The sequence below is a fragment of the Tinamus guttatus genome, unplaced genomic scaffold (genome assembly GCF_059628265.1).
Source record: "Tinamus guttatus ecotype Peru unplaced genomic scaffold, ASM5962826v1 Tinamus_guttatus_pri_ptg000327l, whole genome shotgun sequence".
In the NCBI taxonomy this organism is placed as follows: Eukaryota; Metazoa; Chordata; class Aves; order Tinamiformes; family Tinamidae; genus Tinamus; species Tinamus guttatus.
Genome location: NW_028288861.1, coordinates 3,645,739 through 3,717,827, shown reverse-complemented (window position 1 = coordinate 3,717,827; position 72,089 = coordinate 3,645,739). Strand labels below are relative to the sequence as shown.

Here is a 72,089-nt window from a genome sequence, read left to right as displayed (position 1 = left end):
CCCAGCTGGCTGGGCCCCGGTTTAGAGACTTCTGTGTACAAATTTAGCCAGCAGCAAACCTCACATCTTTAATGTAAAAGGTGTTTTGTTGTGTTTTCCAGGTGCTGAGTGGAAAGCCCACACTCCAGAAGCTCATTAAAAGGGCCAAGTTACAGTACAGGTTTATTTCTGTCACAGCATTTCTGAAAACAGTGACAAGGATTAATATGTTTCTTTGGTACTGGAAAAAGCCTGATACAATCCCTTGAGAATTTGATCATCTGTTTCATTGCCTGTATAAGATTCAATCTCCCATTATATCCTGAAGTTACAGCTGTAAACCAGGGCTGATAAGAATTCAGAAAGCACTGCTCGAGCCTTCGGAAAACTAATTGTTTTATCAAGCAGCATCCTGATTATTTGCAATTTATTTCATATGTCACTCAGAGAGCTGACTCTTCTCCGAAATGGGAAAGCATGATAAATCTGCTGTACATTATCCGTGACAGGCACTATATTGTACAAATATGTACAAGTAATGGAGTTTTTTAAAATCTCTCAAACTGTTACTTCTATTCTGTTGTTGCTTATGAATAGCTATTTTTGAACATTTATGGAATTCCTTCCAAGGCTTTTCATAATTCTGACAGTAAACTCAGAGCTACAGATTGCCTAAAAAGTCATCTCCATCTGAAGACGCAGCCTGACAGCGTAACTGCATGCTCTGGCCTGAGCCGGAGAAGCATCCCTGTGGAAGCACTCAGGAGATCCACATGGTCCCCTCCCACATGGACAGCCCCTACATTAAAAGGTGGCCCCATTTAATAGAAGTGCTTTGCACACTGTGCGTGGTCCTTGCAGGCCCAGAGCTGAAGGGGACACTGGGTCCCTTCTGGTAGACACCTACTCATGTCAAGGCTTCATGTGCACCCCGAGCCAATCTGTCTGTGGATAATGGTCACTTTACTGTTGACTACAGAAAATCAGCGGATGCTGTTTTGAATCACAAACTAGAGCAGAAGGGCCTTGCTGCATATTTATGAACCACCAGCATAATGGAATTGTTTCTGGGATGAGGAGGGAGGATATTGCAGGTCCTCTTCTCTTATTTGGGGTCTGTGTGGGGAACACATAATGCTGCCCATTAATGAAAGCTTGTTTCCAGTGTTCAAGTGTGAAGCCCAGGAGCTCTCTTTCTCTCTCTCTCTCTCTCTTTTTTTTTTCCCTTTTCCCTTGCTCACTTGCAGTAAAACTAATTCATATGGTTTGTTCCACTGGTTTCCTGGGAATACTCACATGAGCAAACTCTTAATCAGTGGTGCTGTGGATGGGTTTTTAGTTATTTGTCTTTTTGCTGTGATTCATTTTCATGTGTGTGAAAAGAGGTCTCAGTGTACCCTAATTCAAAGCCCACACCTTTATACAGAAACAGATTTCAGGACCCAACATAATCAAAGCAGCAGAGCTGTAAAAGATATACATTTTACTGCACATGTCAGAAATTAGACAACAAACCCACATTATTTTTAACAGTAGTTCTTATTCCTAATTCCTTAAATGCGACACCAGCATTTTAACCCGTAATTGATTGTATATGATTGTCTGTACAATACATAGCTAAACAGAACCTTGTTTGCAGCTGGCAATTTATTGCCCTCCTGCATTACAACAAAGAAACCCAAAATGGTAGCCAAAGAGAAAACTGCCAGTCAAAACACTCTTGCTCTCTTATTCACACTGTTGCTTTCTACCTCCACACTCCATTTTTCCCTAACAACAAATTTAACTTATGAATGAGAAAGGTTAAAGAAAAAATATTTAGTTGCCAAAAACATGGCAAAAATATTATAAAAAGATCTGTTACTGTTAAACACTGTATGTCCTTAGAAAAATGCTAGGAACCACAAGAGTTACACTTTTATCTAAGAGGTAGCATATGTGCCATATAATACATATGTTGCAATCACAGCAACTTATTTTGCATGAACAGCAGCAAACTCTGAAAAAAAAAATTGTCCAGTGCTCAAATGAAAGCTGTCATCATGCCTTCATTTTAAATATGCATTCAAAGGAAAATCATTTTGTATACTTTCCCTGACAGATTTTTTTGGACAACAGTACCTGTTAGCATCAAAAGAAAAGAACAACAGTTATATTTTTATATCATAAGATGTTTTGAACAGTTCCATGATGCCATCACTTTTATGTAGAGTGAATTATGTTAAGTTAAAATAAATATTATTATTGAATTCTTCCAAAAATCACTTAAAATGAGCATTCACATTTGCCTCGTAACAAATGCTAAACTGCTTTATACAATTATTTATATAATTTTATAATTATATTATTATAATTTATATAATTATTTACATGTTTTCTCTTAAAATATTTGTTACCCAGGCACTAATGCTGGGAAGAACTATTACTAACGATGTGCAAAATCTCATCATTCACAAAAAGTATCAAAAAAAAATCCTGCAAGATCTGTAAACTATGGTTGAGTACTGTGTACTGAATATGCAGAGTCCCCATTTTGCATGGCCATAAGTGCCCGTTTGTGCCCCAGTAAAGCTATTTTCCCACTGTCCTCGCAGCTGGCAAGCCCTGCCCTTATCGGGCTTTTCCTGCACTGGCCCTGAGATGCATATAACAAAACACGTCTCCGTACTCTAATGCTGCCCCTCAAGGTAAGCGGCCAAGTGTCTCTCCCAGGCCATTCTTCAAAGATGGGGATAGTCTTATACAAAGTGTAAAGTGATGATTCACAGAGCCAGAAACTGTCCAAATACTTTCTGAATAATTTTAATTTTAAAAGAGAAAGAATAGCAAACCTGCTTTTCCTCTTTAGAGGATGCATAAATGATGCTTTTGGTCTGTTTTAGTGCAGTTGCATTCAAATCAGAAAGGATATCTTCGCATAACATACGGCTTATTTTGCTGTAATACTGTAATGTATGTATCATTTCTTTATTTCGCCTTCTAGATTAGCATTCTCCTGGAGTTTCCTTCTGCAATGATTATTTTTGGGATGCCAGAGGTTTTGATATTTTCTATGAATGAGATGATGGATATCTATATCTTTGCCGGTAGAAATAGGCACACAAAAGTAGGAAGACATTCATTGGCCTTGAATTCTAGATCACTGTTGTCACACACAACCACATGAAGTAGTCTCAGTTTAAAAATAAAATATAATGCACATTAATAATTATCAACCTCCATCTTAAAACAAGACAGATTTATCCCTCTGTTACTCTTATTACGAGACTGTATTCTGAGCCCTTATGCTGCCAGAGATGATGGCAGATAGCCCAGGTACCAGCCTTTGCAGGCTACACTTGCTTGAGACCTTAGGCAGGAATGATTGATATCAGCTTTTTAGGGAGATCTTCTTCCTTAAATAGCATAATGACAGTGATCACAGTGTTTTAAGATTTGATTTATTAAACAGCACATTGATCTGAGTTTGTGTACTGTAAAAATGGAGCACAAGTGAAACTGTTAAAGACAAACTGCATTTCAAAGCATCAATTTTATGCAATATTCTTACAAAATAACCACAAATTATCCTGAACTACAGGCCAAGTGTGTTTTGCTAACTAGAGCTGTTGGTACATCATTACACATTTCATTATTCACTTCTAGTCTCATTACTTTCAGTTCCATAGTCTAGATCCTCTGTAGGTACAGCTGCACTTAATTCTCTGAAAGATGTTGCTCTAAAATCTTGTAATCCCAAATTAATAGTGTATTGAAATCTCTGCTTGAGATTTGGTGAAAAAAAAAAAAAAAAAAAAAAAACAATGTCACTATCCATAGCCATATTAGCATATCTGAAGAAATATATATCAAAACAGAAATTCTGTCCATTTGTTCATATGACTGCACTACTAATTATGCTCCATTGATTTGGTGTCCTTTCCGGCATTATCATGTTGAGTATTTCTTTTATTTAGACTTGTTACACAAAGTAAATACTCCTAAAACTCTGAGTAACTTTGCCAAAATCTTTTATTTGGATGAGAAAGGGCTTGGTGACCACCACAAAGCAGCACAAATATCTCACTCTCTCTGAAAACCCCCACTACTTTATTCTCAAAATCGAGGAACAGATAAACAAGATTTCCGAATTGTTCCAATTATTTATTCTAAACATTCCAAATTATTATTCCAAATTATGCCCAATTATTAGGAAAATGTGAAAACAAAATACATAAGCAACCTCAGCATGTGTAAGTAACCTTTCAAAGAAATATTGATACATCACAGAGAAAGAACTCTTGATTGCCAGCTGGACAAAACCAAAAAAAAATCTTAAAAATATTTTTTTCAAAAGAACTTTTTAAACCATTTCCTTCTCCAAAAACTCAAAGAGACTTTACTGTTAAATGCACACTTTTTTAGTGAGAAAGCTACTAGACCTTGTAGCCTCATACCACTGATATTGCAGAATCAAACACCTTATCATTTTACTCCTCTCCTCACAGAACACTCTTTCTCCTGACCATTTGCCGGTTCTGTCTTCACATTCACCACAGATCTCGATCACTGTGACACACGGGAGCATACGGTCCAGCTGCTGAAGCAACTTGAAGGCCTACTCCTTGCACAGGGAGAGGATAATACAAGGCAGCGATAAGAAGATCCTTTAAAGCTCTTGGGACTGCAAGTGTTACTTCTGGCACAGAGATGAAGAGTCCTCCACTGACAGGCTACACAGCTGCTCTTTAGCCATATCTTTGTATGTGAAACACAATCTCCAAAGCTTTCACAAGCCTAGCTGCTGAGTCTACCTATTCAAACCGGGCAGTGGGGTGAGACTGAGGTTTTATTCAGTGCTTACATATGAAAATCACTGTAATATATGTGATGGACAAGGACTTAGAGAACAGTAGCTCCAATAGATCTGAGTATTTGCACACATACACATTCTATTCAAAGCATCTGTAGGCTATAGAATGTTATCAGAAGACTAATATATCCCAATCAGACGGGATTTATTTATAGAGAACGCTCTTTTCGCAATGTTAGATGCCTCATTAACTTGATTCAGCTTGCACACAGCAAAAATATTCCCTCCCTCTTCAGATTTTTGATAGGGAATTATAATTTCTTGTTTCATTTGTTAAAATCCTTTCGCTATAAGGATGTTTAGAAATGCTTTATTGCACATGACTTTCTCAAATGCCAGAGTATTCATTTTGACCAAAAAGCTCTCCTTTTTCTGATTTCCTCTTAAGAGAAATACCAAAGAGGATTGTCCTATTTCTTCTTTTCATTTGCCTCTTCCAGAAACCATTAATAGCCAATGTTTGATTCTCCTACACAAAAGTTCATGATAGTAAAGTTGAAAGCGAGGACTATATATCATGCATGATATATACAGACTATAACTTTGGTACTTCACTGTTACTGTTACTATGAAGGTGAAGGAAATTATACTGTAAGATTTTAAAATTTAATCTAAATTTAAGTACAGACTTATTCCTGGACAATTTATGAAATCTATGGCTTTAAAAAGTTTGGAGATTTTCAACTCAGCATTTCAAATTTATTGCATGGAGATTTACAGACTCCACACAAGTGGAGGCAGGAGAAGGCAGGAGAAACTGGTAAAGGCATATAATGCTCTACTGTGAATTTTTCATTTTTCTATTGGTTTTTTAAAGCATCAGAATCTAAGATCTCTCCCTCATTTGTTTCAGCTACATAGTCTGTTGTCATTGCTGGTTACAGATGGAAAATGAAAAACATCCAGAAAAAATTATAGTCCTATGAATGTTAAACTCCATTCATCTGCTTACTCAGCTTTAATGCTGGAATTCTTCAGGGACTAGGATTTGAAGACACTGTTTTTAAGAAATGAATTGACAATGCATTCTTTAGCAGTTCATTCACAGTTTGATCCTAAACAATTAATACCAATGCAGAATTTTGTTTTGGCTTTAAATGCACTTCCATGTACTTTGAAAATAATTGGAAAGTTTTGGATATAAGATCTACAGGTGTACAATACATAGGCACCCTATATGTCTCTGCTTCTCTCTCTCTCTTTCTTTCATTTTTCTAGAAATGATCTCATGATTTCTGTGCCCATTCCATGTATCTTGAGCACTTCAAGCATGTATATAATATGCTGCAGCACCCAAAGGACTTTTTGAGACACCTAGAAACTACTGCAGAGTAATCAGCGATCTGACCAGTGGTAAAGAGCTATGTGAGAAAAGGTGCCCTGTAGCACCTGAGACATTGATGGTGAGCTACGTTAGAATGAGAATGTAGGCTCAAACATTTAACCAAGATCAAATAATGCAGAGCAAATCAATAACTATATTTATTTCATTACAAAACAAAATTTTGTCTGCTCAAACTTTCAAACTTAAGTCACAGAGTCAAAAAAAAAAACAAAAAGTTAAGTATATATTTAAAACACTGTTCACCAGAATACACATTATAAAAGAAACTGATTTTAGATACATCCTTGGTGGCACATAATCCAGGAAAGATCAGGCAGGGTTAGGCTCTAAATTCCCTGATATGACACATGATGACCAGGCCACAGACTAGTCTCTCTCTGAACACTATGAAAATGTTAGAGATATATATATTTTTTAGCCACACAAATATATCTTATTTCTGTAAGAATGCTTCTTTCATGTTTTGGAAATACAGCCACATGTAGATTTTCGTCTTTATTTCCTTCCTTGGTGCATTAATGCTGATGAGGCTGTACAATTTCCTCAGTGATGAAAAACCTGCCATTACAAAGACTGTTTAACCTCAAACATATAACAAGGATAAAAACAGCAGCAGTTTGTAAATGAGTCTGAGTTTCCATGGAGGTACTATAGATCTTGCCTGTGTCTTAATTAGCTTTTCTGCTCTTTAAAAGTGCATTCTGGCTAATCTGATGGACCACTGTTTCCATATGAATTTAAAGAGCTCAGAAGAAAGTCTTCACTTTTATCTCCAGATTGTTAAATTAGGAGACACTAACAATATTCTTTTCTCTGACGGCACTGTAACTTATACCTAATGTAAGTTTAATTATAGTCTTACCGGTAAGGAATGCAGGGTTGATGCTATTATATAAGGTGAATCAACTATTTAAGTGAATGAAAAAGAATGTATTAACCAACGATGAATCCTTTCTCCTGAAATATACTTTTGGTAAATGTATAATAAAATTCAGAGCACTGACAGATAAAGCGCAGCTGAAAAAGAGAAATTCTCCAGGAAGCTTGTTAGTTTTAGCAGTGAAAAGCGAAATTTTCCTTGGTGTTCTGCATTTTCTTCTATAGACCTCCTCAACCAACTCTTCCACTCTGTGAATGCATGGGCAGATGGACAACCACCCAGCCGTAATTTTCAGCTTCTGCATATACCTGTATCATGCTCTTCCCTGATGTCCTATGCCCTCTCTTGTACTGCATACAGGAAGTATATTCAGTGTGGACTCACCTTTCTTAAGGATCATCATTAATATGGCTAATTAAAAAAAAAAACAAAAAAAAAAGTTCTGATTAGCTTATATATGGGAAGTTTAGGCTTTTAATATAAGAATTCTAATACCTATAACTTTCTAATACTCATGAACCTCTTCCCAGCCAAGAATCTTGATTAACCTCAGCTTGCAAGCAGTGCCTCCCTACTTGCTTCTTAGATTAGATTCACTTCCTTATTGTCCTATCTCAGTTTCAGCTTCTAATGTTTTGTCTTGTCTTACGTGGTCATACTTTCTAACAGTTTTATTGGGAGTGCAGAATACCCTAGGTCTGTATACATTTTTCCCTAGGAATTCCTTTCCAGAACAGTTTTGGTCATTTGGTCGTATTCTCATGGTGGGTCAGATTTAGCTTGCTATAGAACATTATAGAATATTATAGAATACTAAAAAATGGCCAGAAAATGTTCCAAGGGGTTTTGTATGGCAAACTGGTGCCTGGACTGAGGGAACTAACCTTCATTTATGATATTTTATTTTTTCTCTGAACACCAATCCAGGATCATTTTCCTGTGTTAGTACTACTTTCATTGTCAGGCCTTTAGACCTTAGATTCATATGAAGGCAAAATCTTTTTTGATCCAGCTTACATTATCATTATGATAAATATATTTCTCTGCAAATACCAAAACAGCACTTTTACGTAAGTCAGCACTTACCTTACGTAAGTCAGGTAGCAACTGATAGAGGCCAGTTACCTCAGTTGCAATCACCATTAGATTCAATGGCAACCATAATCATGCTAACTGGACTTATATTAAAAACAGTTTCAGATAACAGACTAAAAATGTGTTTCCTTGCTAGATGTGCTAGGCTACTATGAAATTGTTCCCCCTGCTTCTGTAGAGCTATCTGAAGCAATAAACAAGTGCACAGTAAAATTCCAAGAGGATTGAACAACATTCACCAGAGGCACTCAGATACTTAAGCAACAATGTGGGAGTCCAAATAGACAGATAGATAGATGGACCCCAAAGAATTTTGTATTGATGCAGTGATATTCATGAACTAAAAGAGCAGCCCCCACGCAGCCTCAAGTGAGTCAGGCTGATTATAAAATGCAAGGGATTCAGCCTCCCACATCTGACTCTGAATTCCTGTTCATTCTGCTAAAAACATTTCTTCATTTGCTCAACCTGGTTTAGAGGCTGTTAAGAACTTCTGGGGTCAGTGTCAGCCACACCAAAACAAGCTGGAGCAATACCATTTACTGGATTAGGTAGGAAAAGATTTTTTGAGCTGTCACAGTGGGAGTAAATTTTAAAAGAAGGGATGAATTTGTCCAAGTAGCAGAGGCAGACCAGAGAGGTAGAAAGATGCTATGAGAAAAGCTGCAAAGGACTGTTGGCATATAAGACCCAGGAAGAAGAGTGTTTTGAGGCAATGGGATGCAGAAGGATAAGAACTCCTCAGATCCAGAGGAAACATATACAAGAAAAATGTGAGGCTCTGAGAAGAAATCATGAAGTGAGTGGAAACATCATTTTTGTGAATGCCTTCCCAGTCCTTTTTTAATACTGACCTTTCCCCTGATATCACATTGCTTGCACACAGGTTGCCTTTGGCACTTTCCAGTACCATTCTTCAAACCAGAAAAATTGAATATGCTTCAAACTGTAGCAACTGCAGGCTGATTAAATCGGACCTTATTTCAAGGAATAATGTTTGAGATCAAAAGCATTTAATTCCCCCAACTCACCCCACTGACCAGGTGAAAGGGTCTCACAAACATAATGCCAGAATATGTTACATACTACTAAAATACAAACCCAATGAGTTCTTGCTTACTGTCCTTGCTTACCCTGCTTGCCCTGTGTGTGATCCAGTGTCTTCTGATTTGTATCCTTTAATGCTGGGGTCAAGGCATAACAATACGCTCCCCAACTTTCACATGACTTACATGATTCTCACTCATAATAAATCTCCCTGTCCCACTCATAGCTAGCTGTCTTACCTATAAACATGCAAAGGTTGTAGTCTGGAGAAAATTTTTAAAGGCAATATGGTATTAGAGAAAGTAATGGCTGAAAAAGTAACTGATAAAAATGAGACATGTATGTACTTTGAGAGATGCACTTCTGTAGTTCTTAGTCCAATCTTATTTCAAATTCTGTTTTGTCTCATTTCCATTTAATTATGATTTTGAATTGTATCTCTCTAAATCTGTACTTCATTATTACCACAGCGTATCTGGGCCTTTTTGAATGGCACTAATTGGCGTCCTTGCTGGCAGTCTCAACAAAGAGACCAAGGACTGAATGTGTGTGGAGAATGAATTGTCACCTTCTCCTTGGAAACTCCCCCTCACAGCTAAGGGGGAGATGTGGTCGAGACACAAGGTTTGTGGCCTTCGGCCATGCTGTTCCCTGGAGCCAGACTGTGGATGCTGCTGTGCATGGGCTTATCCTCTCATTGACCCACTGGCCACTAACCAAATCGCGCTCCCAAAGTGCTTACACACAGCAGTCTTCAGGACCAGAGTGCACATGGGCACTGTGGACTTGACTTTACTCATGGACTTGATCCTTAGAGGGCTGTTAATCTTGTCCCTTTTTCTGATAATCTTGTCATTTTTAAAAGCCATAAAGCTCCGAATTACAATTAAAATATAAATGTCCAAATATATGCAACTTTCAGCTTCTGCTGAAGTATAAATTCAATGTAATTTCATTCATATTGAAAAGTAAACGCAAAACATAAATCTAAAAGGTAAAAAAAAAAAAAGGCCATCTTGGAAAAAGATAACACTTTTCATCTATGTAGAAGATAATGATACAATATTCAAGTTTTCCACTCTAAAGGTAATATTTTTTGTCTAAGTCAACATACTCTACCGTTTTTAAACTTTTCTCATCATATTTTTGACAGCAGGTTTTCCAATTTTGACAGCTTTTAAAAAGTAATTTTAACAGACGAGTGATTTCTCCTCTCGGCAAAGTCAGATTATGTGAAATGTCAATGTAAAAACTATATACTGTGACACATAATCATTTTTCATTGAATTTACTTATTAATTTTACTTGCTATTGCTAATAAAATGTAAGTGGTTGGCTAATTGTATTGCTTATTTAAATTTTTTAAAGGAACATATTTTAAAATTGATTTTTTTTTCTGACTACAAAATTTCTCAGAGGGAGCTATAATTTGTCACCTTCCCAGTTTCTTTAAAGCAGAATTACTATCACAATTGATATTCCCAGCTGAGCGGCCAGAGAATGAATCAGCAGCAAGAGGTTAAACCAGCATTTCGCCCTTAAGGGCGGGCTCTTTGATTTAAAGATTGATGTATAGCTGCAGAATTGTTCAAGAAAGATTTTTTAGCCGTGGCGCATGTAATCCATAAAAAACTGCAGATTTTCATTACCTGTGCTATCATCTGGCACCTTTAGGAACAGCAAACGCAACACAAAAAGGGAAAAATCAGAACGCAAATGGACAGCTCGGGGTTTTCACTTCTAGATCAAACTCAGCTCAAGTGGATCACAAGTGAGTTGGACCTATTGCTACCTCCGAAGGAATACAGTGGTTCTAAACCTAGGTTTTGTATTTCTGTTGTGCAGTGGCTTTTACTTATAAAAGTCATATATACCAGAAATCCAAGAGGATTATTTATTTCTGCTCTCTGATTCCAAGAGCAAAGAACCCACACACTTAAGACCACTACTATGAGTAGAGTTTGCCTTCCGGGACCTTGGGGTGCAAACCTAAAGTCGTGGATGCACTGCTTTGTGCACCATTGTAGCAAAGACTAGAAGGTCATTCCCAGTATACAGCTTTCTTTTTCTGTCTCACTTCATTTGGGAAAACGTTTTAGTCCCCAGGAGCACCAGTGCAGATAAGAGAAAATGAGTAAGACAGATTTTCCCACTTTATTATCCCTTACACAGTCAAATAATTGTACAGACTCAGGAGTACATATCTCATATGAGGGAAAAGTCTCAGTTTCAGTCCCTGTACTTAGGGTATTTCGATATCAGCTCAACTTAACTCTCATTACAGCCTATTTTGTATTCCACTTTGATCCATCGACTTCATATGTCACTGGGCCAAAAGTACGCTTCCCTTTGAAACACTGACAAGCTTAGCATCATGTAGGCTGCTCCTTCGCAGCATTAACGTAAAACAGTTCTAAATCAAGCAATGTTCAATTATCCCTGAGAGTACAGATGACTTAGTTCTTCGTTAACTTAATTGTTTTCCAGTAAAAGTGAAATGTGCTGTATGCAAATTAAATAATACCAAACGTCAGCACTTAAAAGAAATGCTCATTTAACTTCAGTAGAATTTTTTGTTGCAAAATTTTGTTCATTTATTTTATAAAAATTGCATTTGTCTTTATTTGTTCCAAACACAATACGATTGTGTGACACAGTACCTGCTGGCAAAGCTGGAATTGCTGTCAGCAGGAAATGGTAAACTAATAATAAATAGTGGTAAAATATTTGTATTATAGTTTTCTGCAAAAATGAATGCCATTTTCTGTTTCATTTCTGCATGAAACTGCATAGTAACATAGTTGTTTTTCAAATAAATGGATGGGATTCGAATTGCTGTAGTAACTTCTCTTCTAACCATCAGCTGCCAAATATATATATATGTATATATATTTATATAAATAGAGCCTTTTACTTGCTCCAATTTAGGAAATTTTAACTGGGAGTACATAGTGCAGTAATTAGTAGCATCTCACATTCAATGTCATTGGACACTGGTCTGATAGATCAAACGCTGTGTATGTGGCCTACTTTCTTAGCTGCTTGCTCATAATTTTCAATAACAGTGCTGTTCTCATACAGGGAGGGGTGGTCTAGAGCCACTGGAGTACTCTGCAGAATGGTGATGTTCAAGTACAACACTGTGTTTATGTACTCCCCAAAGTGTATCAAAGCTCAGATCCACAGAAATAAAAGAAAAGTCAAACAAAACAAGCATTAGACTGCGTAAAATAAGGTATGGACAAGGCAAACAGGTGAGGCATTGTTTAGGTGGCTAAGGCAGATCAATATCTGTGCTTGCAAGCCAGGAATTCTGCCTGCTTTCCTCTGGCACTATGCAGATCATCTTACGGCCCGCAGACAGACTGTCGCCTAAACCCAACTGACAGACAACCTATTTCACCCCTGCAAAAATCATACCCATCTTCATTCTTGTGGTTCACGAGGGAAAAATAAAAGCCTGCATGCCCATGTGAAGTCACAGTGTAGCGCAGGCGTAAAACAACTTTGCAGCTAATATTTTTTATTGTGCTATGTAAATTATGTGATGAAAGCAGTCAAGTTTTCTGTTTCTTCTGTTACGAACTACAAGTCCATGCCTTTTGCCTAGCCTGGCTTATCAAAGCACACTACAGTAGTCTTGCAGGGTTTGAAAAAGATTTGTGTGACAAGCTGTTACTATTCCCTCCTGTCCCTTCGAATGATCTGTTTTATTATCTGTGATGTTTCGGGATTTGAGACAGGGAGACATCAAGATGCTCTGACTACACATCCTGATATCATAGATCAGTTAGAGCCCTTTCGCCTTCCAAAATATGTTTTAATTCCAAGCATGTCAAAAAAAGAAAAAAAGAAAAAAAGGAAAACAAAATGTTGAGTTTAAAGAACGAGCTGATTCCTCCTGCATACCCTTGAAGACTACCAACTTGATAAGCTGGACCCCAGGAAAGGGTTTGTGCAGGAAAACATGAAGAACTTTACTTCTAGCACCAGTGCTTATCATGGGGAAACCTGTCCATAGAAGAGGAGAATGTGAAAATCATGTTGATATCGATGCACGAGAGACAGTTAGTGCAGCTCATGTCTTTTTGTCATAGATGCACAATACTACAGCCCCTTTTGGGGGGAAGGAGGGCAGTATAAGAACACCTCTGGGGCATGCAGAGAAAACATAATTCTTGCTTTCATTAAAGATGCATACTAGTAGTGTTGCTATGTCCTGTTCATATTTTAAATTGAAAATCCAACGCTTTCTCCCTCATTTCTGAATTGATTAGCTATTAGAACACAGTTACAATTTCACAAAATAATGTCTATTTCCCTATTTTAAGCAGATAAAATGCTCAGCTTTAATCTCCGGAGTGTAAAAGGTCACCTTTGTAGACTGATGCATATCATATCTCTGAGTAATGAGAACAAGTGTGCTTTTCCTCAGTGCACAAACCTTAGTTACGCTTATATTGCAACCATTTTCCTGCCTTACCTTTCTTTATGGTAGAGGAAATGTAATTTACTTGTCAGATTGAAATGTTTGATATAAATCTTTAGCCTTTCTTTCAAACAAGTATTTCTGAAACATTATATTATAAACAACTGGCATGTTTAATTAAACAACTACTTTATTTTCAGCAGAACAAGAGGGTATGATTATATTAATTGAATAGTAGGACCTGTGACCAGATTTAAAGAAAACATTTTCAGCTTAACAAGGAGGTATGATTATCTTAATTTCAAAGAGAGACATGTGACTAGAATTGAAACAAAATATTGAGGCTCTGTCTTTACAATTATTAAAAAATATTTTCTTTGTAAAAAAGTGAATAAATGAAGTTTTTAAAATATCCCTTCCCATTATAATTCATCAAATCACAAATTGGCTAACAGATTAAAATGAGTTAAATGAAATTCTCACAGCAATATATTCCTGTGATGAAGAGATTTTTAATAAACAACTGCAGTTTTAATATGTTTACTGGTACTTTTGATTTCAAGTACTATATTTCTACAAATGCTTAATAGCAAATATTCTTCATATTTTATTAGCTTATTTTTTCAGATAGACAAAAACCAACCAAACAAATAAGAAAACACAAGACTCAGTATGCATGACTTGTGCACATAAGTCCATTTAGTACAAGTGATTTCACAAGTGTAGTAAAGGAGCTAACTGATTAACAAATATTCACAGTAAAGTAACAGCAGTAACAATGTTACAATGATTTTTTCTAATTCCACTCTCTTAAAAAATATTTCTGTAATTTCCTGCATCTATATTATACATAAATTTCAATGACCATATTTTCCAGTGAAGATGTTAATAGGAAAAGGCATGAGAAAAAAAAAAAGAACACAAAAAAGTCACACATTCTTTTATTTTCTTGAAATAAAGGAATGTCATATGCTTATGACCAAATGAAATAATGAAAAAGAAGAATCTGCTATAGGAAACATACACTGAGTTATGATCCTAATTACCCTTGTTTAGATTTGTTTATTTAGATAAATAGAAGAAATATCTTAGATCCAGATGTGACAATTTCCATGCTGTCATTTACCTTGCAGAGATCATCGAATTTTTGCTTTTATCACATTCCCCCGAGTACTTTCATGTTTTCGTTAAAAAGCAGTAGTTGAGAAAACATGTCAGATGCTAAGCACAAAATCCACCATGCAGCAACATGGAAAAAATGTAACAACTGTTTTGGAAGAAATGTCTCTAAGTCAACCTACATACAATCTTAAATGACTTGCCAGTGCATGTTAATTAACTTTAAAGTTACACCATGACATGACTTCAAATGCTAAAGAAAACACTTGCTGATTTATCTGGTATATGACCAAAGAATGAAAAAGAACAGATACAGTTTTGACAAATATCTGAAGGTAAAATCATATTGGTATTTGGAATAGTTACTCCAATGCTAGCTGGAAATTAAGCCAAAGCATAAGTAATGTTCACAAGCAAATTATGATCATTAAATTGGTAGGGTTTTGGGTCTTTCTTTTAGTTAACAACTGACTTAAAATAAAGTTTGTACTGAAATATATAAAAAGGCTATTTACAGAGACTAGAATGTTCTTCTTATAAAAAAAAAACCTTTGTATTTTATTTATGCAGTTACTGATGGGACTTTCGGGGCATTTAAGTTGAGCATGTTACACAACTAGTTCCCTGTATCACCATCCAACATATTCAGCACTTTGTAGGATGCTCATTAGGAAAATTTCCAGTCACACAAGTTAAAAATTAAAAATACATTAAGTAATCTAAAATCAATAAATATCAAAAGTATTACATAACGGCATTTTGTATAGCTATGTTCATTTTTCAGATGTGGGCCGTAGACTGGTTCACCCCGGTTTATTTATCTTCATACAATCAACTGCAATATAAAAGGGCAAGTCTTCTCATTCTTTCACACAGAAAAGGCTTATATGCCAGTGGAATTATTCATGAAGAAAGTTAATGAAGTTTAACTCAAGATTTTGAATTGTTAATTTACTTTGGGGGAAAAAATGAGTATGGGTTAACAAAGATGAATTTTCATTTTCCTGATAATAGCCGATTTCCTTAGAGTCTTCCAATGACATTTCTCGTATTCATTATTCTGAAAAGGATGTAAAGAAATCAAAAGGCAAGCATTCATGTTTTCTAATACCTCCCGTGAATTCTACTTGCTAGAAATGAGAGCAGTCTTTATTTTTGTGTTGCTATACCAGGCTGAGCAGACTGTCAGCACCAAACAAATAAATGAAAACAACTAACAACTGGTTTTAAGCAGATGAAAGAGATAACAGAACTAACAGCTAAGCCTTTAAGCTAATATTTCTTTGGAACATGTCTCTTGGGCTCTAAAGCCCTTCCAGTCGATCTGGGAAACCCTTTCCTGATTCAAGCTACGTGTTTAACTAATGACTCTTCCTTATTTCTGTCACATCTCCTCCTGGCCAAAGTCTGATCGTGAGCAGACCTTGAATTCAGGTGAGCAGAAGTAGCAACCACTTCCTTGCACAAATCACACACCTTGTATAACTAGGTTGCCTCTCCTCTCCTCTCTCTCAGCTCCATAATTTGGAAAGGTAAATAAGTATTACTGATACAAAGACAATCTTCCAAACTACAACCATTTTCATGAAGGGTTTTTTCTCAGACCTTTGGAGCATCACTAGCAATTCCGAGTCTTTCTCTAACCTTCTAACCTCCTAAGAGCTTCAGGAAAAAGGCCATAACTTCCTGACATTTTAAAGTACCCAAGTCCGTGCCCATGTTGCTCAGTAGAGTTCTAGGTGCTGCAGCCGAACACAGAGAAAATTACACATTTTCCATTTCTCTGTTGCTCTTGAAAGGACAATTCTCATCCTGCAGAGATGAACCACAGAGCCCACTTCGGTCTTTCATTCTTGTCACTCTCACCCTGCAAATCAATACAGTTATTTAATCCAAGCAAATCTCTTGCCTTGCCTTTTATTCTTTACCCTTATAGTGAGAAATATGTTAATATTTCGGTTATGTTTCTTTTCGCTGATTACAACCTACTTCATCTGGGTTGCTATTCCATACACTCAAACTCCTTCACATTAGAACAGTTTAAGTCATCTTTTTCACCATCTGTTGGGAACATGTTTCCTTTCTTTGTATTTCTTCACTCTGATTTTCCATAAAAATTAAAGCCACCTGTCCTCTGCTCTAAGGCTTTTCCAAGCAGCATCCCACCTGCAACTGTAATCCCACACTTTGCCTCTCTCTAGTCACACTTCTTGCTGGATCAGTTCTGCCACAATTCTCTCATGCTGCTGATTCTGCCCAGGACTCTGTCTCTATGCCATGGTGCCAGCCTCCTTTTTGGACCTGTTTTTCAAAGTCTGTTTTTCCAGCTTCACAAGGACTTACTCATTTAGTTTGCCCCTTACAAATACATTTTTTAAAAAATCCACTTTCATGACTCTTTCTTAGTGTGGCTTTTGTCTTTCCCCTCTGCTTACACTGAAGCAAACTTGGGGTAATAAACCAAAATATATTATTCCAAAATAGAAGCCAAAATGAAGTGTGAGGAATATGTTCCAGGATGCGTGATAAGTCCAACCTCTGTTGTAACCCATATCTTAAAATAGAAGAACTTTCTTCTATTTAACCATATATAGATGTTCAAAAGTCATGCACATCTTTTGTGACGGTCCGCCTCACTCACGAATATAAAGACTCCATCCTTCAAGGCCTTCTGCTGACTCATCCTGTGTGTGAAGAGCCAGGAAATAAATGGGAGCTTTAAATGCAGGATAACTGTAGAATCCTATCTACGGAGCGACATTTAACACAGACTTAGTGCTTAGTTTTCTGCTTGAGTTCTAATGTTTTCTGCCACCCCTTGGAAATTTTGTCTTCTAAAAAAACAACTGATCATTTTGAAGTCACAAAAAGAAAAGGGGAATATAAAATAAATTAATTATATTTTTATAGAGTTATGCTACTCCACATGCAAGATTCAATTCACATTTGTAGAACATGCTCTCCTGAGAGCAGGACTTGGGTCCTGTCTCTAGTTATGAAGAGGGTTAGATGTTCCCTACCAGAAATATATGCCTTTCTTATTACAAGTCAGCATTTTCCTTTAACTCACACAGATATCTAGAGCCATGCATAGCTTAGAAAGACAGGGTCTCGCAGCACTTTACTTTTCCTGCATTTTCTGTGTCCCATGTTTACAGCTAAGAAAATGTAAAACTGCCTGAAGATATTCTGTACTGATTCCTGAAGATGATTAAGTCTCCAGGAATCCTATGGCCATTTAGCAATCTCACTGGCCCTTTAGTCAATGGTAGATGCTTAAGCTCTGCAAAACAGTACAGAAAGCAGAAGTTAAACACTGTTTCCCATCTGTTTAGAGCACAGTGGTAACATTAAGCTTAGCTCTACAGAAAAAAAAAAGTCTTTAACTGATGATCAAAGAAAGGAAGGCATTGATGGAGCCTGTGAGGGAATTCTGCCCTGCTTAATAAATGTAAAGAAGGAAATTTAAAGACAGTCTACAGGGTAAGGAGAATTATCACAGGCGGAACATACGCAGTCAACCCAAGGGTAGAGAATGTCTACAAAGAAGATACACCGGCAGTCTACTCAGCTCCCACTTTTCCATGCAGCCCAAACTTTTCTTACTGCAATGAAATGTATTTTTCTTCCACTAGGTTTGGTTGTCAGATACAGAGCTGTTGGCAATACTCAGGCCCATTCAACTGATTTGGTTTGAACAATCCCAAGAAAAAAACGTCATGTAAATATTAGTCCAAATTCGAATATGAATATCAGTTTGACTGCATTGATAATCAGTCAGATAATTTTTTTACTCTTTTTTCTCATCTAAATATGCTCTGTAAAAATGTGTCCATTTTAATGAAGTTTTCAACTGGAATGTTCTAAATATCCTGGCTTGTCTGTTTAGTCATTTGCTAATGAGAAAGGCATTCAAAAAAAAAAAAAAAAGAGACAGATTAAAAAAAAGAAACTCTTTTTTTGGCTCAAAAACAGAAATATGGAATTTTATGACATTAAAATGTCCAAAGAATTTTTATTTATTTATAGTGCAGAACAAAAACTCTTCTCAAACCTTACATATTTTCACAAAATGTGAAATAACATTTTGGCTCCAAGTATGACATTCTGGGTTTGCATATTGCAAACAATACAGTAGGTCTGTGAGAAAGAACACTTAAGAAAATCCTTTTTTTTACCTTGAATTCACTAATATGCACAAAAGCAACTTCCAGTTGCCTGTGGCTTTTGTATCTACAGTATGTAAAATATGTTGTATTGGCCTATATAAATCAAATCCTTAGAGGAAAGCAGAGTTTAGATATACAAAACTAGCTAGTGCCAAACTGAAGTTTTGCACTTCAGAGGAGTATATGCAGTTACAATTCAAATAATATGTCAGTTATGCTGACTATGTCTATATATCAGGTATCAGTTACATTGCATTGAAAATAGATTTCAATTTCTCATTTATACTGCATACTCCAGATTCTTTTGTTTTAAGGATTAGAAGTGTTTAATTAAGGATTTTTTGTTTTCCTTTGCTGGATAAGAAGATGGGTCTGAAAGGACCCAAAAGGCACTGCATGAAGTTCCCTATAGTCATAGCAAAGCATTAAATAGATGTAGGGACAACGTGAATTTGCCTTTGTCATGACAAGTTCCCTGCAATTCATTAATCTCTGGATCTTCTTGCCTTTAAGAAAATATAGCAACAATAGTTGCTGCAAACTATGTCCCTGTTTCTTCTCAATGATCAAAATCACTAAAGGTCCAGGACCATGTGTGTATTTATGCCCTCTGTGAAAGTACATCAAAAACGAATTCATCAAATTTGTAGCCTACTTAGGATTAGTAGTAGAAGGTGAAAAGCTAAAATTATGATGTGTCAGAAGTTGAGAACAAATGTTCTATGTAGCAATATTTTTAACAAATTAGCTAAAACTCCCAAGTAATCCAATTGTATATTCCTCATTACAAAGGAAACAAAAACTATGCAGAGGTCTCTCTAATTAGACCTGCAGAAACACAATCTTCCTAGTCCAAATTTGGCAATTGGTTTTACTTTAAATTCATGAGCATGACATGTTATGACTTTTGAAAACTAACGGATGCAGCACACTTTTGTATGTCATTGCTCAGTGTCTCAGCTGAAGTAAGATAGCATAATGTAGACCTACCAGCCTCAAAACAAGAGCACAAATAAATGCACATAGCTTACATAATTAACTAATACAATGTAAATTGCAAATTGCCAAAATTCACAACAAACCAAAAGGGTCTATAGACTCAGGATTATTCACTGAAATCATTTGCAAATAATTTTCAAGGATGAAAGTAGAGAATTTTGCAGTCTGTTTGCAGACAATTTGAGAAAAAGAAAAAAAAAGGGCAAAAATTGTCACATCAATTATTCATTGTGCATTGATCACTTCACTTTGGTTAATGCCACAGCAGAGACATTTTCTGTAAGCTTTTCATACTGCAGCGATGTAAGGCATGCACATAGCATAGGAAAGAAGGAAGTCCATTTTCTGGCCCTGTCTTTTTTACACGGAAAGCCATGTGATTCTTTGGATTATCCACTCTGTTTAGTAGATAGTACATGTATCGCCTATGAAACATCTGTGAAGCACAATATCTGCTAAATGCTAGTCAAGGATTGTTTCCCTTCAAAGTGATTATAGACACAATGTTAAAACAGCTTATAAAAACAACCATTCTAGAAAAGGCTTAAAACTTTGTACTGTTAAACTATTACTTATTTAAAAGTTATTTTAGAGTACCTGTCATTATTGCCAAATAATTTTCAAAATAATTACAAATGCAAATGAAAATGAGAAATAAGATGTATTGCTATTATTTGTATTTTATAGAAGGGGATGATAATGTCCAAGATTGGCTTCTAAAACTGTTAATGAGCCCTGGCAATGTGAAAAAGAGATGGATTAGGTAGATGTAATGAGATATGATTAAAGGGTGTAGGCACTGAAGGGTGCTGGAGAAATTCTTTTCAGAAAGAGCATAATTAGTGTCTGATAAAAGTACTTAGTAGATAAGATTTTTGAAGAAGAAAGGTTAAGATAAACACATACCATATGACAAACCTGCTTAATTTTTCCCTTTGGTTCTTTGTGTACTCAATAATCTGTTGAAGTTTTATACATAAATAACATTTGTTGAATACTTGATGAAACTTCACATACAATTAAAAGGATTTTAATTGCAAAAAAAAAAAAAAAAAAAAAAAGAGAAAGCAAAGAAAGTGTTGAAATGTCTTATCGCATTTCCAGGATACATTTTTCTGTTGATATATGCAACACAGATAATAATATGTGATCTTTTTCTTTTTTATTATTTTTTGATGTTAAACAAACAAATTAGCTTCTTTTAAAAGCAACTTTCCAGGAGTTGTTTGATAATTTCAAGGCACTATTTAATCAGATTAGAAGATATATCTTTTGGATTAAGTTTTAAAATATGTGGTGTTCTAAAGTAGCCTGTCTCACCCACTTTTATATCAGTCCTGGACAGCTTTGGTTGTGTGTCCTTTAGACCATTAATACCTTGTGCACTTTAGAATATCCATTAGAATGAGATATCAGTTCTTCGGTGCTTCACATTTAAGTGTATATGCACAATCCAATACTGAGATTTGAAATAAGATGTGTCTGCAATTAACCCACTCGTAAGTAAACAGAGGATGAGTATAGTAGGTATTTTCGAATCCGAAGAAAATCCTGCCATGAAGAGTCTCCCTGAGCACATGCATGCTCCTTCATATGTGTAAGAATCTTACCATGGAAAATATTAAAACTTGAAATAATGGCTAATGCTGGCAAGAAATGCAACTGAATGTCCTACTGAAGGACACCCATCCATCTGGTTCTAAGAGCTGGACTGACGGATTCCCCCTTTACTTCCTTCCCTTATGACACACTATTATTTGTACACCAATTTATAGCAGCAGAAGAATATTCAGGATTTGCAAGGTTACATACATCTTTTTCTACTCATCTCTTTGCAAGAAAAGCTAGTAAAGCCCAGAGCTGGAGGTTCTGCCTTGCCACATGGCTCCTGAACTACCTCCTCTGAAAGCTGACTCAGGCCTGTGCACCAAGAGAACCTGTCTCAGAACAGCTGCTTCTCTGCAGGAGGTCACTGAGAAAAGGCCCCCACTTGACAGCAGTGGAGGCAGAAAGGCAAAACAATCAGCCTGGGAACAGCCTCAGCGTCAGGCATTTACACAGCACAGCCGGCTTGCTGTTTGCAGCAATCTCATTTCAGATGTTGCAAAAACACAGCACAGGATCTTTCTCATCCTAAAAAAAACCACATCACCCTAAAGCATCAGCACATTTCGGGCACAGCCTTTCTTCATTCGTACATGAACAGGAATGTGAACAGTTTCTTACACCTGTTCTGCACAGCAGGTAACACACCAGAGTCTTCACATGCAATGGAGAGTTGTCCTGCTGCCTGAGGAGAAATGCAGCATTAGACTAGGCAGTCTCTAAGTCACTGGCTGAATTATTCGAGTCTATTTATTATCTATAATAAGTACATAAATCCAGTTCCGTAATAAGTACAAAAAGACATAAAACCAAAAACCTTCAGACATCTTAATTATCCAGATAACATTTGAAAACCAGAGAAGATGCTGATATTCATGTTAGAATCTGCGTAAACTACCCCTGGAATCTTAACAATATCAGTGGACAATTGAACAAAAAATAATTCAGTTACCAAGAGAATTAATATCTGTGGGGAAAAAGAAAAGCAAATGCATATGTTGCGACCCAAGGTTTATTCTCATGAAGCTGAAGCTGAGCAGTAGGTATAGTGGTTTTGTGCTATTTCAAGAATAGATCAAAATCTTGAAGTGAAATGGAATAAATCATTTATCTTAGGTCTTCAGCAATTTATACAAATCTTACCAGTCCAAATCTTACTAAATAACAGATTTAACCACTCTAGTACTAAGTAAATAATCACAAGTTAAGAAGTTAACATTGGTAGCCCTCTGAACATCAAGAGGATTTTTCAATGGCAATGGACGCAAGGTCCTACTCTAGGCTTCTGAAGGAAGTTTCAAAGTCATTTTTAATCAATAGCCTTAAAAGATTATTGAAACACTCAATTTCTTGGCAATATTATTTTACTTCTGAAGTGTAATTATAGCACTCTGTAAGTCAAAATTGTTCAACATAGTCAACGTTGTTTACTACTGCTTATATTTCAGCTTCAGCTACATCTGTTGCACCAATAATCTGAAATAAAATCTGATTTCTTTTACATCAATATTTCAGGAATATTGAGGTCCTGTTTAGTGACAATATAGCTCCTGAAAAATTACAAAAGTGCTGCTATACTATCAACTTCCTGACAATGACAGGTCATTTCTCAGATGACATTGTTCTCTAGATTTCTGACAAAGTTGGTATTGCCAAATTCTTCCCATTAATCAGGAGTATTTCAAGAAAATGAAAATCTGATTTTATCTTTTCTTAGTACTACTATACTTCTTCTAGTGATACTCCAGGACCATCAGGCAAGGAAGAAAAACAGTCTCTGGAGAAGCAGGAAAGACAACAGAAGTGCCAGGAACTCCATTGTGGTGCAGCGGGAGAAGGCAGGGAAGTTTTTTTGAGATGATACAGCTAAGCCACTACTTTCACACACCCATTTGTCATGCACACACACCCACACACTTCCTTCTGGAAGTCCTGATGTCCAAGCATCTTCCTGTGGAAGCCCAGCACATCTTCAGGACCTAGACGAAAAGAGGAGCAGTGAGTAGTTTTCTGTTTGTAGGGGCACAGAATTCCCAGAAAAATATACAGAGGTGGCTTCACACACGGCTAGAGCCGGAGGCCAGATCCCTATGGACGTATTTCCTGCTGTCATCTCTCCAGGTACTACAAATCTGGCCTGCTGTATCTTGGGGTAGAAATTAAGTAGCTTGGAAAATACTAGTCCTCCCTGCTCTGTCAACTACTTCTACTTGCCTTCACAGCTGTTAGATTGCTTTCCACTTCATTCCCTCTTTCCTTCTAGTTATGGTCCTAAAATTGCTGTTGCTGATGCAGCTTGAATGGGGAATTGAAAAATCCAACATTTTCTAGATAACCACCCTTTTTTACAGTTTCTGCACTTCTCATACTGAAGGCACGGCCCTCAAAAGTCACAGCTTTGGCCTTTGATTTGGCAAATCTTGAAGACACAGTAGAAATACACTCAGAAAGAAAGGATTTTGCTTATAACTGCCCCATATTTTTCACTGGGCTAGTTTAAAGCCGACAGAAACTGGCTGCAGTGTTTGAGTAACAAAATTTATCACTGTTAGCAAATCAGGGTGGGGCAAAAAGCATCTGGAACACAAATAAATTCTTTATTGAAGATCCTTTTTTGGAGGGAGAAAAAAAAAGGAAAAAAAAAACATTTTAAGCCCCTGATGTCCTTTAATGCTTTGGCTGTTTCTGCAAGCAGGAATGGAGATCCATTATTGATTTGATTTTGTTGCATGGGAAGGTTATGACAGTTTCTGTTACAAAGTTACCAGTGCATAAGTTGGTTTTGTGTGTGCATTTGTGTTTTCTGCTGTTCCACCCTATCTAGCATGGAATTTCTGTACTATCTATGGAATTTAGTAAATCCAATAATATTTCCAATAGTATTCCATACTATTTCATTATTTTATTTAAATGTGAATTTGCAGGGTCTGTCTTCTGCCGTGTCCTCAGTTGCTTTTTTTAATTTTTATTTATTTATTAATTTTGTCTGACTACACTCAAATAGGCTCTATTTCTAGGTGAAGGGAAGGTTGGCCTCCTCTTCTTTCATCTCTTCTCCCCGGAATGAAAAGTGTCTCTCCTAAGTACCACTCTCCTTCAGTAAGGTCCCTGCAATCGGCCGTGGATTAGGGACACCTTGCACGCAGAAAAAAACTTTTCAGGAGTTAGATCGGGCAGCGTTAAACAAAACAAAATTAAAATAAACCAAAACAACAACAACAAAGCTGATCTGAGAGACTCCAGGACCGCCAGTTCCTTGTGCATCAAGGAAACGTCTACCCATTCTCCCCTACTTAACAGGGGTTGAAAAAACTATTGCGGGGAGAGGAAGGGAGAGTGCGGAAAAAAAAAAAAAAAAAAAAAAAAAGGGGGGGGTGGAAAAAATACCCTCCTCACCTCAGATTTAAACCAATAGTGAGAACAGACACTCTCAAGCTGAAGCCTTAGGAAAACATTGTCCCCCTTTTCACCTCTCAGACTGTCAGCAAAGTCTTTGCGCGTTTTGTTTCGGCAAATCCCGCAAGTGCTGGATTTCCTCTCAGGAATCGCCAGCAACATCCCGTTCTTCCCGCGTGCTGAGATCTCACCGAGGTGAGTGCCTGGACGAGGCCATCACAGGCTAGAGACGCCACCAGCACAGCATCCTCTGCGATTTATTTAGACTCAGAAAAAGAGCCCTCTTGCTTATTCTCCTAAAATAATTAAAATGCATCACTTAAGTTCCTATTTGCTTAAAAAAAAAAAAAGCGTGGGAGCGCGAATGTTTTGGCTCTGAATTGACAGTAAATATATCTTCATATCATGTTTTTATTTTACCGTTTTAATGCATCTGACCTTCCTAGTCCTCCCCTCCCTCCCCCCGCCCCATTAATTCCTGGAGTGTTTGGAGGCGCTCTGCATCCCACGATATCCCGCTCCCCGGCTTGCAGAGGGAATTTCTTCTTCCCTTTGCGGGTCTGGCGAATGCGGGGTCCAAAGGTGGGTGCAGCCGAGGCCTGGGAGCAGCCCCCGCTGCGCGGAGCCGCCGAGGAGCCCGCGGAGCCCCGCGGAGGCCGCCCCGCCGGCAGCGCTGGGCTCGCCTGGGCAGCGCCTGCAGCCGGGACCAGGCTCACCCTTTTCTCCAGGCTCATCGCCTTTGGACTGTTTTTCCCTTTCTTTTTTTTTTTTTTTTTTCTTTTTTTTTTTTTTTTTAACCCGCAAAACCACCCCCGCCTGTCTCTCCCGCAGTTCCTTCCTCAAAGGATGCTTTCCCGGTGCCGCCAGAATAGGGCCACAGCGGCAAAGGAGAGTTACCCAGTTAAAATCAGAGGACAGATTTATGTAAATCTTACATTTATTCAAAAACCTCTTTCCCCTCGAAAGGTCAGAGGTGTCTGTTATGTACGCGTTCGGCAGAGAAGCCAGTTCGATATTAATTTAAGAAGGATAACTCCAGCTCCAGTTCATTTGCAATTCCTATACACAGGCTATTATGTACAGGGAGCTAATCCTTCCTTGCCTTGGAAACAGAGCTTCCACTTATCTCACCGCGCTCCTCAGATTTCCTCTATAAGAGAGTCGTTGTTTTCCTAGGATTTGGTTGTTATTAATATTACACCGAGATCTGAGCGCTCCCGAAGCATGTGTGGGTTTTGTTTGTTTGTTTGTTTGTTTGTTCTTGGTTTTCCTCATTTTCCGTCCTTTTCTTCCGCGAACTTGGGGCGCTCGCCGCTCTTCCCTTGCCCTGGGGCGCAGAGACATCGGCTTCTCCCTCTTCCTGCCTGTTGCAGCCGCCAGGGTGAGAGGCAGACCAGAGGCGATGCCCCCCATACACACACACGCCGTGTATCGATGTCTGGCCGGGGAAGAAAAGTTGGTTGAATTGCATCTATTTGCGGACATTTGCTGTCAGGGAGGTGCTCATGGACGGGGCGATGTGAGCCGTGGTCACTTCGCTGTCCTCTCCAGGGAAATCATCCCTGAGCAGCATCCCTGGATGAGAGGGGCAAACGATGCCGGCAGAGCAGCCCCTGCCGCGCACCCTCGTCTCCCCAGAGCCCCCGAGGGCAGGAGAGCCCCGAGCACCGCGGCCTGAGCCGCTCTTGCCGCTGACTGAAGGCGGTTGTGGGCAGGACGGGGCCGGTGGGCAGCAAGGCGAGAAGTGACGGTCTCGGAGGAGGCGCTGCCTGCAGCCCCCCGGTCATCCCTCCTATCCCCAGCACCCGCCTCCCCCGGGGCAGACCTCGCCTCCTGGAGCGCTTAACAAGAGCCCGACTTGGCCCTGGACATGTGTCTGGAGGTGGCAGGATCCCTCGCTGCCTCTGAAAGACGCCTCGGAGCAGGTTTGAGGCGGGATCAGAGTAGTCCAGGGGAGCCTCTGCCTCCCTCCCAGGCTCTGGCAGGTCTGACAAGCGCAGCCGCCCCTTCTCCCGAGGAGATGATGGACTCGTGTTTGCACTCCAGACAGCCACTAACTTCTCCGATCTCCCTCCCAGCCCCCATTGCCTCTCCTTCCCTCCTCCTCCCCTTCCCCCTGCCTTTTTCTTTTGGGTTCTAGTGAAAAAAAAAAAAAAAAAAAAAAAAAAGACATTTGCATTTGGTGCCAGCACAGTGTCCTATTCTGCTTCTGCATCATGACCACGCAGACCTCATTCATCACGTCTCCTTCTCCCGGACAGTTCCCCGCTTTGGCTATCAGGCGTTTCTCGTCACGTCACCTCCTTCCTCCACGGACACCTAAAGAGCGGGAGAGAAGAGGCGAGTCGCAGCCCCAGCCCGCCGCGCTCCCGGCCCGGCCTCGCCTTTCCCGGCGCTCCGGAGCCCCCCGGCACCCTGGACACACGCAGCGACACCGGGCAGGGCCCCTCGCTTGGGACCTGCCCCCGCTGCCGAGCCCAGGGCGCAGGACCCCAGCCCAGGGTGTCCTCACAGGCCAAGGGGGCCACGGGCACCTCTCCGGGGGCCTCAATCGCCCTCCAAACCCCCGCAATGCCGAGAAAAAAAAAAAAAGGCAGCTCCTGAAGGTATGCTAGGAAATACTAAGCGGCTAAAGGGAGAGTGAAAAAAAATCAAAGCTAATATTTCAGGAGCAACTAATAAACCCCAGCATATTGCCCTGTTTCTTGGAAGAAAGATAGAGGTGTGAGGGCATCTTTTTAACCCCTTTATTAATATTTTGCAGAGCAGGATATAAGACAAAATGTTTAAATGCCGGTTGATGACTCACATGGTTGGTAGCTTTTCAGCTCTCAGCTACCGCAAGATGTGCATGTGGCATTTTAAAAATAAACAGGAACTGTAGGCCCAAACTCCCGTGAGTCACGGTGTTTAATACCGAGCCAGGATCATCCCTGCGCGCCCATGTGTGGTTGCTTTGCCTGTGTCAAGGACTAAGGCTGCATGTTCTTCACATGTAAGATTTGCAATTTCATGTTGATTCCGACATTCCCTAACGATTAGAGGCTCTAAAACAGAGACAGTGTGACAGAGAGGTGTCTAAAAGCACCTACAGATTATCTCCCATCTCCGCAGCCCTGATGTGACACACCTACCTACAGTTTAGGGGTGCATCACTTGAGACAGATTTACAGTTCAACCCTCTCGGCAGACAGGAGGAGAGATCTGCGTGGAATATAAATTCAAGAATGTAATTCTTTCTCAAACAAATAATCTGCTCCCTTTCAAATATAATTAATGTTTTGATAGTGCATTTCTTGAGAGAAAGATATACAAAAACAGAGGCAACCTCTTGGATCTCTGTTTGTATATTTGCAACAGGAATTTACAGTACCTATCTAGTGAATGTGACAGATAGAATGTTTTTTAACATTTAGAAGTTTATTTATTAGCAGAACTGCAGAAGGAAACTGATAGGTCTTTTCTGTCTTCCGTGCCCATCTTCCGCCTTTTTTTTTTTTTTTTTTTTTTGCCTGTTTGTTTGTTTGTTTCAAAGGAAATCGCAGATGCAGGAGGAGGGCGTTATTTTTTTTTCCACTGGGATGCTCCCTAGCTGCCGGGATGCAGCCCTGGCGCCCCGCGCGCAGGACTCAGGGAAGCGCCTCGCCCATGGGGGAACACGGGCCCCGCGGCGTGTCCCGGGCCACACGATGCCATGGCTCGGATGCCTGTTAAATGCTGCTCCTCTGTGATCGTGAGGTTCATGAGTTATGGAGCTGCTATCAGATCCACCAGGCTTTTTTCTTCTTCTTCTTCCTTATCTGTCTTCCAATCTCTCTCTCTCCTTTCCCTATTTTCTCTTCTTTCTTTCTTTCTTAGCCCCACTTTCCGCAGAACACGTCCAAAAAGAAGGAAGGAAAAAAAAAAAGCAGAGAACTGCGCTGAGGAGCACGAGCCTGAACGATGCTCACTCCTCCTGCCTACATTGTTCCTAATGCAGAGCACGAGAGAGAGAGAAAAAAATCTAGTATTTAAATCAAAGTGTTGCATATACTGGATATCGACTTGAGAGTAAAGCGGTCTGCAAATTCAGTGCAAGAAGGGCCAGATCCGACTCCCACTAATATCAAAAATATATTTTCCCATTTCATCATTGGAAACAGCACTGTTTCCCGATTACAAGATTGCAGCAGTAGTAGCCTAGCAAGTTATTTTGACAAGTCATATATTTTCTACTATCCTAAATGATTTCAGAAAATTTGAGTTTTAAAAGAAAGTATCCTATGAGCATTTTTAAAAGCTTTGGTTTTCAGCCTGAATTGCTCTGCTTCACTTTGCTCCAACGGGTGTTTTCAAAGAAAAGAAGGGCACGTCTCAAAAGGAATTTCCTCGGAGAGGACGAGACTTTTGCTCAGTTCGGAATTCTTCAGCAACAATAAATATTAGCAAAACGCCTTACTAACTTCGCTAAATTATCAGCTGCATCCACCAAAGACATATATTTTATTTATATATATGTATCCATATATATATATACATATACATATATATAATCCTAAGAAACTGTTGAGGGTTTTTTTGTTTGTTTGTTTGCATTTGCAAATACTCAAAGACATTCTAATCGTAAAGGAAACAAACCTGGCTATTCTCATTGCAGGTTTTCTAACGATGATCGCCTCCAAATAAGAAAATATCTCCGGAATTTTTGCGCTCTGTATTTGTCTATAGACTGTGAGAGAGAACCTTGGGTTACCTGCACACACGGAAGCAAGATAAGTTGAACTTTGCGTATACAGGGCTGGAAATACTCCAACACCATTTTAATGTAATCCTATGTGTTCTTTCGTTCTGTCTTTTCCAGAATAACCTGGAATTCCTTCGTGAAATGTAAGCACCTGGACTTTTTGACAGAGATAACCCCAGTTCAATACAAAGTTACCAACCTCAGTCATTCAGATCCAATTAATTCGATGTTTACCTCCAGTGATCTGTGAAAAAACACACACACGGGAGAAGAGGGGGAGAGAGAAAAAAAAAAGAAAATATTTACCTCATTGATCTGATAATATTTAGGAAAATGTCAAATGCACACTTTTATATTCAATTCTTAAAAATAACTAAAAAAAAAAGAAAAAAAAGTTTGACATCTTGGGCTATTCAACTGGTCTTTTTTGTTTAGCAAAGGCTAACATTAGGGACGATCGCACTTACGTTCAGAAAATATTGTTATTTTTCTTTAATGGGGAAAATTGGACTCCCGCGACTTAGATCTGTGGTTTTTAGAACTGGGATGGAAATTGGACTGACACCACTTTGCACTTTAACAATCGGATTTCGTCAGGGTACAAGTTGTTTGTTTAACCCGACAGCTCCGTGCACCCCGTCGCACGCTTTTACACACTCATTAAAACGATTATTCACGACCTGTCGAGTGTTTTCTCGTTCATTCACAGGAAGGACTTAGCGCGCTGAGACTCGAGCGCGCGCGGGCAGCCCCACGGCGGGCCGAGGGGAGATCACTTATCCCTGTGATCCACCGAGGCGAGGCCGTCCTGCCCCGACGGGTGCAAGAGAGCGGCGGCTCGCGGGAAAGGAGGTGGGGGGGAAACGCACCCCCCACACCCAAAAAAAAAAAAAAAAAAAAAAAAGAGCAAAAAGTCAAGCGGGAAGAGCGGGCGCTGCTCGACACGGGCTCGACACCTCGTCGGCCCCACAGGCGCCTCCAGCTCCGCGGTCCTCCGCTCTCGGGGCCGCGGCGCCCCGTCCCTTTTGGGAGGAAGTGCGCTAAAATGTAGGAAAATATCAGCGGAGCGCCAAGGAGATGACTGGATTTGGGAGTGATTCTTTTTTCTTTTTCTTTTTTCTTTCTTTCTTACTTGCTTTCTTTTTTTTTCAATATTAAATTAACCATATATATATATATATATGCATATATATATGTATATATATAATGTTCTTTGGAGCGCTCGGGCATTGAGAATGCCGAGCCTTTTCTTACTAAACTGACTGCCGCCTTTCATATCCAGATCACTGCCGACTCTGAAATTCCATCTGTGAGAAAATCCCGGAGGCCGCTGTGCTGCGGGAAGGTGTTTTACACTTCCAAGGTGAGGAGAGAGCTCGCAAGGCGACACAAACCTCGGCTCCCGTGCAAAACCCGCGCACGCAGAAAAACATTTTTCCATCTCGAAAATATCTAAGCGGAAAGCCCCTTTATTTAGGAGAGCCGATCCCGAATGTAACGAGGGTTTTTAGTCTGAAACGGTTTCCTAATTGCTCAAAAGGCAAGCACGTATAAGTAATTTGTTAAACTTATTGGATTGCAATAATCCACTATCAGGTTAGCTAAGAATGGATCTGTCAAGTGTGTTTCCCAGTCTAAGCTCTTTCTTTCAAACCAATCTGGTATAATAATTAGCAGACAAAGGGACCGAAATATGTAAGCAAATACCTAAAGCTCTGCATAAATAAACACGTTAATCAATAGCCAGATAGCCAACACTTGTCTGATTGATGAAGAGATAATCGATATTGCTGTTGTAACCTGCAGCCAGGGAGACCTATATTTAATTATGAGCACTTTTACCTTCGCCGATTTAATAATAAAAATAAAACTAACAATTCCTACGGCTCCACCTGAATGCACATGGTCCCGGTGACAGGGCTAGAGGTAACTTTGTTTCCCCGAGAAACAAGCAACTTTGCTCCATAAACAAGCAATCGTGGAAAGGAACAAGTAGTGCTGCCTTTTCAGACAAAAGATAACAAAAACAACAACAACAACAAAAGAAATAAATTTATGCGTATGCGTATATATTTAAAGAGAGAATACATATATAGGCTAAAAGATGCATTGATTATTTTATTGTTATTATTATTATTATTATTTCCGTACTTCACGTGTGTTTTCTCACAGGCTCATGCGAGTGTCTACAAGACACCCTAGCAAGAGCCCCCTCTCCGTTCAACACCACCGTGGCACTCACGTCCCAGAGCTCTCGCCATCGGAAGGGCAGTTCACAAAGCTGAAGGGAGCTTTACTTCTCACTAGAGCGTTGGAGAGTCAGCTCTGAGCCTCGGCGTGTCAAAAATATGAGCACTTGTGTGATGCTTTTGACCATATACCTGCAAGAGAAGTCTGGTCGGAGCCCCCCCCCCCCCACACCTCCTTTTAGAAATAGGGTTGTGTGGGGGTGCGCTTGTGTTTGTGTGTGTATGTGCTGAGGGAAAAGCAACTGTCTCACAACATCCCTGGGATTTTTGCCTCAAAAGAACAGTCTGGGGACTGGTGAATAATCCCCACATTAAATTCTAAAAAGTATTACAGCCTTCTGGGAAGAGCAGTGCTTTAGAACAGGGTTTTTTGCTTATTTATATGAGAACCCAGCATTTCATTTCATTTAAAGGCTGTCCTCCCTAGCTGACAAACAATCTCGTTTTTTTTTCACTCGATAGCCAGACTTCGGCCAGATTTTTTGGCAGATACCTCTGTGCTCTTGGATATGATTAATTTAACAGGCAATCTAATCTTAAATACTCGCAGTCAGATCATTTCTGGGTGGAAACAAGACAAGGACGGGGGGGCGACTCCTCTTCCTCTTTCCTCTCCCTAATGAAGAACGCGGGACGACGGCTCCTTTTGGAAGGTCTCCAAGGGAGCTCGGCGAACTCGTCCCTCGTGTGTCCTGTCCCCCTCTCTCTTCTCTCCCCACCCCACCCGCCCCCTCAGCCAAAGTCCCTCGGCCCCCGAGACCGGCTCCTGCTGCAACTCATGGGAGAGCCCCGGCGGGCAGGAAGGGCTCCCACCTCCCCGGAGAAGCTGCCCCTGCGGGATCAATCCTAAAGCGCTCTGAATTCCCCAATACGGAAAGCAAGCCCAGGAGAGCGCGGGCTTTTCGTGCTTCTTTTGTGATTGGAAACTCGGGCTCCGCGAGCAGGCGGGTTGGTGCGAGGAGAGCTTTCACCTCCCGGGCTTAGGTTAAGCATTTCTTTGCAGCTAACTTTACAGGGATGCTTTACTCACCTCGGGGTAGGGTGACAAAGGCAAAGCTTTTCTCAGACTCTCTCTCGCTTAGTGTTCCCTCTCAAATCACGGATAACCCCAAATAAACTTGGAGGACTCCCTAGAGATAATTCTTTGAAATGGACTTTGCATTCATTTCCCCGAGAATAGTAAATCCTCTTGCTGGCAGTCTAATTCACTAGCCTGACACTGTATTCTGTTACATGGCCCTGGGAAGGAGCAAAATAATAAAAGTCGTGGGTTGTTACCTTCTTAAAATTATTTTATTTTTCTTAATAAGTATTTATTATGGCGTTTTGTATTCTTCCCCTTTACTTGTTTTTGCTTTTTAGTGATTTCGCCATTTTATTCGCTATTTTATTTTTTCCTCAGTAGAGGTGAATTTTGCCCTATGCTTCCGGGTCGGAACACCGTGGCCCAGGCCACAGGCGTAGGACACTATCCCGAAGCTCAATTCCCTGATGCAGCGCGTATCTCTCTGCGGCCACCAAGCCTCACGCGCGACCCCGCACAGGGGACACTTCTCGAATTGTCCCTCTTTCCCGAAGGAGGGGGGAGGGCTCCCCAAATGCCCGTCGCCTGGAAAACGCGTTGTTAACAGGCAGGTGAGTGTCGAGATGCGAACGCGGCCCCGCGCAGACACTGAGCACCGGCTTCGCAAGGGCGGCCGCGCTCCGCGCAGCCCCTTCCCCGCTCTCCCGCTAGGCAAGAGCGCCCCCAGCCCGCGGGCCGCGGAGCTCCGCGCAGCGCCGCCCGCCCGCAGCAGCCCTGGCGCGGCCCGGCCCGGCCGCCGCGCTCCGCTCCGCGGCGCGCTGGGCGAGTGGCCTCTTCTCCAGCCGCGGTTGCGCGTGGGCGCCGCTCTGCAGAGCGCAGAGGCGCTCGGGGCCACCCTGGGCCGCGCGGCTCTGGCCCCGACATGGAGCGGGGGGGAGCGTGCCCCGGGCAGGGGGGGAGCGTGTCCCGAGCAAGGGCCGTGTCCCGTGGCTAAGGGCCAGGGAGCAGGGCTGCTCGGACCCAGTGGAGGTGCCCGGATGGGTAGAGGTGCCTCACGGTACTGCAGAAATCTTAAATCGGTGTCTTAAAAAAACGGCGATTTCCTAGGGAATACGAACGCCGCAGCGAGGCGGGTGAATGCGGGCCCGCCATGGGGCCCGGTTCACGTGCCCCAGCCACGCCGGGGACACGGCAGCGAGAACAACCTGTTCCCGGAGCGGCCCGTGCCCGGGCTGCTGCCCACGCACCCCTCCTTCCCCCACCGGCATCACTAAATGCAGCAAAGCTGCGGGTCAAACTTCCGCTCTGAGTCGCAGATTGCGGGTTGCCATCCTCAAATTGCGCTGGATCCGGGGCCCGGCCGCGGCTACCGGGCCGTGGGGGCGAGGGAGAGGCCTCGACCCCCTTTGAGGGGGGCAGCGCTGGGAGCGGCGGGCCCGAGGGCGCCTTTGGGTGCGCGGCTTTCGGCCCTCCACGGCCGCGGCACTTTCCCTGGCAGCGGCGGCTCGGCTGAGAACTCAGCAGAACGAGAACTCATCGCGCGGCCCCAAAGCCCCGCGCCCTTTTCTCAAAGGCAGCTTTGGATAAAATAATAATAATAACAACAACAGGAACAATAATAACAATAATAATAATAATTCGGGGGCGCCCCTACAACTCAGACCTCCGAGCCGCACTCAAACCGCCCCACGGACGAGGGCAGCGTCCTCGGTTCCGGGGGGGACACCCCTGGCTCAGCCGTGACCGAGGGACACTCTGAGCTTCCCCGTGGCCCCCTGGCCAGGAGCGGAGCTAAAAGAGGAGTGAAATCCGCACTCACCCGCCGCCGATGCCGTATCCCATCGCCGGGTGCCGTCGGGCGCCGTCCTCGCAGGTAGAGGCTGTTCCTCGCGGCATCTTAAAAAAGACAGACACAATATTGTACCCGTGCGACTTTCCCGGGCTTTAGCGCGAAAGTAGAAAGCCCAACGAGCGTTTAAGCAATAAAAAGAAAATAAAATCTGGAGGTAAAGCGTGAGAACAGATAAAGCGGCGAAGAAACTTCCAACTTACCGATCCTAAAGGAAAGAGCCTGAGGGGGAGGGGGAGGCCGGGGGAGGGAACACTTTAAGGAAGAGACAGGAAAAAAAAAAAAAAAAGTAACATTAGGCACCCCCAGTCCTAGTGTAACTGGTGCTTGGAAACTGCCTCGGAGACAGGGGCGATCTGCTTATCGGGCACGGGGGAACGGCGCGCTTAGGCAGAGGTCTGTCTGTCTGTCCGTCGTCTCCGTTCACCCACTTCACACGGACCTGCGCACCGAGAGAAGGAGCAGGGAAGGTTCCCTTGGAAGCACCTACCTAGGCTGGCTGGAGGGCAGGTTTCTCTGGAGGGTCCCATCTCTCTGGAGTAGCTGCAGTGGAGTTGAGGGCAGGTTCTCCGGTGAGGTAGGAATGTGCAGGAACTCCGCCCTCTGGGCACAGTCACACGAACCCAGCAAAACAGCCACAGCCTGCCCTAAAACCTCTAATGATCTTCACCTTCACCTCTCGCTAACCCAGTTTCTCCACCACTTTTTGACCCATTTACCAAGGCACATTCACAACAGGGGGAAAAGAGAAGTATTCAAAGCAAGAACAACCCTATGCACCAGTCTCACAAGAAGCTGCTACAGAAAGTGGTGCAGGGTTCTGTGTGTGACTGTATGTGTATACATATATTTCCATCCGTTGAATTCTGCAGCCATATAATACGTCTGTGCACATAGATATATATATTTTTCTTTCTTGGGGGAGCGAGTTACTCGTGACTATACAATTAAGAGTATAGCAGCGAGTATATATAAACAGACTTTTTTTTTTCCCCCATCATAAAGGAACATACGAAAGGTAAAAGAAAATGATCACTAAAAATAACAGTGAGCCTTATTTATCACCATTTCCCAAGCAGTACTCTGATGTAGTTCAGTCAAAACGTAACTGGAGTTCAGTGGGAGTTTTGCCTGAGCGAGTAATGAATACGTGGGGTTTGAGACCTCATATTAACACAAGTGGTGAGGGGGTGTATACCTGAATCATAATTTCTGACATAAATCGTCAAAGGAGTTATAAAGAGCAAAACGACGTCTCAGTAAAACTATTTCTTTTCAAGCATCGGATTAAAAAATATCACTCCCCCAAACACCATTTTGTGCCATTTAAGGCAAAATATATTATTACTCATTTTATTTTAAGTCCTTCCGTAAGAATGCATTTCACACAACGAGTATCGTTTTACTGAAACAAAAGAAAAATATTTAAAATAGGTCCAAGAAATAAGTTGTGTAAATATCCGATTGTGGATTCGAGTTACAGTTTATTACTGCTCACACATTTTTTTCTCGTAAGGCAAACTTAAAATCGGAATCGGAAGCTTCTTGATTAACAGATTTGTTCTCCTATGATATATGCGAGCAACGTTAATCACCTCAAATACCAACCAGGAAAATAACAATAGTTTCTTCATTTCGTAAAGACCACCCGCCCCGCAGAAACACGGTAAGTTCTAGAGAAATGACACTCAGGTACTTTAACACGCTAAAAATATATAATAAAATTCATTAAATTTCCTAAAAGCTTTGCTTGAGGTTTTACATAGAAAAACACCGTGGAAACAAATGCCAGATAAGATAATTATTGCTCGACTGAATACAATAATAAAAAAGAGAGAGAGAAAAAAAGGAAAAAAAAAAAAGAAAAAGAAAAAAAAAAGAAAATGAAGGGGAAAAAAAAAAGCTCACATTCTGTACCAAACAACTCCATGTAAATACTAGCCTAGAAGACATCCTCAGTGAACAAAAGGGTTTCTCTGTCTGGGGAGCAGGCGAGGTAAAGACACATTTGGGCCTTTAATCCTGTTACGATCTGTGACAACTTTAGCTTTTTTTTTCTTTTTTTCTTTTTTTCTTTTTTTTTTCTTCCTAAAGACAACCTCATTGCAGGTAATATGCGCGTGGAAATGCGAATCTCGAATAAATTAGCAGCTTAACAATCATCCCTTCCCCCAGGGTAAGGGGAAGAGAGAAAAGTCTGCAGCACCTGAACTCCCAGGCAGCGCTTGGCTGCTCTGAGCCTAACGCGGAGCACTAGGACCGAGCGCTCGCCTAAGCGCTGCCCGCTCCTCTGCAGAGCCAGCACCAGGGCTACCCTTCTCAGGAGTTATTATGCATCACGCTTACCTAATTAATGCTTATTAGCCAAGGCAAAACTCTGACATGGCGAGATTGTGCTTTCCTTCAAACTCACTTCTCGTTTTCCTTCCTTAGTACACTATCGGCGCTTTTTATTTTATTTTATTTTTAACAGAATGAACTAAATAATACTTTAAGTATGTGCTATTGGATTTCCCACACTATACAGCCAATTGCAAGTGGCAAATAATAAATTATTTCCTTTGTCAGCTGCAGCAGATGCCATTCTTTTAATTTCCTTTGGTGCAAGTATACAGAGCGGGGACTCGACACTTTCCGAGGTTAAATCACACCTATTTTATTATTTCCGAAGGGCTTGTTTCGGTGGGGTTTAGTTTCTAGTTCGTGCGATCATTTATTTTAAGGACAATGGAGCGGAGAGCCTGGGGGAGGGCAAGCTCTTCCAAGTGGTCCTATCATCTCCTCTTCTCCAAACAAAGCGACTTTTTTTTTTTTCTCATAATGATGATTAATTTTGAATCGCAGAAGTAAGAGTGAAAGCCAAGAATATCAGAGATTTCTCTCCTTCTCCACACACCGCAGAGCTGGGTGTCCCATCTCTCATCCATAACCTTTCGCTCCTCTCTCTTCCCTGCAGATTTTCTTGCATCTGTTTATTTATTACTTATTTTCTGAAAATCTCACTCACTCCTCATATTTTTTTTTTCCTAGCCTGGTAAATATTCTGCTTTCAAGGATTCAGATTTGCTATTGCGCTTTTTTTTTTTTCACCCCTGGCACTATCTTTTTTTTTTCCTTTTTTTTTTTTTTCCCCCCAGCCTTTCTTTTTCTTCCTCTTTTCTGTCTTTCTTTAAAGAAACTCTTAAACAACCCTTTAAAGTGTTTGCGATAACATCTCCGGGCTGGAGATTATTTTTCATTGGGCCTATTGTGAGCAGTCGTCGGCTTATTGCATTGCTGCAGAGCGCAGTTCAGACCATACAAATGTAACAAATGAACAACTTGTCCTCTGCGGACTCACTGCAGGATCCAATTAGTTCCTAAATCTTTCGCACAAGTTTTCTAATTATTTTAAAGGGTTGCAGTTTTTATAAGGTTCCCTAAACTCATCCCAATTCTTTTTTATGATTAAAGGCTTCTTAAAATGAGGCGTCGCATTGCCCCCTTAGAGCTAATGGCTTGATTCGCCGGGCAACGAAAAACACGTACTTACGTTTCTATAGGTTAGTGGCCTTTGGTACGTATTGCCATGGGAAAAGAGAGCAGAAAAGAGATTCAGGTCCAAACTTTAAATCTGAGTGCATCCCCGCACATGTATATATACTTTTTTTTTTTTTTTTTTCCTCGAAAACGTTTAAACGCTGGTATGTAAGCCACGGGGTCACGTGACACCCCAGCCTCCCCCTCCTCCCTCTTCTATACTTCACTGTAATGTGTTGCCCCTTCGCTTCATCCCAAATATCCCAAATATCCCCCTTCGTCGTCCAGAGGGCAGAAGGGGTAGAGGGGAAGGGCTCTAACTGCGAACTACAGCTACTTTTACAATATTTAAAGCCAAAGTGTTTGCAGCATTAGAAGTATGGAAATATAGGTAATATAGCTACTTCCAGAACAGCGCTTCTTTAAGATTAGGATCATATTTAATACACAGACGTATCATAGCTACCTAACCTTGATCAAGTAATTATACGAATGCAAATATGTATACACACACACACACTTATAGCTGATATATTTTCAATTATTATACAGTCAAAATTAACTTATCTCAGAAGGATTATTTTTTGAATCAAAGATTGAAAGAGTAAGGCGTATTTACATAATTATGTACATTCATCTCCTCTCATGTGTGTACATATACATACGCATATATATGTATGCACGCGATTTTAAGCATCTTTAATTTAAGACATAGGTTTTAGTAAGAAACCCTACCTCGTGCTACAAGTTTTCAAGCAGACATGAAGGAGCATCCTGCCCCAAAACGGACATCACAGCAGTGGCCGTGCCGTGCCATGCCCTGCGCCTATACATTTGTCAATATGTTGCTTAACTGCAAAGCGAATTTGGGGGGAGGTGGGGAGGAGCATGTGAAAAATGGTCATCTACTGTAATAAATAGTGCTCAGATCTCCCTAAAACTTTAAAGCCTCTGGCATATTAATTTTAGTTAATGAAAGAGACAAAAAAACTATGAAGTATATATGAATTTAGCCTATTTTTTTATTTCTGTGTGTCCATAGTAAACATTTTTGTAAGTGACAAACACGGGCATATGACCACAGTATCACAATCAAGAAATTTTAAGACGACATTAACAATCACTCAAATTTATGCGGCATTTGCGCAACACAGGTTACATATTTGCAAGGTTTACCTATAAGTACAATAGGTATTAACATTTCACTACATTTAGAAAAAAAATAAAGGTGACCTGTTAGTGACCACATACATCAAAATATACACAACACAAACTGAAGGCAATCATTAATTTTGTCCCCTTCTGATTCATTTGAACGGGCAGTGCTGCAAACTGAAATAATGTTGCTGTTCTTAAATTACTTCGTACACTGAGTGCATTTTCTAAAACCCAATCTTTGGTCTAAAAAAAGTAAACAAACCAACAAACAAATTTAAAAAAAAAATGAAAGAAAGAAAGAAAAAGAAACCCAGGAAAGCAGTTAATTAAAGAGAAGGACAAAATAATAAATGGCCAAAACATAGTTCTTGGGCACTCTTTTTTTTTTTACTATTACTTCTTCTTAAATACAAATTACATTTTAAGTTTTTAATGCTTTTCATAAATTTAGTGGTTTCTTTTCAAGATCTGCACCCACCGACATATCCATGATAACTTATAATACTGCAAACATGGAGAATCTGGCGGCTTTAAGTGATGGACTTATCATATTTGAATAAAACTTGCAAAAGCAGTCACTATTTAGATACACATTCTACTATAATTTTGACTTCCAAACTTCATAGTCTACAATGTAATCTCCCCACATTGCACCTTGCTGACACTCCTCACCTTGGTGGAATAATAAACAACCCTAAAGACTGAACAAACGTACAGAAAATGGGGGACTTAATAAAAAATACCTGGACTTTTTTTTTGTTTTGCTTTTTCTTTTTTTTCTCCTTTTAATTATCATTTACAATGCAAATGTGTGTAAAATGTTCACTTACAGTCTGATCCCATGGATGTTAATGTATTAAAGGGTTTGAAGAAGACCCCTGATTTTGATGTGTGAAATAATCAGAAAGTCCTCCGGAAAGTCCCGTTGTGAAACTTGGCAGGGAAGGTCTTAGGGACTCACAGGGGAGAGTGGAGGGCGCCTGCGGCGACGTGGACGAGGAGGCTGCCCTGGCCGTCATTGAAGTGCTGCTTTGAGAAGTCATTGAAGGGTGAGGGACGTGGGGGAAAAAGTAACTCGTCTGTCCTGCCAGGAGGTTTACAGAGCAGGGATTTAGGGAATAGGTGCCGGAGCAAGGAACTGACAGGCCACACGGCACCGAGGCGGCCAGAGCGGCTGCTGTGAGGTGATGAGTGGCATAAGGTATCTCTCCATTGACTAGTCTATCAACACTTAACCCATTAGACGTGGAAAAGGAGTGGTTGTTCCCCAAGGAGTTCTGAGTCAACACCGAGCTGTAGGGCATGGGGTGGCTGGGGTAGGCAGACGTGGTCCCGTTGTAACTCAAAGTGCTGCTGGCCCGCGGGTGGTGCAGGGAGAGGAAGGGAGACATGGGCCAGTACAAGGATCCCGCCCTGTCCATGAACGTGAGGCCGGTGGAGGTGAGGCGGGCGCCGCGCTTGAAAGCCAGCTTGGCCCTCGACGTCGTGGAGCGGCGGCGCAGCTTGCCCGTGGTGCCGCCGATGAAGACGTCGTCGCTGGACGGGTCCAGCATCCAGTAGTTGCCCTTGCCCGGGTCGTCGTAGTGGCGGGGCACCTTGACGAAGCACTTATTGAGCGAGAGGTTGTGGCGGATGGAGTTCTGCCAGCCCTGCTTGTTCTCCCGGTAGTAGGGGAAGTTCTTCATGATGAACTCGTAGATGCCGTTGAGTGTGAGGCGCTTCTCGGGGCTCTGCCGGATGGCCATCATGATGAGCGCGTTGTAGCTGAACGGCGGCTTCTCGTACTTGCCGTTCTTCTTCTCGCCCTCCTTGGCGCCCTCGCCCTCCTTGGCGCCCTCCGCCTTCTTCTCCTCGGCCGCCTTCTCCTTCTCGTCGAGCTCGGCCGCCGCGGCGCCCGCCTCGCCCTTGCCCGCCAGCATCTCCGCCTTGGGCACGTCCAGGGCGCCCGAGCTGCCGGCGGCGGCGGCGGGGGGCGGCAGCAGGAGCGGCCCCTTCTCCTCCTCCTCCTCCTCGGCCGGCGCCGCTCGCTGCGGCTGCGGCGGCGGCGGCTGCTGCGGGTGGTGGTGGTGGTGGTGGTGGTGATGGTGGTGGTGCGGGTGGTGGCTGTTGTGGTGGCTGTGGCTGTTGTGGTTGTTGTCGCTCTGCACGGCTTCGGGCACGAGGCTGTTTATGCTGAAGGAGGATTTCGGCAGCATTTTCACTTCCTTCCTATCTCCCATGTCCAACATCACACACTGGTCGGCGGGGGAAAGTTGCGGCCGGGGCAGCAGCAGCAGCGGCGGCGGCGGCGGCGGCGCGGGCAGAGGCGGCACCGGCGGCGGCAGCGCAGTGGGACCGCAGTGTCGAGCGCCGGCGAGTCATGTAGCAAGGACGGGGACCGCCGGGGAGGGGAGGAAAAAATAACAACAGCAGTGATAACCACCGATCAGAGCAAATCAAACCGAGGCAGAGCGGAGGAAAGGAAAATAATAATATATAAAAAAGGAGGAAAACTAAAGGGGTGGAAAAAAAACTCTAAAATCCAAAAAAAAAAAAAAAAAAGACGCGGAAGGAAAAAAAAAAGCTCTACTTCATGGTGCCGGTTCCCCCCGGTGGAGCGCGGCGCAGGGGGTGGGGAAGGCGGCAGGCGGGCAGGGCGGCCGGGGCCGCGGAGCGCGGGGCACGGCGGCGCAGCGGCGCTGCCCGCCCGCCCGCCCGCAATTACTTTCAGCGCTGCCGGCGCCGAACCAGCGCTGTAAAAAATTTTTTGGTTTAACCTTTCCCGCGGGCCGCCCAATCAGGGCGCGCGGCGTGCGGCCGCGTCGGCCCGCCCGCCGGCCAATGGGCGCGCGCCTCGCCGCGCCGCGCCCGCCCCGCCCCGCCCCGCCCGCCCCGCGCGGCGCCCGCGGCGCACGGATACGGCCGCGCGGCGCATCACCCCCCCTCTCCTTTTCGTTCACCCCCCCGTCTTCCTCCGCCCGACGCGTAACCCCCGTTTTTAATAAACTTCATATTTTTTATCTCCCCCTCCCCACCGTGGAGTAAAATTGTCCCGTCGCTCTCGGCCCCACCCGGGGTTTCGGGGGTGAGGAAGGCGGGAGGGCCGGGGTGGGGGTGAGAGGGCGATGGCGCTGCTGGAGCCGCAGGTACTACTTTGCGGAGCCAGCCGCCGTCTATCGGCCGGCGCCTGCTTATTTATTTAATTATATATATATATTTTCCCTCCCTAGGCCCCGCTGTTGATTATTTTAATTTATTTTAACGAAAAAAGAAAAGAAAAGGAAAAAAAAAAGACTCCGCTGGCGGGGAGCAGCGCGGCCGGGCAGGCCGGGATGCGGCTCTGCGGTCCGGAAGAGGCTCCGCGAGCGCGCGAGGCCTCGCCGGCTCCGTCTGCGGGCCCCGGCGGCGCCTCGCGGCCAAGACGCGGCGGCGGCGCCTCCGGGCCCTCGTTGCGCTCCGAAATGTGAGTTCCGAGGGAAACGCGCCGCGCGGGGAGCTCCCTCCGAGCCGCCCTTCCCGGGCGCTCCGCGGGCACCGGCGGAGGCAGGGGGGGATTGCTCGCTCAGGCCGCGGCGGCAGGGCCGGGCCGGGCCGGGCCGGGCGGGGAGGCCGCGGCGGGGGCGCTCAGCGCGGCCTGCCGGGCTCGCGGCTACACGGGGCCGCGCGAAGCCCTCGGTCCTGAGCGCGTCTCACTGCGGGCGGGGGAGCAAAAACAGCCGGCAAACAAAGCCCGAACGCGCCGATTTCCCCCTTTTAAATTTGATTTCTTTTTTATTATTATTATTTCTTTCTTTTCTCGGGTGGGAGAAGAGGGGTTGTCATTGACAGAAAGCGTATTGATCACCGTAAAAAAACAACAAAAACGAACAAACAAACAAAAAAAGCGGTGTGCAACGGCGGCATGTACATCCGATAGGAATCGCGGCGTTGTCCGTTCCGCGGGAAAGGAGAGAGCCGCAGCGGTGCGAGCCGCTCCGGGCTGCGGCTTGTGCGGCAGAGGAGCAGGAGGGTAAATAGCGAGCGCGGCCACAATGGAGCGGGAATAAACAATTCCGATCGGGAATGCCGTGAACCCTGCGCGTTGGATTAACCCCGAGTGACCTTACCGCGAGTGCATTTATTTACACAATTTCATAACAGGTTGCTACTGGCGAAAAAAAAAAAAAAGGAAAGACAAAAAAAAAGTCAGTGATCGACGACGCCGGTTTTTTTTTTTTTTTTTTTTCAGAAACGCGGTTATTATAAAGAAATCATGCCGATCTGTAATTATGTCACTGCACCGCGCCAGGGGCAGTGTATGGGGATTCTTGAGGAAGGATCCGGCGTGGAGGATCCGGCTCGAGTCTCCAATGGCAAGGGGTAAGAGGAAAGGTAAGATCCCTGCATATTATTACAGCTGTGACGATGATTAACTAATATGTGTCATTATGGTGCGCTAGGATCCCATCAGGGTGGCTGGGCCCAGTGCGTTTTCCTACTCGGTCTAGCGTGTAATGATTCGGCGTAACCGGATTCTTGAGAAAGGACAGGTTACGTAAACATTTACTGATGTGGAGTAACTATACTATTTGTACTCTGATATGCAGGAAGGAAAGTGTTGATTAACACAGAAGAAAAAAAAAGCGAAATTAGCTGATTGCATGCTCATAAGTGCAAGCTGTCATTGAACTGCTTTTAAAATAGACACAGCTGGGTGTTTGTGTTGAAAAATTTCTTGTGTTTTTGCTAATACTGAAATAAGCATGATTTTGTATACCAAACATTTTCAGATCATTAAAATTTGTAATCTGTGCTGGTTTTAAACACAAAGAAAAGAAACAGATTCATTTCGCTGTAAAATTTGCTGATATTATATTAACTCAATCAGGTCTGTACAAATGGTGTATTGTGCCTTATCAAATCTCTTTGATCCATTTAATACACAAAGTGCCAAACGTGTGTATTGTTTGTTAACATTGAACGTTTTATTCAAACCCCAGCTCTGCAGCGCACTGGAGGAGCTCTCCCCTCTAATGTAGCTCTGGCGTCGCCTCTTGAAATTTTAATGCTCCGAGGTGTTTCTTGGGTCATTGCTGAGTTTACTTTGCGTTGTGATCAGGGATGAAAATGCAGCAGGGAAGAAAATAAACATCTCATCCTTTTGTATTTCTGGACCAAGGTCTAATACTGAGAGAAACACGCTTCTAGAACGCCTCATCGTCCAGATTTCATGTTCAGTCATTTGTCATGGCTGCAGAATAAAGCACTGTGCACAAACTTGGGATTTATATTATGCTATTTTTTTTAATGCCGTGCATATGCCGTGCATTCTACCAAAAAAGGTAATGTTGCGTTCAAAATGTAGCACATTTCTTTCTAAGCCCATGAAGATAAATTCACTGTTTACAGGACAGGAGAGCATATATAAGGGGAATCACGTCAATTATTAATTGGACTTTAACTTTGCGCTCTGTCTGATTTTCTTCCTCCGCAGGTTTTTTCTCCATTTATGAGGCTGGAGATACGCATTTGGAAATGCGGGAGCCTCACTCGGACGCCAGGGCCTCCCCCTCAGCCCCGACCAGCCCGTCGTTCACTTCGGGGGCAGCTCTGGGCGTCGCAGCAAGCGGCCGCGCTGCCCCCCAGCTCTGCCCGGCCTCGGATCCTGCTAAAGGGCCCTTTCCCAGAGGGAAGTTTTCCCTTGTGGGATGGCAGGGGGAGAAGCCAGCGGAGCTCGAGGACAAGTGGGGGACCTCGGAGCCTATAGGAGCCGCCTCCCCGCGGTTTTCGGGTGCAGCTCGCTTTTCTCTCTTTTTATATATGTGTGTGTATATGTATATGTGTATATATATACGTATTAAAGGCCCAAGGACAAGCCGACCGTCGTGCCGCCCCTCCGTGCACGCAGATCGCGCCCCTCACACGGGGCAGCCGCTCTGCTCCCTCGGGCTCCTGGGGAGGCTGGAGCGCTGCGAACCGCACCGGCTCCGCGGGAAGGGAGTGGGGCTGTTTGGGCCACGCGGGAAGGGTGTTGATCCGCGCTCCGCTGCCATCACCGCTGCTCGCACCAAACGAGCCCGGGCGCTTTCCTCGCACCGCCAGCGACACCGCGTTCCGTGCTGCAAGCGCCTATACGGACGCCTATATAACCCTATCCGCCCTGATTCTCTCGGCTTCCCGTGTTTATTCCAGGTTGCCACTGAGGTAAGGAGCGCTCAGCAGACACCGCTGCCAGGCGGCGAGAGGGGACGGAGCAGGCTGGGAAGGAGCAAGAGGAGCCAAAGCGGGTGAAAACGGGGAGCGGAGCGGGAGGAGGAGGATGGAGGGAGGCAGAGAGCGCGAAGCTGCCCCGTTGCAGCCGCACGCTGCAGTTTGGGTGTCTTCCCGTGGCAGCTTCCAGCTAGTCCTGGACAGCTGCGCGTGCCGCTCGCGCCCCACGGCCGCGGGTTCCCTGCGCAGCGCCCCGTGACCGGGTTCCTCGCGGAACAACCTGCGCTACAGGCTGCGCGATTAGCGTTGCGCGCACAGTAGTCAACTAAACTTCCCAGCGAGAGGTCTTCGCACCCGGGACGTGTCGCCTCGGCGCCCATCAGGAGGCTGCGGGCTGTCAGGGGCTGCTCCTGCGCGCACACGCGCGCAACCGCGGCGCTGGCTCTAAATTAAGAAGCCGATGATTAAGACAAGCGTCTACGAGGCCTGTCATTTCAGCATCCTTCCATCATAACATTGTGGCACCGGGAAATTTGCTTGAAAACCGTGGAAAAAATATGTCTGCGGGAGAGGCTCGTGTGTGAGGTAGCACAAATGTTATCACGGAACACGGGCCGGGAGCTGCCGCGGCGGCGGGAGAGGCTTCCCCGGAGGGAAGGAGGGCTGCGGAGCCGGGACGCGGTGAGTATCGGCCTCGGCTCCGAGCAGGTACGTGGGCACCGTGCGGCTCCAGATGGACCTTTCCGAGATCCGCAGCTCGGCTCCTCTCGGAGGCTTCGGGAAACTCCCCCTAAAGAACGGATCTGAAATGATAAGTCGCTCCTGGATGACTAATGGTTACTGGCACTCGGCGCCCCTCGAAGGAGAGAGGCGCATATTGTGCTGAAGACCTTGCGAGCACCCTTTAAATGCAAACATTTTAAGCCCCCCCCTCCATGCATCCCACCCCCGGAGTTTTCGGGCTCGCTGTGCTATAGCTCCTCTCCCCCTCCTTGAGCTCTCCAGTCCCCCTCCATCACCTCCCTCCCCCCATTCAGAACTAATTGCTCCGCTGCTTAAACGCCACACGAAGAGCTACATTTCTCCATCCGGGAAGCACGAGGAGCCGCTGCGTTTCGGGGGAGAATCAGCGCGACAGGGCGGCGCTCCGCAGCGGGCAGCGGGGTCGCGCGGGGACGTGGGCGCGGGGGCGGGCGCTGCGGGGACAGCAGCGGTTCCCCGCGGCTGCAGCAACCCTCGCCCGCAGTAAAGGCTGCGGCTGCCGCCCCCCGCACCCGCGCGCGCCTGTCCCTGCCAGACTCACCCCGAGGCTGTGGAGCGCTCGCTGGGGCTCGTGGGCGTTCGCCACTGCCAGAAATCTTCCAACCTCAGCATTCTTACACTCACCAAGAACTTTAACGTTAAAGCGTGTATTTTTAAAAGCCTTAAGCTTGCTATTATTTTTATGTACAGGTGCATACATACATACATACATATGGCCGCACCTGCCTGTGTTATGCGTGTCACTGTAACAAAAGCTCTTCCTAATTTAGGAATCAATATGGGAGTAAAAATAGAGTTAGGCACACGATAATACTAAAATTCGGGGAATACACAGGCTAGTTAAAAGTCGTGTGCTATTCTCGGCGATTGAAAGACACTATTTATTTATTTACTTATTCTTATTTTTATTTTTTCCTGCGCTCACTGTTAAAACATTCTTGGACAACACGGTGTTTTTGCCAAGGTTATCAAAATGCATCAAATAGACAGGGAAAAAACAGGGGGAAGAGCAGGACTCGAGAAGCAAATAGTGCTTGATGAGACTTCTATCTGCTTTTTGACTCGCCAGGGACCCTCGCTAGAAGATTTTCGCGGTGTCGCTCCAAAGCTCCCGGGCTTAATAAAAACGCAGCCTTTTGCAAACGCCAAATGGATCTGGCTTGGCACTTTTTTGTTTTGGTAACTCGAGAGAAAAGACGACCCCCCTCCCGCCCGCCTTTCCCTTCGCGCAGAGGGGACGCGGGACGCGCTGCCCCGAGCGCAGGTCCCCCCTGCGCGGGGACCCCCGCGCTCTGCCCGCCCCGCTCCGCGCAGCCCCCTGCGCCCCGCGCCGCTCCGTGCAGACGCCGGTTTTATGACCCCCTCCCCCCTCTCTTTTGCCCCCCAGCCCGTGCGGCCACCGCAAGCGCGCGGGGCAGCACGAAAGGCGCAAAACCCGCCCGCGCGCCCGCCTCGGAGAGGGCGCCCTGCGGGGGTGCCCGGGCCAGGGGATCGTGCCCGGATCGGGGCCCGCGGTGGCGGAGGGGGCCTGAGAGGGGAGCGGCTCCAGCCCTGGGGGCTGCCCGGGCCGGGACCTGCCGCCCCGAGCGAGGCAGGTTGTGCCGAGCACATTTCGTGTGGGACTCAGTGGGACTCGTGTGGGACTTAGTGCTCTCCATGTCTCTTTCTTTTTTTATTCTTTTCTTCTTTCTTTCTTTCTTCTTTTCTTCTTTCTTTCTTTCTTTCTTTGGGAGAAAGTGATGGCAAGGGGCTTGCTGGATTTTTAGAGCTGCCACTACTTATAAAGAAGTTTCTTGGGAAAGAGCTGATCTCGTACCCTTGATAACAGTGGGTGTGTTCATGTACTATTTTAATATGATATGTCTTTTCTACAGGGCTTGTTTTCCTCCTCCCTCCTTTCCCATCCTCCCCCCATCTCCCCCTGCTTTGTTTCTGGAATTTGTTTCTCTTTTAAAGCACCAGCACAAACAAACAAACACGCAAAAATGACTGGCAACAAGTTAAATCCCATTTGCGTCCCTCCCACGGAGCGCGGACGGCGCCTCGCTGAAGCTGGAACCCGGAGCCGGAGGTTCCGCATGGACCAGAGTTTGTGCTAGAAAGCGAAGCGGCTGCGGAGAGACCCCGTGCAGAGCGGGGAAGAGAGAGGGAAGGAGGCAGCTCTGCCCGAGCGCGTCTCCCTCGCGGGTGCTCTCCCTCTCCTCCCTCCGTCCTTCCGATGGGGCGCGCACACGCCTATGTTATGTTTGCTAGGGAGTTTGGGAGAAGAGCGCTTATTACAATCCATCTACTAACTCCACCTAAACAGCGGAATCACGCTGGAGCTGCGGAAACTCCGGCAAGCCGAGGTTCCCAGTTTGCCTCCTAGCAGGTGAAGGCATCGCTCTGCTTTCCCGCTCCGTTCAAAACATCAATAAAAGAGATGTGGGGAAAAGTGTCAAACATCTTTGTCCGCGGTGGAAGGGGCAATATTGCTTTATAAATAGATTTTATATACGTACATATACATGTATATGTATATGTATATGTATATGTATATGTATATGTATATATAGACTTCTCCGAAGGCATGTGCGAGGTCTGCAAGCTAGTTTTTATGGTTATATAGCATAGTGGGTCCACATGAAGCATGAAACATTTTCTTTTTTTTTTTCTTTTCTTTTTTTTCTCTCACTGAGCTTTACGACCATTTCTTAGTAAGACTTCATTCCAAGGCTCTTGGAGAGCTTTTGAGACTCCAAAGTCTTAGTAAGACTCAGATTCCGGTGCCTTAGCTTATTTCTCCCTTATGATTAAAAAAAAAAAAAAAAAAAAAAAGTGGAAAAAAAAGCACTTGGGTCTGCCCAAGTTAGCTGTACCTACGAGCTACCTTTTCGCGCAAACGCACGGTTTGCAGATGCTAGTTAACTTTTTGTGTTGGAGTGGGCACGTGTTTTGTCATATGAAATTAACTCGTGAAAGCCTCTATATCATTTTTTGATCTGTGTTGGGCGACACCGCAGATCGTATCGTGCTTGTGGTGGTTCATGCAATTGCCAAATTCAAGGCAGACTTTGGGGTTTGGAAAACAGCAACACAAACAACCCTCTGCGAGCTCGTCTTCAGCAAATTAACCCCAAGAACAGTGTGATAACGGAGCGTGGTGCTCTCGCGGGTTAAGAAGATGCCGTCTGCAGCATTTGCCTCTCTCTTGTCTGCGCCTGAAGATAGTCAAGTAACTCTTGGACTTGTTGCCTATAAGAGGCTCGCAGACGAACATACCAACAGCATAGAGCTAGTTGCTATAATTGCTTAGAGCCACGTAGTCTGTGTTATATTTTTCTGTGTCTATACCTATCCCGACGTGGCAAATACTAGGAACAGAACTGCTCGCCTTGACTTGCTCCCGTGTTTATACCCTGAGGAGCGCGGCAACCCCTCGTCATGGAGGGACCCAAGTTGCTTAGGCAGGACACGGCGCGTTGGGCTCCTCCACTCAGAGGGCATCACGTCGAGCCAAGCGCCCTGCGCGCCGCCGAGCTCCCAGCTTCTCGGTCTGAAGCTCTCAGTATGGAGGGGATGAAATCATGATTTCCCCGCATTTCAAAAAGGACGAGGCTCTATTTATAAATGTTACAGAAGGTTTCGTTACTTCAGGAACAACAAAACAGGAATAGAGCTGCAATTTTCAAGAAAATAGGATTTCAAAATACAGAAATAAAAAAAAAGTAGCGAAGACGATGTATAATTCAATCAAATTACAGAAAATTGCCTTAAAATTCAGAACAGTAGCGATCCATTATGTCTCTGTTTTATTAGTGACAAGTACAATTACTCTAAAATAAAGAACACTGGTGAATATATAATTGGCTGTAATCATGTTAGTGTTTGAATAAAAATGACGGGGACATTTAACACTTTGACAACAAAATGTTCAGAAACAACTTATTTATTCAAACAGTTTTTATTTGCATCCACGTGAAGGAGAAACACACTTTTGCTTACGAGAAACCAATGCCTTACCCCTTTTCAATAAACACGTATCTCAACCGGATTATTAATTATTTTACTATCCAAAGCTTAATAATGTCTCCTGCGTATGACTGTATTATTATTGATTACTCAGTACCCAAAGGACGCCATCTACAGGAAAAGGTCGTTAGGCTTAACACAAACCTGATCACTGCTGATCAAAAAAGAAAAAAAAATCAGGAGTTAATATTCCTCTATCAACCGGTTCCGGTTTTAACCACAACACCGATCACAATATTTGCTTTGTAATTGTTTCTTGAGATTCTGGGTGTTATAATTTGACACAATCTAAGAATCTCTTACAAGAGACCTTCACTCGGAAACATGATATTTAAAAAATAAATTAATCGCCACACAGAATCACTTTTTTCCCCTCTCCTCCTAAAGCAAGTTCTTTACCCTCACGATCGATCTGATCGCCCCTCAAAACGCAGAGTAGCCCATGAGCTCTCGCCTTCGAACCGAGCGTGCGATAGTTGTTGCAAAGAGCCCCCCAAACGGAACCAGTTGAGTCCAAGCAGTTCGTGCAACAATTGGGTCATGGAAAAAAATAACAATTCGTTATCTTTAATTTAGTCATTTCCCTTTTGGGTAATGCCAATAAACGTGAGCTATCCCAAGCTCACTCTCACCTGTTTATGCACTACAGCTTTTGCCAGAACTTGCTACTTTTGTAGGTGCCATTTCCTCCCTGAGCACTTGGTGAGAAGCGCATCGCAGGGGACAGAGCGCTGCTTAATATTTTGATCATACAAATGTAAACCCGTGGAAACAGTTTATACCTCTCGTGACACCAATACCCCTGTTCAAAGTATAGAAAATAAAGAAAAGGTAGAGAAAAGTTTCAAAACTCCTCCTTCTATTTTTCTTCATTCTCCCCCCCCCCCACGATTTTCTTTAATTCTGAATGGATAATTATTTATTTCTTTTTTTTTCTTTTTAAATGTACCTTCCACTCTCGACAAATTTCCACATTTATGCTCTTCTTTTGACGCGTGTCGGCGCGCGGGCGCTCTGCACGCCCGTGTCGGAGGCACGCAGCACTGCGCGCCTGCGGCTCCCAAATCCTCCCCGCCTCGCGTGCAGGTCTGCAAATAAAGTGATTTTTTTTTTCAACTCAGGCCAGAGATTCGTATGGGCTTTGGATTTTCAGGTGTAGCTTAAACTATGCCATCAGGAACCAAAGACGCGCAAAAGCTGAGGAAAAGCACCCTTGGTCAGACGGATACGCAAGTGTGAAACACGAGGACAAGACCCTAGAAACTTTATCATCTGCGCTAGCAACGGAATCAGACACAATATTTATTTATTTATTTATTTATTTATTTATTTATTTATTTACCGCATGTCTCCTCCATCGCCTCCGTTCTGGGCGTTGAGAGTCCCAAACCAAGGGGCTGCGCCATGTGCCCGTTTCTGAAGTTCACACAATCTTTGGAGGGGACGTTTCCCGCCTCCCTCCGCCGCCCTCCGCTCCGCGGCCAGGACGGCGACCCCGGCGGCTCCCTCTGCCAGGAGCGGCGGCTCCCGCCTCAGCCGGCAGCTCTCTGCTTTCTCGGGTGCCTTTCGCGGGAGCGCAGATGTCTCAGCCTTCCCCTACGTGATGGAGTTGCTAATGCGGCCGCTCCGCGCAGCACGAACGGAGCCTCTGCCGGAGCCGGCCCAGCGCTCCGGGCAGCGATGGGAGCCCCGGCCCGGCCACCTCCGGGCGCCTCTACAAGCTGCGATCAAGGGTCTCCCCGCCCCGCTTGGACCGGGCTGCCTCCGTCCTCCCTTTCCCGCGGGGCGCTCCCGCGGAGACGCTTTTCCTGTGGCTCCCCAGCTACCAGGGCCGCCGGTTCCCGCACTATCAGCGCCGGGGCCGCGGCGGGGCCGCGGGCCGTGCCGGGCCGGGCCGGGCCGGGCCGGGAGCGGGCGGCGCGGCCGGGCCGATGCGCACAGCGAGGGCGACATCTAGTGGCCGCGGGGCGCCAGTGCCGCCAGCGCCGCCCGGCCCGGGGGAGGAGGGCGGAGAGGGGCTGCCTGGTGCCTCCGCCCGCACGTGGTCGGGGGAACACATAGGAACATACGGAGTCCTGGCCTAACGCGGCACACAGGCTCCCCGCTGGTTTGCTAAGCATCGGGCACCCCGCATAAACACCCCGAAATTGGCGGTGCGGGGTGTCAGTAGCGTCTCCTATTCGAGGTGTCCTTTTTTTTTTTTTTTTTGATTTTTTTTTTCATATTTGCACCCCCGGGGTCCGCAGGGAAAAAAAAAAAATCGTCGCCTTCCTCTTTGACCACAAAAGACCCCCTCAAAGCAAAGAAACGCCATAAAGAAGCGGCGGATCCCTTTGTCCTCGAGGTGTGACAGGGCCCCGCAGCCTTTCGCTGCCCCGGGCCCGCGCGGGCGCTTCCCGAGCCGCGGGCGCGGAAGTGCGGAGGAAAAGGGAGGAGAAGCGGCAGTGCCGGGAGCCCGCGGGCGAGGAGGGCCAAAGCTCTTCAAACCTCAGTGTCAGCTCTCATTAACAGCTCGAGTCATCCTTCCCCCCGGGCAGACCTTGTCTGGTCTATCGACTTACTTAATGGCAAAGGAGACACACGCTTGTGTCGCGCTGCTGCGGTGCCGCTCGCTGCCTCGCGACGTCCCCGGGCAGAGCGCCGAGCCCGCGGGAGAGGAGGGCGCCCCCGGCCCGGGGAACCGGCTGCGCCCGCGAGCGCGAGCGCTGAAGGCGGCCGAGGGAAGCGGCTACTCGCGCGCTGCCCCCGGCTGAGCGGAGCGCGGAGCCCCGGGCGCGCGGGGGAAGCGCTCGGGGCTCGGATCCGAGCGGGGAGCAACCAGGAGCCGAGAGCGGAGTCCCAGCCAAACCAACCTCTCCCGCGCGAAGGTGGGGGGAGAGGGAGCAGGGAAAGTTTTGGAGATCTGCAGATGCTTTTTGTAACTCTCCTCTGCAGAACCAGCTTTTTCCCCGAGACAATGGAGGGGGGTGGTGAGAGCAGCAGCTCGACGGAAGGCAGCACTGCGTTTGTCACCCAGCGAAAGCAGAAGCAGGGGAGGCGACCTGGTCTGGCCAAGGGAGGGGAGCCCAGGGCAGAGAGGGGAGCGGCCCGTTCCCCCCAGCCGCAGCCTCTCTGTGCGCAGCCAGGGCGCGGGGCGCCTCAACCTCGGCAACGGGAGCAGGCGATCGAAGCCAGCCGTCCTAGTATTCACCTGCTCGCTCCCCTTGACCCAGATCTTTCAAAGCCATCCCAAATTGAACGCTTTTTTTTTTTTTTTTTTTTTTTTTTTTTTTTTTTTAAACACAGGTCCCGGGAGGAGCGCGTGGCCGCGCAGGGGCAGCACCTCGCCCGGGCGTGCTCCGTGCGCGGCCGCGCAAGGCGGCTGCTCTCGGGCTGGGCAGCGGATAAGCTGCGCGAATACCCACAGGGCAGTGAGCGCGGAGCTGCCTGCGCGCCTCTCCTCTGCAGCACCCGCGGGCAGCGGTTTAATTCCAGCCCCAGAGGGAACCTGCAATTATGAGCCCCCTCCTTACCCCTCCCGATCACAGTCTCTTGTTAGAAATATCCACCGAGGAAGGTTATTTGGACTGCTAGTAAAACCAAACAGGGAGAAGAGGAAAAAAAAAAAAAAAAAAAAAAAAAAGCACAGCCCATCAGCCCAGCAAACCCTTCTATTTACTCTTTACAAAACTCATTGTCATGCTTCGCTCCCACTGTCTGCCTCGCTTGGGGAAATAAATGTGACTGAACCAAAGACAAAGCCCATGCAGCTGTATTTGGTTCTCTCAAACACTATCAAACGTGCTCCCGTCTCATAATTCTGGGGGTTGTTGTTATTATTACGATCACCGTACCTAATGTGAGCAGAGTCAAAAGAGAAGTGTTTGGTGGTCGGTGTGGACACCCTGTCCTGGGTGGGAATGTAGAGAGATTCCTTTAGGGAAAAGCCAAAGACTTCTCTTGCCCCCTACGTGGAAATGTTGGCAGATGCACTGAGGAAAACTTGAGACTTGTAATGCCACCTTCTTTCATTTTTATTATTACTGATTTAATTTCTTCCTTTCTTTCTTTCATTTTATTATTTCATTTCTTTCTCTCTTTGTCTTTCTTTGTCTCCTTTTTTACCCTCCCTCTCTCCCCTCCGTCCTCCCGCTTCAGCAGAGCCAGGTAGCCTCCCCTACTCAGCTCCCCCGGGACAACCCGCGCGGGCGGCGGGAGGGAACAGGAGGGAACCCCTTGCAGCCCCAGAGCGGCTCCTGGCCGCCCCCGGCCCCTTTGCCAAGCGCTGCCCCCGGCAGGGCCGCCCCGGTCCCCAGCGCCCGCCGCCTCCTGCGCGGCTCTCCCCGCGCCGGGTCCTTCCTCCAGCAGAAGCCGGGGAATGAAAAGCAGTGCGATCAATTATTATTTTTATAACGTATTTATGGACGGGGAGACGTAATAACTGTTATTTGCCTCGCCGAAGCGTTTATTTCACACTTGGTGTATTTCCTTACAATTGGAGAGCCGATCTGGAGAAGAAAAGCGACACAAATAAATTAAAGTAACGGATATATATATATATGTGTGTATATATATACATGCATATATACATATATATATATCTTGAAAGGCATTTCTTCTCCTGTCTAATTTTCCTGGGTGAGTTTCTTCCTCCTGACGTTAATTCCAACCAATGGAAGTCTGATCTCTAGCCCTTCGGTCAAACAAATGGCAAAATGGTCATTTACTTGTCTGACCCCTTCATAATAATAATAATAATAATAAAATGATAATAGAAAAAGAAAAAAAAAATAAAGCCTTCACTATATGTGTATTTTTTCCAAACCAGAGATGCAGAGGAATTTAAAAGCAAAGCAGCCAGAAGGGCAGGAACCTTGCGGGGTCTCACGAGGGGATGGCCCCGGCTCCCCTGCTCTCGCCGGGGCCTTGCAGGCTCCTTCCTTGCCTGGTGGCTGGTCTTGCCTCCCCTAGGCACTGCTTTGGCCCCTACTGCTTGACTGCAGTCCTCTCCTGACACGCGCTCCCCTCCCTAATTTGTTAGTCTCGCTTGGGCTGCCCCGCTCCAGTTCCCCACCATAGGGAGAAGAGGGCACCAGGGGTAGGGAAACACAAGCCACACTGGGAGAAATCCACAAGTGTGGGAATAGTGCCTTCCTTGCTTGTACCACACACCTCGCATGCAACAGGGTGGAAGGAGCAGGGAAGTCCGTGGCAAGGGGAAATATGAGATTCCCGTGTGTGTGTCAAGAGTTTCAAGTAGGATCATGGCACCGAGGCAGCACTTTGTCAGGGCTGGCTCTAGGCTGCCTTGGATTGCTTCACTCCCCACATTCCAGTTATTTCTTTTATTACTAATGGTTGTGCCATGAGCTAAGCAACCTGGGCTAACAATGGGCAAGGAAAAGGGCCAAGATTGCCAGCACAACGCACAGCCTCAAATCGAGGTGCACAACAGCTCAATATGCCCCATTCCCATGGAGCAGCCCAGGCAAACGTTGGCGCTGAGGCTGTGTAGGCCGCTGGGTCTCCTGCTTCCTCGAGTCACCTTGGCAAAGCCCGTCACAGCCAGCTGGGCCCATGCAGAAGTCCTCCATCCTCTAGGGAAGGATGGGCCATGACGACAGCTTGATGTCTAGAGGGAAGCGAGAGGGACCATATCTGTGTGTTTACAGCCCTAAAAGCAGGGGCAGAATAGGCAAGGAGGGTGCCCCACAGCTCTAGGGCAGGGGCTGCAGGGTCAGTGCTAGAGAAGCTCTACATCCAGCAACATCGCACCTGGCACTTGGATAAGGGCTTGCGAGTCGTGAGCCACTGAATTCTCCTGGTAGCAGCCCTACCTTTCACACTAGTTGAACCTCAATATAAAATTTATAACCACAAAATTACTTCTTTTCTTTTTCTCCTTGAGTGAGAAAATATCACAAAGTTGAGGTAGATAAATTACTTTGTATTATAATAAACCATCTGAAAGCTACTGGGAAGTTTTCAACATATAGAAAATGGCAATCTTACTTAAACTCCAGGAAAGACATTTTTTTAACCTTGCTATATATTTTGCATTCTTGAAGTGTATCTTTTCAGGCATAATATACTTTTTGAAATCCCATATATGCATCTTTACAATAGTAATGGATTTCCACAGGCTCTGTGGGAGGTGACATTTCAGCTAGCTACTTCCCCTTGACTTTGTTTATTCCAGCAGTTTAAATCCTACCTCTGGTGCTAGCTGTTAGCTTGGCAATGCAAAAAGTGCTGCACGATGTGTACTGCGCTCAGCAGAAGCTTCCCCATCACCACCGCGGAGCCCATTCTCTCCCGGCACAGCCCTCCGCCACGCGTGCCCGGGAGAGCCGATGTTCACATGGGCAGCGAATCCTGCAAGCAAATCCTGCATGGGCTGAGCAGGGCCGTAACACAGGACACTGCCACTGCCAGAGTCAACTGTCTCGCCTGCCCCTTGGCCTCAGCCGCTGCTGAGATGTCCTGGCCAAAGCTGGGGGTAGACTGGGGACTTGGTTAAATGATTTAAGCATGTTGAGATGGGCACCCCTGCATTACAAAATGCAGAGCCTTGTTAGCAAATGCCTGGGCAGGGCTCCTTCCCCACAGTGAAACCCGAGCTCTGTTTAAGGTCTCTTAATGACATCAGCCAGGCAAGACCTAATGCCAGACAGATGCTATTTGTCAAAAGTAGCGAGTGTTTGAGCCTCTAAAATAATGCTACCTTTGAGCACTGATTTTTGCTTGGAATACCCCCCTGAACTTGCAAAATCCAGAGTGGGCTCTTTTGCTAAATTGTGATTTATAGTTCTCCAAAGACATTATTATTATTATTATTATTTTATTTTGAAGCAACTATTTACAAAGCAATTTCATGCCAGACTCTATCACCTTTGAGTGTAGTCTCTTTTGCGTCAGCTTAAATAGAAGTAACTCTGTTCAACTGAGCAGAGTAACACTAGTGAAAAAACAGAATAAATAATCAGAGAATCAAGCCCTTTGAATAACAAATGACTCCATAAATAGTCCCATTGATTTCAGTAATGTTGCATGGCATAAGTAACTACATTAATCGAACCAGCATACAAGACCCTTAGTGCTTGGACAGAGAGGGAAAAAACAGAAGTTATAATTATTTTGAAAAAATAATTTTATTTAAAAAATTTAAATAATTCCGCTGTACATTATTGAAATGACATGTTACTAGCTTGTATGACTTGCCAAACACAAAACCAAGTGAGCTGACTACAAAGATGACTCCTCCGTTAGCTGCTATGAAAAATGAAGATGACAAGACAAGAAAGCTGTGACCCTCCTTTAAAAAAGTAGAAAGCCAAGAAGGCCATGCCAGCATCACACTTTATAGCATACTTAAAGACATGCTCCTTTAATCAAGAAAGAACAGCATTATAGTGAATGGAGTGGTCCTCTTTTCTGGACCTTTATGGGCAATGTGAGAATGTCATAATACGGTCTCCTCTAGCTCTATTGCGGTGAACAACTTGACAAAATTCTGTAGTTTGGTTTTCCTTGAAATCTAGCTGAAAACTAAGTGAAACCCAAATACAGTTTCTTAATTATGTTTCTTTGGCTAAACATATATTTTAAAAATAGGCAAGCATTCACTGGAAGTGTTTTGTGGCATCTTTAGGCAGGCAGATGAACAACTAGGGCTGGATTCAGAGAGCAGGGAAACACCTACCCACCTTTAAGTCTTCTGCAGCCAGCGAGACTATTGCTGGGGCTTACATGCTTTGCTAGGGATGTGTTTCTGAAAGTGACTTTGGAAGCTTGCCTCTACTGAGGGAACTGGAACACGATGCATAAGAGCAGAAGAAGAAACTGTGATGATCGAGAAACTCTCAGAGCCTGATTAGCAGTGACATCGGGTGCCAACACCTTCCTGCCAGGACTGAACTTGCTGTCAGCATCATTAGGGGTGCTGCAGATATGTTTCAAGTATTCAGTCCAGAATGGTGCACTGATATACAAAGCACACCTGAAAACTTCAGTAATAATAGTAATTCAGGTGGGACCACATCAGCACTGTCCTTGCCTTCCTCTCATTGCTTTCCTTTGTATTCTCTTCTTGCTATATCACATAGTAACTATAAAAAATGCTTTGTCCAAACACAAACTCCCTGTTCTGAATGCCACTCTGCTATCAGCAGGAACAGTTTTTCAAATAAGCTGCTGGGCATTTGCCTCTATGAATAGCTACTTCTTTGCTCACGCTAGACTGTAAAAAGCTCATATGTATCTTTTGAGTGCACATTTTTCATTAAGAACCTCCAGAGCATAAAAGGAAGGGACCATGAAAGGAGGAAAAAAAAGAGATCTTTTGCTTTATCACAAACAGTTCTCTGCTGCGTTTCCTCAGTTGTGACCAAGCTATAGCTATTTTCTATTGAGTATGGAAAGTTCTTATGCCCGGGAAGTTTTTAAAGGACGTGCTTTGAATAATGCCTTACTGTGCTGATTTTTTGACACTGTCTGAAACTAGTCTGCCTTTTTCTTTATCCTTTCTCTCTCTCTCTCTCTCTTTTTTTTTTTTATAGAGCATAGAGGTGACACAAAATGGATAAAATGCTTCATCTGTACTGGGTAAGAATAAGGACGTGTTTGAGCCCACATCCACGCAGATTAGGACCCACTGTTATTCCACTGCTGAGAAGCAGAAAGGGCTGCCTGGGCTTCACCTTCAGCAGGAAGGCACCGTTCAGCTGCTTGCAAAATACCTTGCAACAGTGGCTGGAGGAGCCCGGGAGACTCATGGAGACTGCTCTGCAGCGCACGTTCCCAACCCTTCCGATAAAGGAGGCTTTCGGTTCTGCAGGTAGAGGTTCCCCCTGGATTGCTGCTCCCCTTGGAACGGACACAACAAAAGGGAAGTGATGAGGTGCTTGGGGACCAGCGCAGCAGTGAAAGGTGCATGGGAGCGGATTTCTTATAACCTCTCCACAGGCCCCAGATCTTGCTGCAGTCCTGGCCCCAGGAAGCCTTTATGAGGAGGGATTTGAATTATAAGTGAGTTTCTAGTTTATTACTCAAAGGTTTCCTAAACTCCCATAAAACATAAATGAAGATTCAATTTTTTTTTTGTTCCTAAAAATCTGTTCTTTTTAGGTAACGTCATTACAATTTTGAGCCGAAGTGATGCCTTATTTAGGCTTTTTTAGTGTTCATAGAAGTTAAGTTTTCTCACATTACCCATTTTTTAAAGAAAAGGAACTCTCAAAATCTTTTCTTGATTGAATGGCTCTATACTATGTCTTACTAGGTTCTGAAAAAACAGACGTAGTATGAACACCTGGAGTCTTTTTATGCGTTTTATTTCTAAAACTATAAAGTCTTCCTTTTCTTATTATTGTTTTTATTCTCTGTCTTGAAACAAACACTGTTTTCTTTTCTTAAAAAGGGACAAACCAACCAACTTGATTTGGTTTTAATTCTGCTCTGAAGTGCGTTTACTGCCTGGGATGGGACCAGTCAGGGAGCCCAGCAGCCCGATGTCCTCTAATTGCGCACAGACCCAGCACTGCATTTTTGAAGCAACTTGATCTCACCGCATCAGTAGCAGAGCATCCGGTTCTACTAGCTTGACAGGGGTGGCACAAAAAGGAGTGAAAATTGACAGCAAGTTGACAGAATACTACTGGGACCACTCTGAGGTTCCTCACACAGTCATCTTATCTCTGTGCCGCTAAAAAAGCTGGTAAAATGGCCACCAAAATAGCTGTTTCAGGGAACTGAATTAATGGTAGGTTTCTTTGGGTGTTTGCTGTGAATAAGGTTTTCCTTTTCACCCACTGGGATTATCCTTAAACACAGATTCAGGAGCCATGAAAGAAGATGGATGAAAAATCACTTGGGAAGTGGAAAACATTTGTTTTCTCTATGTGCCTGCACTGTGCTGAGCGCAGCGAGGTGCTGAGACAGACTCCTCAGATGCTATCACATCAGCAGCAATATCATATAGCTGTAGATCTCTTTCAAGTTCCTCTGCATAATTCTATAGCATGATCACTTAGCTGGCCGTGTTCAAGCTCTACAATCCAAAACAAGAGTGGATTTTATTTTAGCACTGAGCTTATTTCTTCTTCCTATCATTGTTCAAAATTTCTTGTAATAAGGAGTCATTTTATTGTCACGGTTACTTGGTTGTGTTTTGGCTTCTGTTGTGTTAATAGAAAAAGACAAAGCAATTTGTTCTGTGAGCAGCAGAAGTAATGAAGTGTGATCTCTTGAGCACCTGTATTTGTCATTCTTATGTCTCCTGCTTTGCCCCATTGCAGCAGCTTTGCCTATTTACACTCAACCTTATGCCAGGCTACAGCAGACCTCCCTTTCCAGCGCCCTCAGCTGACATTTTATGTCTGCAGCAGAGGTGAACGCTGAAGCTACCTTTGCACTGAGCTGCTGGCAGAATCCACGCCAGCTCGTTAGGAAGAAGGCAAACAGAAAAGACGACTGCCGTGAGTGATGTTTTATTCTTCATGGGGCATTAGTTTGGGTCTGTGTCCCGGTTTCACTGACAGTTGTGAGAAATCTCTTTAGGACTTTGACCTTCTTGTCATCTTTGGCTGAACATGGCCAGTAATTCCAGAAATTATGAGAGGGGATGACTGACAGACAGTCAGATGGATCAGTAGTGCAGTAGCTATGCGAACTGATGTACAGACATATAAATATGCAGGAAAAAAAAAAAAAAACAGTCTCTCTAAAATAAAATGGACTTTAATTGAAAAATAGTGGAACTTGTGCTCCTAATGCATATAAATAGTTCTGAAAATTCCACTAAGAAAGCTTTTTGACTGTGGAGTGAAACACTTTGGATACATCTGCTGAAGGCATGGTAACAAAATATGCTAGTTATGAGTCCATCTTAGCTGAGAAAAGAGCATTTGAATCATGGCACTGACACTGAAATGTTTTCTTTGTTTTAAATTTGAGTCTGGCTCAGAACCTTGCGCACTTGCTGCATAATTTTGACTATCTGTTAGAGCACTCAAGCTGTATCATAAATAGCAATATTGAACACATATGCCACAGGAAGAGAAATCTGTAGTAATACCAGCTGCCATTATATGGTAATGGATTTCAGACACTACTAACCTGGACAAGTGTCTGTCATAGGGAAATAAGCGACAAATTCACTACAGAAAAATTCTTACCAAATTCTTAAGTTTTTAACAACAGACCTAAAACGTTTGACTCACTTTGACCAATAGGAAGAATCATTGGTAATCATTTTCAAGCTGAATATATATAACATATATATGAAGATAACCCTTTAAAGTTAGGAGTTTTTAAAGAAAGCCTATCCATAGCACTGAAGGAATAAAATATGGGAAAATTTAAACTGCGTATCTGAAACAGTCCTAATAAGTAGAATCTCTTAGAAAGCTAAATAATTTGAAAAAATAATAGTAGAAGTTCTATTATATGGGAAATTTGAAAAAAAAATCCTTGGTTAAGTTATCAAAGATAATGTACTAAGAAGTAATTTAGCTTTGAAGCAAGATAGCTTAGATGGTGTCATTAGTAATTAGCCGCTCTAGTTTGCATGATTCCATGATGAATCTTGTGATGAGGTCATTTGGCTCTTTGGGAACTAGTTAGCAGAGAGCTAGCTGTATATACAAGATTATGTGTATATTATGGGATAGAAGCAGACAGATTGTTTGCTTTTCTTGGCTCCCAAGCATTTTGCTGTGAGGACAACAACCCCTGTGTTTCTTATAAATTCAATATTTAACACGGATTACATATAACTAACTTAAAAAGAAATGATTTCTTGTGAGAAAGATACAGGCTCAACTGCAAGATGCAGGAACAAAGGCAACAAAAATAAAACTACAGGTTTCCAAACATGCAATATGTTAAATAAATCTACATGACTAAACTCACTTGATTCAGAAATGTTTTCATGGTACATGAAGTGAAGAAGAGTGTCAGTTCATAATAGGAAAAAAAAGACGTTTGAATCAGATATAGTTTAACTCAGTAAGGGTAAGTGAGTAAGCTTGTAAAATCTTACTGAGCTTTTAAAGCAGAAATAATGTATCTGCACTGTCAGAAGATTTCACGGGAAAAGAGGCTCATGTAAACAGGTAGGATGCAAATGTGACTTTCTGCTGGGATTACAGCCTGTCATTTGCTTGGCATAGTGTCATGTAACTAGTTACACAGATGACATTGGCTTCATTGATGTCATTTGGATTTGTCATCGCCTTTAGTGGGGGACAGAGTTGCATGGATGACTTTAGAAGGCTTCTGCAAATCGCAAACAGATTTTTTTGACCTCTGCCATCTGAGGCAGTAAACAGAGTTGATAGGCTTGGCCATGTGAAACTTCCCAGTGCAGAAGACTTTTGCACAGGTGACCCAAACAGGCCAGCACAGAAGTAGAAAACTCCTGCCTTGGGACATCTTGGTCCTCAAAGACACAGATGAGCTGAGGTATGGAGACTGTAAAACCTTATCTTGCTAGGTGTGCTAGGTTGCCTTGGTAAGACTTTGTAAGGCAAAGATATAACTAAGGATTTCTGGGCAGTCCTGAGTCCACAGTCCAAGTGGAAAGACCTTTTCCTGATATGAAGCCCATGTCACCTTGTGACAAACTCACGGTATCCAATTGTAGCTGAGACATCGTATTGTCAGCATAAACCGTGTGCAAGACTGTTCAGCAAGTGGATAGTTCTTTTGGAAATGCACCATTTAGAGCAGTCCTGAGGTTCTTCTCACCTCTGCTGAGACCCAGGGCTACAGAGACCAGTTCTGACGAACTGAGCAACATTGGGTAAAAAAGACTCCTGGGCCTGTGTATTTGGCTTAGAGCACTGATTCTTATGGAATGTTTGTTTCTATCAGCACAAATAAGGGTCAATCAACATTTTCAAATACCTTTTTTTTTTTTTTTTTTAAGAATTTGTCTTTCTAGCATTTATATTGTGGTCCAGGAAAATCTACAAAAGGCAACAGCAGGAATAACTGACCAAAGAATAGTTCCCTTTAATCAAGGGAACATAATGACTAAATCAAAAGTTTTAGATCTGTGAATATCTGCAATGGTCTTTTGTCTATTAATAACAAGAAGTCATCAGTGAATTTTTAAAAAAGGCAGCTACTGGAGAGTGCAATGTCTACTTCTACATGGAGAAAGGTCAGAACAATATTATATGTACTTAAATCCACTAACTTCAGGCAGTTTTTCAAGTGATTCATTTAAAAATATGTTACTGAAGTAGAACAATACTTACAAAGAAAGATGCTCAAATCCTGTAATTTTTTAACATTCACGTACGCTTTCCTTGGACTGTTTGTTGTTCTAAATGTGACTCAAACTAGTTAAAAAAAAAAGAGAGAGAGAGAGGAAGGCAACCAGAAAAACAGTGTTGTTAATGAATAGCTCAGATTTCCTTTAGAAACATGGCAATGCATTGGCAGAAGTATCTTACAGCATTAGTTCTTGAAAGACATGATAGTTTCCTGCTCTTGTGCTATAGCATTAGAGAAAGTGAAAATTCTTCTGCATCTTTAATAGAGAGCAAAAATACCATTGGACAATAACACATGCAAGTTTGTAAGGAACTAATGAACTCAGGAGGGTCTGCTAGAACACAGAGCTTTCAGAAACCACAGTGCTACCTTTGCACCAAGCACTATTGCACCATACAGAAATACTTTATATTAAATACATTAAAAGGTGTAATAAAAGACTTTCCCTACACACAAAGCACATGAAAAGGTGTGTTTCTTCTGCCTTCTGAGCTCAGCAGGAATATAAAATAAAGTTTTATGGGGCAACTTTTGGTGGCCTTAGCTCTTACACTTCCTCTTTTCACTTTTTCTTCAGTCACTGGTAGCATTGCAAAGTAAAAGGTGCTTTATAGACAAAGATGTCAAGTATCCTATTAAAAACAATTGTGAATTTCTAATTAATCACTGTATCAAAGATTAGAGACAAGGACATCTAATAAAAGTTCCCCAAATATTTAAGTTCTTGCATTTCTTAATTGCTGGGGGCAGCCACTATTTTGCATTCTCCCAGATTGTCCCATTAAAAAAGAACTCTGTAAAGAATGGCACAAGGCTCTGTTTGGGGTCATACGGGCATGGAACTTGGATTTGACAGACAAGACATGGGCATCAACTGGAAAAGCATCACCAGAGATGCTCCATGCAGAAAGGCTGCATGGGCAGCACGAGCAGCTGACCGACAGCAAAGTCTTAGTTGCACAGACACGGACCTGAATGCAAAGATGGGTCCTGCTATAGTGGCCTGAACATATGTCTTAGAAAATGTGTGGCTACTAATGTAGATCCTATGTAGTGACCTGGAGCACGAGAGGTGCAAGGAAGTGTGGGTGCCGCAGAAGTCCTCTTAGGCACAAATAGACAGAAATGGAACACGGAGGTGAGAGCCACTTTATGCTGTAAAGAAGCACAAATAAACAAATTAACTATTTATGAAATATTTGAAAGCATCTACTGAATTAATTGGCTATAACTATGGAAGCTTTGCACTTGCATTCTGTTTATCATAATTTCTTTAAACTCAATTACATTTTTTCAGTTATTTTGATCATTCTTATTTTATTTTTAATCTGCAATTATTTTAGCTCTTTTCTACTAGAATCTATCATTTTAATTTTGTCTCATATACTATCAAACTTCTTCTCCTGCCTTCAACACTTTCAATGTATCTATTTCTCTACCTTTTATAGAACTATTTCCTCTAATATCAACAGCTCTTCTGTACTTCTTTTTGACTGCAGCTCACTTGTTGAAATTTCAAGTATATCTTCTAGAATATAGTGATAATTTTAACTTTTTTAATGTGAAGGGATCCTAGCTTATCACAAATTGCCATAAATTCAAAAGTACAATGAGCTGTAGGTAAGTTGAAAGTATCCAATATGTACTCTTCTTTCATTTTTCCGGTCATCTCTATTTAGTTCTGTTAGCACTTTCTCAGAACAGAAAGTAGTCCGTTTAGAAATGATTGGATAATCTGTTTTACCCTCAACCAAGTGACATTCATTCAGCCATTAATAGCTCTTTTTTTCCTATCCAGATGTCACCAAGAAATAATCTTTTTTTTTTTCCCTACTAACCCCGCCCCCACCCAAACTACAGGATAATGGAAAATCAACAGCTGCAATTAAATATTTCATACTTTAAAACATAATGAAATTCTTAATAACATCATAATTTTTTTAAAAAGAGAAAAGGACAAGCATAAGAACACTAGGAAATTTGGAAGGTAAGTAAATTACCACCATCATTTTCCTGAAGAAAACCTGGTCATTCTCAGGTTTGTTCTTCATCAGAGAGTCTAATAATTTCTACAAAGTTACTAATACAATCAATATTTTATTTTGGGGCATATTTTTACTCTGTTCAAGTAAGAATATTTTAAGAAAATATTTTTATTCTTTCATGGCAGTAGCTAGCCCTACCTCATTCTAGTTCTTTATTAAAAAAAAAGGAACTTAATTTTTTTTTCCAGGTGAAACAAATTAAAAACAACTTCTTTAAAATGCAAAGAAGGCAATGTGTTTTGATGTGGGCTTTTAGGTGAAGGGAGGAGCTACAGTTGATATGTTTTGGATGATGGATGCGTTGAAATCAGCTTTCTGTCCAACTGCACTTTTTCTGTTCTGACCCAGGTCACAGTCTAGGTGATGCTTGGTATAGTGCTCCTATTGGTTATACAATTTCATTGTTTAACATATCGAAAGGGCATAATTTGTTCTTTACTGGAGTATGCTGAACTTTCTATATAGAAAGACCCATTAGACAGTTATTATCTCTTGTTTTCCCATACTTTATGAGCCCCAAATAATTTCCTGCCCCAGGCTTTTTAGATCTGACAGTACTTACACTTTTTTCAACCTGAAAATAGCTTCGAATTTTTGATGTAACCATACTAACTATTTAAATTTGCTTTTCAAATTGCTTTTCTACTTCTGAGGTGCTTGCTTCATTTTGGCAAAATACCAAGTTTCCATGAGTTAATTTATTTTCTTCTTTAGCACTTTGCTTCTAGTTTTTGTTCTTACACATCTTAACTGTTACCTATGGATTTTTAACAGTTTGAGTTTCATTGGTTTGTGACAGAATTCTGTTTACTCTGAGGAGTATCTTACATAGAATGTAGGTTGACTGACACCGAGGGCAGAAAATATTACTCAGAACAAGGGTAGCAGAAAGAAGACTATGTGTACCTGGCCAATTACACACTGGCAATAGTAAGAAGACAGCTGGTTAATGATTATACTTAATACTTTTAATCTGAAATGGTACTAATCCCCCAAATCTTTGCTAAAATTACTTAGTGCCCTAATTCTTTTTTTTTTTTTTTTTTTTTTTTTTTTTTTTTTTGCAATCCTTCCCCAAGGTTGCCTTCCTCCCTAAACTGGTGATTTTCCCTGGCACGACATGGCTCTTGATATGGCAGTGGCCCTGGGCTACGCAGGTTGCCTCATTTGGGCATTTTGTTACCCCATTAAAAACCAGGAAGAGCAAAATGCTCATCAGCAACTTAAATCTTTGTACTTTACATAAACACCAATCTGCCTGTGACCTTGCAGGGCGCTGGCTACAGCTTAACTGGGTGCCAGGATATGTAGGACTGTATTTAAGAGAAGCAGAGCAATTCTGTGGAGGAATTGGAAGCAGTTTTGGAAGTCTTGTTAGCTGCAGATGAGATTAAGTTCGTTATACACGAACGAGTAATTTTTAGATCAGTGTATTAGGTCTCCCAAGTGATTTGCATGTATAATCAAATGAAAAGACCTCTGAAATATTGAAACTCTAGATGAGAAAAGTGAAATTCTATTAAGCAAGAAAGAACCTCTGCATTTATAGCATATTCAGAGAACATATCAGAGTATAAATTTAATGCAATGCAGCAATGCTCATCTTACTTTAAAGGTAATTATATAGAAAAAGGGGCATTTAAAATGTATAAGTAGAGTCTTTTTTGCACTCATACAGCATATAATTAACAAAGTTCTTTAAACCTATTCATAAAAGAAAGTAATAAACCACTTGTAAATAATGGCAGTCTCATATTCTTTGCAGTTAAATGTCAATAATCTGAATGTCTTTTTATGCTCAGTTATAAAAGTACATTTTTGACATATTAAGTAGAAGCAAGTATTACTGGCGTAGCATTTCAATTTTCTAGAGATTTAGATGTATTTATATAAAAAGGATACAAACTGAAGCACTGCAGCTAGAGAACACTGGAATGCTTGTAAATTAAATCAATACTTGCCTGCAAAACACAAAGTGATAACAGAAAAGTGAAGTTGCAGAACATTTCATAGCAAAATTAAAAGGTGTAGGTGTTGAGACCTTAAAATAATAAACTGTAGGTGCAGAACAAGAGAACTATCTGCAAAGAAAATTACTAATCCTTGTGGTATGGTGTAGATCAATTAATGATTTGTTTTGCAGCAATCATTGGGTCTTTACAATATTTATCTGAAAAACAAGTCCGATATTCCTTAATGTTCACATATTACACATTCTATTAGGAGTGAACACATCTTACAGAACTAAGGAGAAAGGGGGAAATAGGGAGGGGTTAAAGCAAATATACAACTGCAAAGGGAAAGAGTATAGGTCATAAGTGCTTACTTATTTAATCTCCCTTCATTTTATCTAATGTTTTTTTCTTCTACTTCACCTCATTCTTTGAGAGTATCTGTTGCTTAGCAGTCCCAAGGTGTTCTGATGTTCGCTGTCTTGAATAGCAAGAGTGCAAAATGCTTCCAGTGTTCCCTTTCCTTGCCCTTCAGCTGGTGGGTACCAAAGTAGGGGTGTAAAGCTGGTCAGGGAAAGAGAACTCCTAGGTGCCAGACCCACGCAAACAGAGAGCCTGGGCTAGACGGAAGGTTATAGACCTGCAATAGAAAATTGCTCCTGCTCCTTGAAATAAACCCAGATTAAATTAATTAGGGTTGGATTTTTTTCTTCAAACCTGCTTTATTCATTCATTTATTTATTTATTTATTTTAAGCTTTGGTATTCAAGAACATGTATGATTTCTTCCAATTTGCTAAACTCTCATCTATCAAAAGATATGGCATTTAGCCTGTTCATAGCAATAAATGAGAAAAATCAATACTCCTTTGAAATCAAACCTTAGTTGCCCTTCTTACACTTCACAGTGTGTACCCTAAAAAGCCACTGTCTATACCGCACCAAAGCTCGGATTTTCAGTCTGGTTAGTTTCTCAGAAGACAAGTTGAATAGGTAAAATCTCACTGGAATGACTCGAAAGCTTTAAAATATATCTCATTTCTATTTTAAATATATAAGTGTAGCCTGCATGAAGTAATGTTTAATGTCAAAGAATGTGCTATTGTAAGTGAGGTTTTGCCAAGGAACTAAAGGTACCTATTCCTCATTGGTGCCTCCAGAGTTTTCTCATCACAGTGTTATCTAAAAGGCACTGATGTCTGAACACTCTTCTATATGCTATTTAAGGTACTATATATATATAGGTACACACATGCATATCAAGGGTATTTTAATATAGAGTCATTGAAATAGCTAAAGAAAATCTCTCCCTTTTGTTCAGTTTTACTTTATGGTACTGCATGAGAGAAACCACCATCAGTTCTCACATCAAGGTACAATCGCTTTTCAAAGCCAAAGGGTGAGTTCCCTTTACTCTTGGAGGCTTCTAGGAGGCAAAACAGATCAGGGTGCCTTTTGTGGCCTTGGCTAAGAAGGGACGTTATTAATCCAGCCTCTCCCACTCGGGCAGTTTAGGGCCCTGGCTGGAGCGTGCTACATTTCCCTCTACTCACATCTCGTTTTTCCCTCCCGTGCTAATCCAGGGGCAGGGAGTGCAATGGCGAACGCCATAGGGCTTCCTGCAACGTGCAGGGTGGGTGCAACTGCATTTTAAGACTTACACTGAGCCTAAACTCCTTTTAGGAACCCCAGAGCCTTAAAATCAGGAGGGATGGTCAAACTTAAGCCTTCCAACACAAAACTTGAAATAGCCGCTAGCTGTATGTACCTCAAGAAAAGCTTCCATATGCATAAAATGGAGGAAAAAAAAAAAAAAACACCTACCTGTGGGGCCATATGTGGCTCATGCCAGTGCTCCTTCACTTTCCCTATGTGTGTCATTGCCTATGCTGAAGGGAGTGGAAAGTGAGTAGCTAGGCAGCAATGGAGGGCTAGTAAGAAATCATTTGAGAAAAATATTTAATTGAAAATTTTAAAACTTAGGATTCTGGATCAGTGCGAGGAAAACCCAAACAAATGAACACACTCAATCGTGATGCCAAAGTGGCATGACCTCGGTGAGGGGAGAACCTGCACAAGCAGAGGCCAGGTCTGCGGTACGGCCTTGGGACTGCTCCAGCACTCAGCCTCATCAGGCTTCTCAGCGAGAACAGTGCCCCTGTGCTCCTAGCGGCCAGACACTGGATGGTAACATGTCAGGAGGCTGAAGACAGCACTGCTACAAGAACACAAACATCCTGCAAAGTAAGTGCATTTTTGATTAATAACTGAAAATGTAGGATAAAGAATACCCTTATGATGAAGTTGTCCTTATTTTTATGGTCTTAGCTGTTTTTTTTTAAAATTAAAACTGTTACATATATTTGGAATTGCTTTAGTACTTAGTGACTGCGCAGCAAAACTGCATACCTGTTTCAAAGTTATCACTGCAACCTTCTGAATTCACACATGCTGGTGTGATGTGGGATTATTGAACTGATAACCCAATCATCATGCCTCCTCCTCTTTTTTATTTTTTATTTTTTATTTTTTTTTTGATTCTAGATATTAATTTATTCATGGGATGGGAATCTTTGTCTGCTTTTTGAACTCAAACCTTGACACTGTGAGGCAAGCTGCTATGTTGATATTCATGATTTGGGAATTGGAAGACTTTCATTTTTTCAATCTCCAAACATTTGTGTTTAATATTTTATTAACTGTACTATAGTCATCCCCTTGTCAGTGTAGTGAACAAATATTAAAGAAAAATGACATGGAAAATTTTGGGTCCAAAGGCTCAAGGATATATGTGCACAGGTAAAATAGGGAATTAAAAAAAAAAAGTCATTTAATTTGCAGAAAATTCATCAGATATTTCTGTGCTATGAAAGAAACATAACTCTACTGATATTAAAAATAATTGCCTGATGATACTTTTTAAATCTTTGCCTTTTCACTTGTAAGCAAAACTATTTAAGACAATAAATTACCTCTTCACTGTTTTACAGTAATAACATTGTTTCTACAAAAAAAAATCCCCATTTCATTAACTGATTCTGGCAGAAATCCATGGAGCTAAACATTTTGAGTTACTCATTTTTACCCCTTCACCAAACATTTATTGGCAAGCATTTCTTCAACCTTGTTTAAAAGTTTTTCTTGTCCCTGCAGGGTGCCTAGAAACTTATTAAATCTAAGCTATTCTGAGCTCCTGGTAGGTGGGAGGTAGTAAAATGATGCTTGGATTCTCACATTTGATGGACTTTTGTGATGGAAAGGAAGACCCAGCTGACTGCAATAGGACTACTGTCCTGAGCAGCTGTGAAAAAGCAAGTGCAGCTTTATCAGTTAAAGTGTTAGGGGCAGCATAGAAGTATCAGTTCAATTATCCAAAGAAGTTTGCTTAAATACAGGAAAGAGGCAGCAGAAGGATTAAAGAGATGGAGTAAATGCTGGACACTGAAGGATTTAAAAACTTGTCAAGTGTACTTACTAGTAAGAAAAATGGACAGTGACTTTTAGTGCAACTAATTTCAGAGGGAAAGGAAATCTGAGAAGGGAATGGTAAAATTGGTGATTAAAAGTTGAAGACAGACAAATTCAAGTCAGAAAGGAGAAGATATATTTAACAGTAAGGATGATTCATGCAAATTGTTCCAGGGAGTCGTCTAATTACCAAAGTAATTACCTCAATGCAAATGTACCTTTATTGGGCTGTGAGGTACGAAAGAACAGATCAAGTGATCCATTGGTCTTTTTTTTTTGACCTTAAACTTTACCAATATATAAATATATATATCTACATAATTGATAATGTTGATTTTTTTGAAGTGTCTTACTTGAGAACCAATGGGAGTCTGCTAAAATGTGGAATAGATTCTTATTCTAGATTCATTTCTTAATAATCCAGGAATTAAAATATACTTTATATAAACATGATAGCTCATCTTTAATTCTTAGAACCACTGTTCTGCCAAGATCTAAAGGACAGACCCTTCTGCTTGCTACTCTTTCAGAACCTTTACATACTCAGGGGGACATCTATATGTTGCTGTTTGTTTTTTTGTGTGAAGAATATGGGGAAGGTACCTATGTAAAGCACTATAAAATAATGGAGATTTGCATTGAAAAAAATACTAATATGTATATTATGCATTAAATTGATGGGAGCTATAAGGGGAACCATTCAGAACTAGCAAGTGGAATTGTGTGACAACCTGCAGGAAAGATAGTAATTGCAAAATGGTGTCTTACTCACTGCTTGAAAGAACAGACTTATTTTCACAAGACCTGAAATTAAGGACTAAATAACTAAAGCCATATCTAGTAAAAAAGTTCCTGGCTTAGGAAAGAAGAAGGGTGAAGAAGGCAGTGGTGTTTTTAGGGGGGAAGGAAGGGATGCTGTTGTATAGATATGCCAAGAAAGATGGAAACTGTCTTTCCTTAACAGGTGTAGGCAGAATTTGTACTGGG

General features: G+C 42.9%; 1 protein-coding gene, 2 long non-coding RNA genes and 1 pseudogene across 3 annotated transcripts; 1 reads left to right on the top strand and 3 right to left on the bottom strand.

The window, feature by feature from the left end:
- Window positions 1-27,093: 27,093 nt before the first annotated feature.
- LOC104565728 (uncharacterized) lies at window positions 27,094-30,402 on the bottom strand. Its single transcript, XR_015913631.1, has 4 exons — window positions 29,838-30,402; window positions 28,050-28,119; window positions 27,725-27,962; window positions 27,094-27,234 (listed from the first exon to the last, which is right to left on the bottom strand). It is a non-coding gene; the product is annotated as an uncharacterized LOC104565728 (long non-coding RNA).
- A 561-nt stretch (window positions 30,403-30,963) lies between these two features.
- On the bottom strand, window positions 30,964-37,616 carry LOC148593845 (uncharacterized; annotated as a pseudogene).
- A 2,279-nt stretch (window positions 37,617-39,895) lies between these two features.
- On the bottom strand, window positions 39,896-41,898 carry FOXG1 (forkhead box G1). The gene has a single exon (XM_010212441.2). The coding sequence runs from the start codon at window positions 41,663-41,665 to the stop codon at window positions 40,286-40,288; it is 1,380 nt and encodes a 459-aa protein (XP_010210743.2). The 5' UTR covers window positions 41,666-41,898; the 3' UTR covers window positions 39,896-40,285.
- A 1,767-nt stretch (window positions 41,899-43,665) lies between these two features.
- On the top strand, window positions 43,666-44,672 carry LOC148593844 (uncharacterized). Its single transcript, XR_015913630.1, has 2 exons — window positions 43,666-43,787; window positions 44,396-44,672. It is a non-coding gene; the product is annotated as an uncharacterized LOC148593844 (long non-coding RNA).
- Window positions 44,673-72,089: the final 27,417 nt, after the last annotated feature.

Excerpts from the sequence above, each read along its gene's own strand:
- FOXG1 (XM_010212441.2), bottom strand. The coding sequence starts at position 41,665 with ATGTTGGACATGGGAGATAGGAAGGAAGTGAAAATGCTGCCGAAATCC.